Here is a 72,089-nt window from a genome sequence, read left to right as displayed (position 1 = left end):
GATTCATTTGTTTTTTCTTGTTGACTTTTGCTGCATTCTTGTCCATTGGATTACACTATCACACTCTTATGTATTGGTCTTTGCTTAGGTGATACATCTATATATCGCCGCACGCCTGACATGATCCCAAGATGTAAACGCAAGCATCATTAGGATGAGTGAACATAGGGTAAATGAAATCCCCGGCTCAGGCTTGTGTTTCAACTGAGAACAATACCTTTACTCAGTAGGCGGGGTGTGGGCTGTGCCCGATGGCCGCGTAGTGTGATGTCATACTGGTGTACTGGACATTGACAATGAACGATGACATCAAACGCAGAAAAACAGACAGTGGATGAACTCTAGCAGCTTTTTCCTTCTTTTTTGGTTGTTTGTGGCTGTTTGCCTCAACAAGACATCAAGCTTTGTATGAGAATAGACTGCGGGTGTTTGCATCAACGTCCATGGGATATTTACACCGGTTGCAAGGGATTGTCGTTTTTCTGTCGCTCCATTACATACTGCCTGACCGCACCATACCAATTTACTTTGGAACTTTGAATGGTTATTCAAAGTTATTTTGGCACTATTCCTAATGGAAGTGCGGGAAAAAATACATATGTATCGTATTAAACCAAATCTTTCCTGGAAACACGGCTTACAGATTCAGAGCAGAAAGCTCACTAACTTCCAGGCATTCATATGCGTGCTGTCATGCATGCATGCAAACTAAAATCATAAATTGGAGTATGACTTGATGAGGAACCCGATGGTGTCATCTTGCAATGTCATTAGCTCGGATTCCATCTGGTTGATAAACACATCAGACAAAAAAAAACAAAATCACAAAAAATGGCTCGCTGCAGTGTGCCAAAATCAGCTGCCTGGCACAGGGCCCACACTGGGTACACACCATAGCGCTCCAGCTCCAATTCTTTCCCCTTTCCTCGCCTCTATTTTGTGTCGCATATTAAAAATAGCAATTGGTCTTTTGCAGAATAAGCAGTTCATGAATTCTGGCTTTGACGCTGTGTTTGCATGGAGAGGCCAGCTGTCACCTGCAAGCAGGAAGAGTAGGCCCACATCACTGCTTCTCTACACACTGGCGGACTTTGGCTGGAAGACGAAATGGGCATGTCTGTTTATTTATAATACAGATCTGGAAAACTTTTGCTGTCCATAAGTTTGAAAAATTTAGACCATTATCAAAAGAGTTCACACAATGCTCTCTCTCTCTGTTTCTCTGTGTATAACAGTGTTAAAATCTTTCCTGCTCTGCACACAGGAAGTGATTTGTTTTGTATCAATACAGACAATTCTCCTGCTCACTCAGCAGTTTGATGGGATAAACAGAGGCAGTTATAACATCAACAACAAATAACATAAAGTTACGCATTGCAGCTTTAATTTCATTCACAGAGAAATGTTCAGTCATTTCATTGTGACCAGAAATTAGAGCTCCATCAAGAATTCATCATTGCTACCTGTTCAACTGCTTGTTAGCCAATCACACAGAGCATTATAATGAAAACTACTGATCTGGGATTATCACACACCACCACGTCTTGGGTTTACAGAGAATGGCCAGGAAAAGGGATTGAGGGATCACCAGATTCGCTGCCTCCCCCCTTGCCCTCCCGTGTTACTGGGTAGGGTGACAGAACATGTGCCTTGTTCTTACCCATTAATATTACAGATGTCCCATGGTAAAATGACGTTACTCCACCTCCCCATGTAAAACTAATCCCATCCAAATAGGGCTAATGACGTCCCTGACTGGACAGGTAAGAAATGTGCATTGCAAAGTGCTCTGCTGCTGCTCAAATGACTCTGGTGTGTTTGCCTCCCTATTTGTACTTGTAAAGGAGATCAAACGATGGATCATTCGTGTGTGCATGAGCCTCTGATCCATGATCTCTTTGGTAGCTTTGTACTCGGCTCCCTTTCATGTTGTGCGTGCGCTGAGATGGGTTGTACCATTTTAACACAGCAGACATTCTGACATGTCACTGGAGGAGCAGCCCACGGTGTCCCAGTAATTATTTACATCATATTACACCTGTGTTTTCCCACTCATGACATGTCATGCAGCTGCCATTTTAATGCGTGTTCCCGATCACACTTACAGGTGACTCTATTCAGGTCGTATAAGTCACAAGAGTGAAGCTACGTTTCCACGGACACAAGTATTTTCATTGGAAGAAAAATATGTTATGTAAACATGCCAATATGAAAACTCTGATCAGATCAAATTTCATTCCAAATGAGAGGGCTGGTATATGCCCATCGTCAGTGTTTTGGCGTGCATATAAACAGGCGACCCAATCACGACTTCCTGGTTTGGTGTCTGATCCACATAAACGTGAAAAGTTTCCGCTTCGTACTTTTGCACTTGTGTCACCATTCCGTTGAACGGACGTGGAAGCCGCAGACTTGGAAGAGGAATACAATGAGATGGATAGTGGAAAGAGAGGGAACAAGCAGACACGTGCAGCATTTGTTTACTAAGAGAGCCTCTACTTCTGGAGAATTAGACGACACTGCACATGCCAAAATATTCCATTCCGGATTCCCACAGGTCTTTGAAATCCTTGAAAGTTTTTGAAAATCACCCTAAACAGTTGAACAGTTCATTGAAAGTAATAACTTAAGTTGATATTTAGGTAAATATCCCCCTGCCGCCGATGTGCCCTTGTTTGTTACGGCACCACCGTATGCGCCTGGCATTCCTTGATGTACGTAGACTAGGTCTACGCAGAGCAAATGTGGAGTCGTGATTACTAGTGGTGTCGTGGGCACTGTGCACTGTCTCTCTCCACTGTTGATGTGAGAAATGTTAAACAAGAGAGAGCAAATTAAATGTAAATTCCAAGATCTCAAAGAAAATTACAGTCCTTTTGGTCCTTAAATTTGAGGGAATTTGTCCTGGAAAGTCTTTAAAAAGTCCTTGAATTTGATGTGGGAACCCTGGTGTATACAATCTGATCATTTAATATCCTGTCCATGTAAACAATGGAATAGTGATTTTACTACTCTGACAAAATAGCTGCCATGCAAAAGGCCCATGTCTGCCATGAAAAAAAAGGGCCAATACTGCTAATGTTATCACAGCATCGGCTTGCTTTGTTCTGATCCCCGGCCCTTCCATATTATCCCACATGAGCAGTAAGAGAGAGCAGTCGGGTCACAGCAATGCTCACCACCTCTAATAGGTGTGACCAGGGAGCCAGAGGGCGCCTGGATTTTGGAGGCTTTGACACCTCATCATCTCTGCACCTCCCAAAGGTTTGAAGAATGGGGGCGGACAGGGGCATTTGGAGCCAGCAGTTTCCAGGCTCATCGCACAGTAGGGTTAATTACTATACCCACCAGATGCCCCCTCCAGTGATGGTCAGTGCCGCCGTAATCTGCGCTTCATTCACTCACCTTGCTTTTCCACGCTTACCTGAGTTTTATCATGTGGTGCCTCGCGGAGCCCTGTGGATTTGCTCCCTGGGTGCCGTGATTTGAGAAGTGTAACTTTCCGCTCTGCTGCTGACAAGGCTGTTATTATCGGAGATAATAGAGGACCGGGGGGGTGAAAAAGAACAGGCACAATGTGTCAGTCATCTTTTTCCCCACTTGCCTCACGTGGAGTTAATAATCGTAATGTGGCATAGATGCGGTACGCATAACCGCATCATTTGCTTTGGTTTGCACTTTTATATGGATTTTGGTGTCTCGCAATTATTTCGTGCATTTTCACATCACTTTGAGCCAGATTACTAAAGAGCTCATGCAACAGAGTGACCTTCGACATAAACTTGGCATTTATTGAAAGGTTTATATCAGAGGTCTCAAACTCGTAGCCCCCTCATTCGATTACTTAACATGTTTGTTTTCTATGTTGTTTTTATTGTGAACTACATATTGTACCGTGTCAAAACGAACACGAAAAGCAGCGAGATCTCACTACAGTCTATACATGGGTCATTTACAGCACTGGTCAGCAACTGGTGGCCTGTCGGCCAAAACTGGCCCGGTTTCATTAATGTACGGCACTGTACAGGAATTAAAAAATTTTGTTGTTTTTTTTTTTCACAAAAATGACGCAGAGCCTTTATTCTGAAAAAATATTAACTAAGTCAAAGAGTAGTTTTAAGACACGACTAACATTCTGTGGCACATTCAGGTTTTTACTTGACTGTAAATATACTGGAACTGCCTTCATGTTATGGAAGTTTTCTTGATCGTAAAATTCTGTCTGCTGCTGCTTCTGATTTTCAATTCCATGTGAACCTCCCTCAGTAGTTTCCACTTTTTTCCCGGAGACAAAAGTGAAACTCACTGCCATAACAACAACATGGCTGCCAAGACCCTGCTGGGCCGGATGTTGGAAGCACCAGCGCTTGTGGACAGGCTGATAAGCTGAAAGGCCACACCAGGGGTCAGCATGCAGCCATGGCATACAGTCAGATCTCTATTAAGATAGAAGATGGTGGGCCTGTGTGATAAGAGCCGACAGAACCTAGTGATATCAGTGATGGGGCAGTGGCAGGAGGAGCCACTGTCCTCCATCGGCAGCAGGATCAGGGCTGGAACAAGCGTTCCAAGCATTGATACTGTGAAGGAGTCCTCAATTATCTTTAGATAATCACTATATCACAGATTTAAATATTTTCCAAAAACAACCATGTGTCAAAATGTTGAATTCCTTCTGAAGTTTTGAAATTGAAAATGCATTCATTACATTTCTTTTCACTACTTTGTTACTGTGTGCATTGTAGCTATTGCGTATTGCAATTTATCAGCAAAGGCAGGGATCAGGGATGGATTACTGCACGGGCCTATCAGGCCCAGGCCTGGGGGCCCAAGGGTTCAAGGGCCCCAAGCCTCTGTGCTACCATCCCAATTTCTTTGCTACGATGTTATTCATCCGCATATTTTAAATTGAGCCCTGAAGCCAAATACCACTAGTTATGTAATGTGATATATTTCAATGTGGCCCCTCAATCTTATTTTGGGTTATGTTGTTCAGCCCTGATGTCTGAAAGGGGCCCCTCAGCCCAATAACACTGGTTATTAAGTGATGTCTTTTTAGGGCCCCTTAGGGACATGTTGCCCAGTATGGATGTCTTGATGGGGCCCTCAGTCAACTAACCATATGTGATTTTGTCTAATAGTAATAATCTTAATCTGACCCAGGCAGGGATGAGCAGTATTTCAGATACATACACTATATGGACAAAAGTATTTGGACAGCTGACCATTACACCAACAGGGACTAATGACATATTCAGATACATATATAATACTTTAATATGGAGTTGGTCCCCCCCTTTGAACACTTCTTGGAAGACTTTCCTCAAGAATTTAAAGTATTTCTAATATGGGAATTTGTGTCCATTCATTCTGTAGGTGCTCGATGGGGTTGAGGTCAGGGCTTTGTGCGTGCCAGTCAAGTTCTTCTACACCAGGGGTGTAGAAGACTGACTGTCTCGTCTGCGCAGTCGGGGGTCAGTCAAGTAAAAAAAAAGCCCAACTTTTTTGGGAAAAGCAACAGTTGTGGTGGAAGATATGAGCTCAAAATTACATATCAATATGCTGCATTGATTCCTTTTTTTATATGTATTTTATTGCCTCATGTGAGCTTTTCTGTCTTTTACTTCTTCTGTCTTTTATCCAATATTCTGTACAGCACTTTGGTCCACTGTGTTTGTTTTAAAGTGCTTTACCAATACAAGTGCTTGTTTTAATATGGAACAATATTCACTTTAAAATAACTAAATATTTATGATGCAAAATTAAACTATTAATAAAAAAAACAAAAAAAAACAAAAACATACACAAAGGACTTGTTACAACTTGATATTGTTTGGAGGGCCACATGAAATCGATTGGAGGGCCACATGTGGCCACTGTTCTACACCAAACTGGTTAAAGCATGTATTTATAGTCCTTGTTTGTCATGTTGGAATAGAAAAGGGCCTTCCTCAAACTTTTGCCACAAAGTTGGAATCATAGCATTGTCCAAAATGTCTCGGTATACTGAAGTGTTAAGATTGCCCTTCATTGGAGATAAGGAGCCTAGCCCAAAGCCTGATTGAAACGCCTGAATTTCATTCTAACATATAGCATACATTTAAAATATGTATTTTAAATGTACACTATATGCATGAGCTGCGGGAAGGTTCTGTTTTACTTTTGTTTTGATTTTACTTGGGTCTTCTTAACCTGTGGTTCCCAGCCTTGCTTGTGACCAAGATAAACCATTCCCCCTAACCCAAACCCCTGTTCACGCACACACGGCAAAAGAATCAAGTGAATCATGCAAAAAATGTGTATACGGATAAAAACTGTGCTGTGCTTCCATAATCCAAACAGAGGTTTACATTTCTCAGACATGGTATTTTGTCGTACAGATGCTGACAAATGGAACTCAACCAGGTATAATCGCTGACCTGATGAGACTTTCTTATGCAGTAAAGGTCACAGAAGTTCAGAGGTCACAGAGGGGTTGTTAATAAATAGCTGAATAGATTTAAAGGTGGAGCAAAAATGGGGTTTTAATTTGTTCTGATTATCTAATGGAGTGTGTGATTGGGATTTTCTGAATTTAATAGGCACAAACATAATTTTAATAAACTCAGAGCAGACGAAGCTCTGGGGGGGAGCCCCCATGTGATCTCTGGTGCCCCCTTTTGTCCTTTTGCACAGCTGTGTCTTGGTTTAAAATGAGCACCACGATGAAAAGATTTATTCAGCAAAGTGCACTTTTCTTTTCATGTTTCATCAAAGAGCCTTATTACAGTTAAACCATTTCTTCTTAGATTATGCAGCAGTATTTGTTCACCGAGACATTTGTTTGCCAGGAAGCTCAGACGGGTCAGTTTGTCAGAATCTTTCCTCCTGGACTATTTTTCACTTAATTGAAGCTTCTCACTCCAATAACAGCTCTGCATCTCTGCTCCTGTGCCCAGCTCTGCCCCTTCATTATCAGCAGTTTATCATCCTCTTTTACTGACCATCTGCTCCAAGCACTTCATTAAGGACTTTTTTCCGTGGAACTGTTTGACGCTGGCTTTTTCAGCATCCGACCATGCAAGCACTTGAGACAAGCTGAAATTTCCAAATAAGTTATTTTTGCAGTTCCATTAATTCAACTCCACAATCTAGGACTGAAAATACAATTGATGTGTTTCCACTGACAGCACAATTTATTTGCTGATGTCTTATTATTTATTCTTATTGATAAAATGACTCACCCTTGTAAGATTTCTTTGTTGAAACTTGTTAAAACTCTGTGTTATTTATCTTGGTTTAACTCTTATTCTGGCCCTCTATGTGCCCATTATTTTTATCTTCTCCCTTTGACCTTTGTAGGGCTGCAATGATTATTCAATTAGTCGATTATTAGTCGATCCCTAAATCAACCTTCAACCTATTTGACATTTAACTAAAGCAAGCTTTCTGATTTTTCAGCTCCTTAAGTGTGAATATTGTCTGGTTTCTTTGTTCCATATAAGAAAGAAAACATTAAAACTGATTAATTTTGGTTTGAGAACAAAACAAAGACAATGAGAAAATCTTTGTGTCGGGGTTTGGGAAACAGATCAACATTTTAAAACGGTTTGTTTTTTCTGGCTTTTATTAATTGTGTTCTGTGAAAGCACTTTGCACTTTGTAAACTCTATATAAATAAACATGTTCCATCCACTCTCACATTCACACCTACGGTCAATTTAGAGTGTCCAATTAACCTAATCCCCATATTGCATCTTTTTGGTCTGTGGGAGGAACCCGGATAAAACTCACGCACTCAGGGAAAGAACATGCAAACTACATGCAGAAAAGCCCTTGTTCCAACTGGGGATCAAACCTGGGTCCTCTTGCTACAAAGGGTGCTAACCACTACAATAAACACATAATTTATCATTATCACATGTGTAGTGGGTCAGGATGAAGAAAAAATTACATTATGACCATGATCCAAACCCAACAGGAAATCCGCCATCTTGGGTTGACTGGCCATTTTTTGGCGTTTTGGCGAATTCGCAGCAATGGTATTTGAACTAACTCCTCCTAGAGTTTTCGTGCGATCACCTTCAAACTTGGTGAGGTCCCTGTGGACCAGTTGAGGAGCTTACAGTATCAAAAGTTTTTTCAAATGTCGCATGGCGCACGAGATAGGGGGCGGCAAAGTTCGTGATGATTCTGATGTTTCGCATCAGAAAAACAAAACTCTTATAACTTTGCGATGGAAGGTCCGATCCGAACCAAACTTGCTACCATTGATGATGGGCCATGGCTGAAGACGTCTATGAAAAAATGGTGAAGTTTGAAAACAGCGCCTCCTTGTGGTGAAAGAAAATACACCAAAAAAAAGTTTTTTTTACGATTTCGGGAATAACTTTTACACAGATAATCGTACTGCACTCAATTGGTGACAACAGTCAAAACACATGGTAGATGATGCGTGATCAATATGACGACAAATCGTTTAACGGTGTTGCCATGGCAACGACGCAAAGTTGGATTTTTGGGACAAAAAATCAAACTGCTACAACTTCGCGAATCCTGGTCCGATCTGAACCAAACTTGATAGGATTGATGACTGTCCGGCCCTAATGACGTCTATATGAAAATATTAAATTTCGAAAACGCCCCCTGGTGACAGCAGACAATATGACAGCTTGTATTTCAATTATCTCCTCCTAGAGCTTTTGTGCGATCACCTTCAAACTTGGTGAGATCCATGTGGACGAATTGAGCATCAAAAATTATCAACAGCTTTTTAAAATATTGTATGGCGTACGAGATAGGGGGCGCCAAAATTGGAGATAATAATAATTTTTCACAGCAGACAATGAAACTCTTATAACTTTGCGATGGAAGGTCTGATCCCAACCAAACTTGCTATAGTTGATGATGGTTAGTTCCTGAAGACGACTGTGTTGCTGAAACGGTACATTTTGAAAACAGCGCCTCCTGGTGGTGGTAGAAAATTCTAAAAAAACAAACTGTTACAACTTTGCCAATCCTGGTCCGATCTGAACCAAAGTTGCTGGGATTGATGACAGTCCGGCCCTGAACACGTCTATATGAAAATATTAATTTTCAAATACAGCGCCCCCTGGTGACAGCAGACAGAATTACATTTATAGTTTTTGATGCTGCTCCAACAGGGATTGTTGTATCCACTTGAAACTTAGTATGTGGGACCCCAGACCCTTCCTCAACATGTCCGTAAAAGGTCACCTCCCTACAGGAAGTGGAACGCCCGAAACAGGAAGTAAAGTCTTACATTGTCCGATTGACACGAAACTAGATATGTGAGTTACGGGACCTTCCCTGAACATGTTTCCGGAGACAAACAGGAAGTCGGCCATTTTAAACAGGAAGTGCCCTCTAACTTTGCCGTACGTTGTCCGATTTGCACGAAACCTTATATGTGAGTTACGGGACCTTCCCTGAACATGTTTACGGAGACGCCGTTGACCGAACAGGAAGTCGGCCATTTTAAACAGGAAGTGCCCTCTAACTTTGCAGTACATTGTCCGATCTGCACAAAACCTTATATGTGACACCAGGGACCTGTCCTGAGCATGTCTGTAAAAGGTCACCTCCCTACAGGAAGTGGAACGCCCGAAACAGGAAGTAAAGTCTTACATTGTCCGATTGACACAAAACTAGATATGTGAGTTACGGGACCTTCCCTGAACATGTTTCCAGAGACGAACAGGAAGTTGGCCATTTTAAACAGGAAGTGCCCGCTAACTTTGCCGTACGTTGTCCAATTTGCACGAAACCTTATATGTCACACCAGGGACCTGTCCTGAGCATGTCTGCAAAAGATGACCTCCCAACAGGAAGTGGAATGCCCGAAACAGGAAGTAAACTCTAAGATTGTCCGATCTGCACAAAACTTGATATGTAAGACAAGGGAACTTCCCTGAACACGTTTACGGACGCGCATTTGACCGAACAGGAAGTCGGCCATTTTAAACAGGAAGTGCCCTATAACTTTGCCATACGTTGCCGATCCCCCCCGAAATTTGGATCGACATGTGCGGGGACGCCGCTGAAAATAACTAGTACTGAAAATAACTAGTACCGCGCGCGGTGAATGAACGGGTGAGAGCGTGAGGTCGGCTCGAACCCGTTCAGAACCGCGCGCGGTACTAGTTATTTTTATTATTGTTATTATTATTATTATTATTATGCTTAAGCATTTTACTAGTTTCAATTCAATTTAAATATAATAAAAACAGTCGCTCAATCTACTACAGAATTGTCTGACTTTAAACATGACGTGTCACCTTTAAACTGACTGGTGCTGGTTTTGTAATGCAGCAACACTTATATAAAAATATCCAGATATTATTTATCAGCCAGCCTTAATGAAATATTGACTTGATTTACTGTGTCATGTGATATATATTGATATCCTCAAGCTTAAAACATCCCTTCTAACTCATTTTCTATTCTGGGCACAATGTAAATTATTGTTGCCTTTTAATCTGTTTTGCATGTAGCTCTTTAAAGCAGGGGAAAGGAATTGTGTAAATGATGAGTCCCTGGTGTTGTCCATGTCCTTCCTCCCAGCTCTGCTGTGTTTTTTGCCAAAGCTATTTCATACACACTTTGACCACTGTTTAATACCCTGTGAACGAGAGACGGACACAAGGGTGGAAAAATCCCCAGTAAATTTAAATTATCCTTGAATATTAGAACATTATGACTTTGTTCCTTTCGTTGACTTCTCCTTAACCATCACCATCAATCCCCCAGGGATAAGCAATGAGCCATTTGCCATTATACAGCTTGTTAGCAATGTCCAGGCTGTGTAATTACCTGTGTCAATGGCAATGATTGTCTTCAGCAACAGATTATTCATCACTTTATAATTGCAGAGGTTGAAAAGGGGGGATTTTGTGTCCCGCTAATGAAACTCAGGGGTAAAATATTATAATAACTCCCATTACATTTTTTTTCGTCTGTAACATAGAAGCTAAATTGCTGGTAAAATATCACACGGAAATTTGGAAGCATGAGCCTCAGGACAAAATTTAAGACACTGTAAGGAAGGAAAGAAACAGACAAATACTCAAAGGACGCATTCCTGGTTTGTAAGTTTATTTACTTTGCCAAGAAGGTCACGTTTTAGTCCTTGATTGTCAGTGTGGGTAAGAGCATAATTTCAAGTACAAAACTAATTTTGGGGTGGGTCGCCAGAGACAGCACAATACGATATTATCATGACATTTAAGCACGATCATGATATTTAAGTCATGATATGATATAATCACCATATTGCAATATACTATTGCAATATGGTGCATATATTGCACAATATTTGCAAAATCGTATATAGCTATACTCACACAACAGCTCAAATGAGAGTGAGCACTTGGCACAAAATGTACTTGTAATATCAGTTAAAATATATATTTGGTGTCTCAAAAGTGATATAACATTGCCACGCAATGTTTCACTGTATCTCTCTTCACTGTTACTCACTTACTGCCCAGCTGTACTGCTATTTACTGCTCTTCTGTAGTGCTCTTTTTCATCTTTTTAAAAAAAAACAAAAAAAAAACAAAAAACATTTATATACTGTGTATATATACGTTACTGTTTCACTTAACTTTTTACTGTTTTACTCCGGCTTCCTCCCACAGTCCAAAAACATGCAATGTGGGGATTAGGTAAATTGGACACTCTAAATTGACCGGAGGAGTGAGTGTGAGAGTGAATGGTTGTTTGTCTCTAGTTGTGTGTGGCCCTGCGATGGACTGGCGAACTGTCCAGGGTGTACCCCGCCTATCGCCCGATGTAGCTGAGATTGGCACAGCACCCCCCGCGACTCTCTGGTGGAGGATAAAGCGGTTAGATGATGACTGATGACTGACTGTTTCACTTAACTTTTGCTGTTTCACTTAACTTCTTACTGTTTCACTTAACTTTTTTTTTTAAATTTGTATGCTTGTTATGCACCTATGACACCAGAACAAATTCCTTGTATGTGCAAATCATACTTGGCAATAAAGCTCTTCTGATTCTGATTCTGATTCTGATAATCTTAAACTACAATAAAAAACATTGACAGCAACACACTATACAATAAGATCACTTAGTTCCCCAGGAATATGGGAACCCTAACCCAGACAGAAAGTTTTCAAGACTCCTTTAATTTCAACAGTCTGCATATTGAAAATAAATGTGTTTCAGATGTAGCCATTCTTTGTCTTTTGTTTTTGGATTGTATGAAACCCATAACACTGGATATGCATTCTAAAGCAGATAAATATATAATGAGAATATTACTTGTTGAATTTCATGTGGACCTCTATATGGACACTAAAGAGACATCCTTTACAGCGCAGCATCACTTTGTATCACCGAAATGGGCATTTTCTTTACAGCACTGAATATCATTTCCCCTAAGGACATCCTATGTGACACTGTCATGTAGGCAATAGTATGTAACTGCCGGTCCACAGGCAGCAGTTTCAGGCCCGCAGTTTTAGGCCCGCAGAATTAAGCCCCTCATTTTTTTCACGACCGTGCCACTTAGCGAGTGGGCTGTGCAATTGCTGCCGTTTCAGCAGGTTCAGGTGGGAACTTTATAATGGTACCCATTTTGATTAGAAGAGCACCCATAGGAAAGTGGCAAGGGCATCTTATAGGCCACTGTATCGCTTTTCTCCACTAGAAAGGCACTTCTTTGGAAACAATCCATTTTTTAGTTTAGTTTTGCTTTAGAGGTCACATATGAATGGCAATAGGGCACTTCCTCATGTTTTTACCACTCTGGAGTGTACTTTAGTGTGTGTCTTGTGAGTTTTTTTCCATTAGGGTTTAGTCATAGGCTTAATCATTTAGTGATGGTTAAAGTTAGGGTTATATCTATGGGTGTCCTCATAGCTGTACAGGAAAAGGATAGCTGCGCATCATCATCATCATCATCCGGACCCCTCTACATCCTCCTCCTCCTCCTCTGCATTGGCTTTCAGCGGCAGCAGCATCATGTGCAGGACTCGGTAAAAACCGGAACCATTTTTTTTTCAATGACTTCACATGGTCTCACAGTAAACTGCGACTTTTAAAATCAGTCCGGCAAGAACAAGAAATATGAGGTAAGAGCTTTCAGCCGGCATCACACCGTTGTTGAATGGTATAATTAGCAGCTAACAGCTAAAGCTAACATCTTAAGTGACGACTGCGAGTAATGACAAGTGTCCTCGTTGGTCTAATGTAGCATTAGCTTTAGCTGTCTGAGAGGAAAGCCGCATTCAAGTTTGTTTATATCACCCTGCGAACTAGCTGTGCTAACGAGCTGTGCTAACGTCAGCCGTTGACAAGTGCAGTTAGTGTGCTTGGACGGATGAATGGAAGCACAGCCAGCCAACAACTACAACAGAGCTAACGAGAGCGGCTAGAGTGGCTAAGTTAGCAAATACACAGCCACTATCGGGCCTGATTTGCTGTGCACGTGGCTACATGCAAACCGGTGCTAAAAGAGTCTTAAGGAAAGACAAATATGGCACGACTTAAAGTCCTCGCTGGCACATGGTTGTCACTGTAAGCAGCATTTTGGTAATTAAGGGGGGGAAGTGCTTCAGATGTAGCCACACATGATATACAGGCAGGCTGCACGCACTACTGTTAGCATAATCTAGGCGACCCGTCAGTCAGATATTACTGCCTCATCTTGTCACACGGACCTTATTTAAGGACTGACAAAGTGAGAACCTCATGCAGGGATTTGCGATTATTACGATTTATTTTTGCACACACACACACGCCAATTAGTGATTAGTGAATTTGACCTCTGTATTTAACCTATTCTTATTACATACCAGTAATGAATACTCATAAGGGAACAGGAGCAGCATACAGCACACTTATCTGTGCCTGGGGAGCAAGGGGGGAAAGGCACCCCAGTCACTGACCTGTCCCAGGATTTGGACCTGCAGCCCTCAAGCAAAATCAGTAAATGGAGATTTTCCCCATGAGGTTCAAATAGTAAAAAGGTGTTAGCAATTAAAACGATTTCACATAAATGTTTTGATTGAATTGGGATCATATGTGGATGACACTAGAGGAGTTGATTTAATCATTCAAAATTATTGTATTGTATTTTATTTCTTTGAAAATACACTTTTTGTTAGCAATGACCAACTTGTTCTTTGCACTCAAACTTGTTCATTCTTACCATGGGTGGGCTTAAGGAAGCAGTCTGATTGGCTGTCTGGAACTTCATAATATCTCAAAGATAATATGACAAACAGATAAATAAAAATAAAATTATTGTACCTTGTTGGATGTTGGCGGGTAAAACTAGCCAATCAGCAGGAAGTGTCCTAAGACTCGCCCATGGTCAGAATCGCAAACAAAAACCAAGGGAGTGCAAAGAACAATTTTGGAGTGCAAACGCAAAAGAGTCGAGCCAGTGAAAATCCGATCATTGCAAACTATTTTTTTGATGCGATTTAAAATCACAACATATCTTGTTAACATTCATCTCCCTGCTCTGTCTCACTCACTCACACACACACACACACACACACACACACACACACACACACACATTCTTCTACATGCACATTGTGTGCACTGCAGCCTTTATCAAACAATAAAACGGAAAAGTGGGATATCTGTTGATTAGCAAGTGAGTGAAGCACTGTTACACCCTGTGTGTGTGCGAGTGTGCAGGGATCCTGGCTGGTGGTTGGGTGGGCGGGGGCAATATATTGACTACAGTAGACAACACTATACCATACCTACTGTCTAAAATTAAGATTTACTTAAAATAGTTTATTGTATGTTCAGGGTGTGACCTTGCCTTTCACCTTATGTCAGCTGGGATTGGCTTCAGCTCCCCCACAACCCCCACGTGTAGGATAAAGCTGTAGACAATAAATGAATGAATGAACACAATGTTATTATAATTAAAGTTGAGTTCAGGATAGTCAGGATGTAATGGCAGTGCTTCCACTGAACGATGAACAGACCTATGTAATACAATGTGGAAGTAATCCAAGTATTCAGAATGTGTTACTCAAATTGAGCACATTTCAAATGTGCATGTGTTCTGTAGTGATTGCAAATGCTGCTGGAAGACTGATATCCTTTGAGCAGCAGTCTGACTGAGCAGATTTTTAAGGCACACACTTCCTTTCCATCCTAACCAAGCTCTTTGTAACTGTTACATCTTAAGTTTTGAAACAACTCATTAAAAACTAGAATTATTTAAAGCGTTTCCTTGTTTCTCTTTACAGAAAAACAAACACGTGATTTAAATACATTATTTAATTAATTGTGCTCCTAAATTTTTTGATGTGCTCCTTGGGGAAAAAAGTCAGTGTCAAGCCCTTTTTTCAGTAGAATATAGGAAATATTACTAGCGCAACACCTATCTTATTGCCATTTATATTAAAAGCCTGGAAGACAAATGTATGTTCTTCACCCATTAAGTTCCAGCAGGCTGCACACTAAGAGGTGCAACGATGCCCTCTACAGTTTGTAGTTCCCAATCACATTTCGAAAGTCATTAACACACATTAAAAGTTGCCGTTCTGACAAATGTTTCCGTGCTATTCAATGCTAAAATAATAAAATGTCACACCATGTAGTGTCTATATTTGGCCCATGTGCAGTCAACTTCAACGTAAATGCCAAGTTTTAAAGTCTACACTGTGGACACTGTTTTCAGTTAACATTTGCTTCCTCTAAAAGCCATTTAATTCATTCTTCTGGAATAGGGGGAAAATTGCTGTGGATTGTGGACAGTTAGTATTAACATGACCTTTGCATGCTATGCCTGATTAGACCATCCTGTTTGCTCCTGTGCATAAGAAAGTGCTCTCACATTTTCATCTATTTCAAGGAAAATAAGTTGGCATCGGGTAATAGTTTGTTCACTGTTCATTTCTTCTCCTGCTCTTTATGTTAGATTTAAATCTCATTGTGTTTTCATTGGACAATTTCAAGACCAAACTTTTTAATCCTTGCTTTAAATGTGGAAATAATTTAGGGTCTGGTTTTCTGTTCATGTGCAGCACTTCTGGGATTCATTTTCTTCCACGTATCTGTGAAAGTCCACTTTCTTCACAAAGTCATGCAAACTTAGTTCCACAACCATGTAATATTATGGAGTGGGAGTACGACATGAGGTGGCCTCATATCGTATGAGGATATGACTATTTATTTTGTGCTGTTGCTCAGCGAGGATGGTCGAATGAATGCATGAAATGAAATAATGAATGAGCATAAAAGTCGGCAATATAATCCAATTTAATGACTCAACTCTATCAGTTGTCACTTGTGACAGTCAGTACGTTTTGCATGCACGGTTTATTCAAGCTAAGGCCGTAATAAGACTAAGACAACAAGTCAGCAACTGGACAACTTGCACAGTCAGAATATACATGTGGAGGAGAAAATCTATCCGTTTGTTGTTGACCTTTACGTCACAGAAAAACAAATGGCGAGATGGATCGTGCTGTGGTTCTGTATATTTCATATCTGCTGTACATATTCATGATACAAATGAGATCGAGCATGGCTCTTGTGGTTGGCCTTTGAACATCACTCGTGCTTTATTCGTGCAAATTATTTGCATGTTATTTTTAGAACATGTGTCCAATCAATGCAGCATTCACATCGGCCGTGTATTTTCAGACCATGGTTGATTTTCCAGAGTTTCCTTTCTGACAAATTTACCGTGAACCAAAGAGTGTCATCGGATAACAGAATTGCATGTAAACGCACTGACTAACTCAGACACTAACATCACTTAATCATAATTAACTTTCCTTGAAGTCGTCAGGCTGCTGACATCACCTTGGAAGTTTTACTGATGTTTCATAGCGTAGACACTTCTCTGGTACTAGATTAATTTCTGAAGGTTTATTTTCAACAAAGTGAAATGAAAAGACATAGGGATGCTTCAGTGGCTTTATTCAAATGTTAGGATTTTAGCCACAGCATGTATACTTAATCGTCGGAGGAAAGAAGTTAGTACGGCACTTTGCATTCACATTGTTAATTGCACCCAACGATCAAAACATACCAGTTCCATTAAAGCCTTTTGCGAAAAGAACTGCTATTAAATCACACATGATAACTGTTTTCTAGAAGTTATATTATCTGTCAAAGTTGTTGTCCTCTTGCCACATAAAACTACACAACTACTGACAGGGAATGCCAAACCAGAAGTCTCTCATAAATAATGGCGGACGTCTACTTACATGTTTCTGCCAAAAATAAGGTCTATAAACTTGGTGTGTGTGTGTGTGTGTGTCTGAGTGTGCATGCATCCATGTCACACCCAGTGTGAGAGCTGTCATAGTGTGGCACTGCCACCAAATCCTAAACACACGCATGTTGCTGTTACAGGCGTGACTACGACAGAGGCAGAGGCCGTGATGAATGGTCGCGAGACAGGGACCGTGACCGGGATCGAGACCGTGACAGAGACAGGGATGTGAAGTCGTCTGGCTTGCACAACAACCCGGCTGCGTTCAGTGGAGGCTTCCTTAAGCAGAACCCCATACAACAGCAAATCAACCCTTTCACCAACCTGCCGCACACGCCACGCTACCATGAGATCCTCAAGAAGCGGCTGCAGCTGCCTGTGTGGGAGTACAGAGAGCGCTTCACTGACATCCTGATGAGGCACCAGTCTTTTGTGCTTGTGGGAGAGACGGGCTCTGGAAAGACCACACAGGTAGAGATCCTGAAGGACACGTTACCCGCATCTACACTTTCACTGTGACTTTTCCGAAATGTGTCCAAATCAAAGTTCTAAATTCATTGACTAAATTGGTTTAATTATACCATATGAAACTGGGTGCAGTGAGCAGATGGTGCATTTTTAAACAGTTTTTCCTCTGGAGTCAATTCACAGTATGTGGCTATTAGATTTATTTTCGAGTTCTTGAACACGCTCGGTCGGCTGTTTTTAAAACTTGCAAGAGCGAAGATTAGTGTAAATCACAGATCGAGCCTCAAACTCCTCCTGAGGGTAAAATAAGGGGAATGTGCCATTTCCTTAAATGAAATGGTACAACCTTGGCAGTGCTTTCTGCTTCAGTGACGGTAAGGAAAATGTTTTCCACTTGATACGTTCATCACAACATTTTTGAAATGTGTACATACACACCATGCCGTAGAGGGGGCAACATGAATTGCAGTCATAGTTATATTTGCCTCCAAAATGTCTAAATTTAACATGGGAGAAGGTTCATTTTGGCTGGAGCTTAACAGCTAATCACAGTCATTTCTCTCATCATACTGAACGGGTGAGGGCTGTGGAATCAAAAGTCGGTTTAACCGGGTCAGTGTAATTGAAGAAAAAAAAAAAGATTCTTCTCAAGATTCTTTTAATCACTATTTTATCTTTTTAGTCGATTGATGCATCTTCTATCCAGTTGCGTCCTCCAACATCCATCGCCCTGTGATCATCTCACATTGTCATTTAAAGACCTCAACTCGTCTCCTCTGCTCCAGATCCCCCAGTGGTGTGTGGACATGGTGCGGTCAGTGCCAGGACCAAAGAGAGCAGTGGCTTGCACCCAGCCGAGGAGGGTGGCGGCCATGAGCGTCGCTCAAAGGGTGGCTGATGAGATGGATGTCATGCTGGGCCAAGAGGTTGGCTATTCCATCAGGTTTGAGGACTGCAGCTCTGCCAAGACTGTACTCAAGTAAGGTGGCCCTTTTAAAGTAAATGCATCATAATAATAACAATACTACTACTACTAATAATAATGATGATGATAATACTAACAATAATAATAACAACAACAATAATAATAATAAAAACAACTGATTATTCAAAAAAAGCACCTGTACTGAAATTGGTGGATGATAGCAGATTACCCAAAGAAATTGTACAAATTATGCTTTTTAATTAAATAGATAAACAACGTATTGCTACTTGCTTTAATTTACAGATGGACTTTATTCAGATACAACCTTTTTATGTAACCATCTTTTTTACTTTGCTCGATCTCTTTTGTTCCTTTAGGTACATGACAGATGGAATGTTGCTCCGGGAAGCCATGAACGATCCCCTGCTGGAGCGCTACGGTGTCATCATCCTGGACGAGGCCCACGAGCGCACACTTGCCACAGACATCCTCATGGGCGTCCTCAAGGAGGTGGTTCGTCAGAGAGCCGATCTCAAGGTAAAAATATGATTTTTGTCATAAACGTTCATTCACTCATTGTCTATGGGTTTATTTGGAGCCAATCCCAGCTGAGGCGGGGTCACACCCTGGACAGGCTGCCAGTCCATCGCAGGGCAAACACACTGAGACAAACATTACTCTCACATTCACACCTACAATCAATTTAGAGTGTCCGATTAACCTCTGCATGTTTTTAGAGTGTGGGAGGTAACCAGAGAACCTGGAGAAAACCCACGCACATATGAAAAATGCCTAAAAGACATGCCCAAAGTAAATGAAGAATTGCTTCACAATATTGAGGTTCATATGCATGGGACCTCAGAGAACGTATAACCAGTGATAGAAATATCGTGCCTGTTACTATGCCCGAGTAAATTTGAGTAAAATAAAGGAGAAAAGTGACATTTTTATTCTCATCTGTTTTTGTTTGTGACAGAGGACAACACCATGCTAACAATGATTCCATGCACACAGATGCCATTGATCCCCTTCAGCAACACCTTGACTACAAAAATACCAAATCTGTTACAATTTGAGAAAAGGGCAAATTTGCAAAGGGATAATTTTGTCTCCAAATTGAGTAGTTCTATTATACTATATAAATGATTGTTTTGAGCCCAAGAAAAAGCCATTTTAAAATATTTTTTGCACTTAAGTTCACTTTAAAGGGTTAATTTAGCATATTTCTTTTACGCTCTAGTTTCTTGCCATCATTCTTCCAACTTATTATTTTGTTTTTTTGAAAGCTAAATTCAGGGTTCCCACAGTCATGAAATTCCTGGAAAAGTTTTAAAATCCTACAGCTAGTAACTATGTTCGTCCTTTGTCATTCCATCCTCTTTTTTTTTCTGACGGCGTCTGCATGTCTGACATCAGTGTATCTATTGAGAAAAAATAAGAAAGCTACTGTATTCTCCACCTCAGAACCAGTGGAGATTGCTCTCAGAGTCTGCCCCATTTTAAGCCAATGAAGCAAGGGAGAAAAAGCAAGGTGTCTGTGTGAATGGGAATGTACAGGCAGGCAGATGTTTTATAGGTGGCGTGTGCCAGAAATAATCCTCATACAGCAGATGGATAATGACTCGTTGTGTGTCAGTGTGGATTCAAAGGTTAGATTGTTGTTCGCGGACTGTTAAATGAGGTCTAGGTTATTAGGAATGATCGTCCCCCACTCACACCCCTCTTCCTCCTTTATCCCCATCCCCTACCAAATTTGAAAGTTTAATTTGCCTTGATTAAGAGCAATTATGATGTCTTGCAGAGCGTAAAGTGAAATGCAGAGACACTGGCCCCTGAAAATGTTTGAGATTGAAAATGGTAGACGCGTTTCCCATCAGAATCCTAATGCGCTTTATCTAATGGCTCTGGAGAGAACACTGTGTACCTGATATCAGGAACAAGGACTGCCGCGCTCTGCAAAGGTCAGTGACTTCACAGAGCGCCAAGTCGCAAGTCAGTGACTTGGAGCGTAATGTCAACTTCTGGACTGTAGACACCATCTTGGGTCTGAGCCATTGCCTTCACCTTAAATTCTTATGTAACCTTTTGCACTCTCTCATCTATCTGTATGTAATTGCTCTGTTATCCTCTCGAGCTGGTGTCCTTAACCCCACTCATCATTAAGCCATATTAAGTGTTAATTCATTTGTCACTTCAGTGCTCCCTCCCATAGTCACCACAGTTCTCCACACTCTAACCCTTCACACTTCTTTCACCTCTTTAATGAATCCAGTGTCTTCTTTTCACAAAACCCCTCACACTTTGCTCACCCCGCTCTGTCCAGGTTATTGTCATGAGTGCCACACTCGATGCTGGAAAATTCCAGGTGTACTTTGACAACTGCCCACTGCTAACCATTCCTGGACGCACCCACCCCGTGGAGATTTTCTACACACCAGAGCCAGAGCGGGACTACCTGGAGGCGGCCATCCGGACTGTGATCCAGATCCACATGTGTGAGGTGGATGAAGGGGACTGTCTGCTCTTCCTCACTGGACAGGAGGTATGAGTCTATATGATATTGTTGTGAATGGATTGTTTGTGGTGTTCTTTAAATTAAATAAGTTTGCAGTGACTTAAAACCTTAGTGGGTAACTTTGAAATACGAGCAAATCTAGATTCAAACAGTTGCCAATTGAGTTCCACCCAGAACTAAGTACGTCGTGTGACGCCTGGCAACATTCCAACATTCCAACACTACACAGAAGAAGTGATTTGCAATAGCAACAATGCGCTAATAACGTGAGATAGCTGCAGACAGGTTAAAATACGACTGAAAACACAAAGACTCCCACGTGAAAGTTAGGTCTCCTGCTCAAAAAGGTTTGGCGGGATATAAGCTCTGCCCCTGCGATAGCAACAATGCAGATCTGATAGTATTATTTGATAGAGCCTGTTTTCAGATGAATGACATATATCACTTCTACTAATGAAAACCAAATAAGGACAGAACACAAAACAACCAAAACGTCCACAAAAGTTGTGCACTGCATCTTGAATTTGTAAGGCATTGCCATTCCTGAAAGATATTTGTTACAGTTATTATATGTTGAAGCTGTTATCCAAATATATTCATCTTTCATTAAACACATTTGGTTGGTCAAAAAATGTCACAAAAAATACGTTTATGTCCATTCAAGATAATATTTGTGTCAATTTTCTCAAACAACACTTTTTAAGAAGCAACAAAAACTATTGTTTTAATCATTCAAAAATATTGTGCTTTACTGATTGGAAATATACTTGTTCTTCGCACTCCCTGATTTTTTCTTTGCGCTGCCTCACTTGTTCTTTGTGCTCAATCACTTGTTCTTTGCGCTCCCTGGTTTGTTCTTTGCGTGTTTTTTTGTTTGCGGGCTCCTTAGGAAGCTGCCTGCTGATTGTCTACTGAGTTTTGGAGCGACAGCTCAATAGACTGGAAATCGTCACAGGTTTGTAGTCGCTGTCCATCTGGAACTTGTTCGCCATCGCTGGACAGCGACTCCAAACCTGTGACGACTTCCGGGTCTATTGAGCTGTCGCTCCAAATACTCAGTAGCCAATCAGCAGGCAGTTTCTTAAGGCCTGCCCGCAAACAAACCAGGGAGTGCAAAGAACAAACCAGGGAGCGCAAATAAGAAGTCTCTTTTCAAACAATAAAATACAATATTTTTAAATGATTTCTGCTTCTTAAAAAGTGTTGTTTGATTTGTTTGAACACCACTGTGCAGGGGCCCACTTTGAAATCTGAAAACCGTCGCAAACAGCTCTGATCAACGCAGGAGAATCCGATCAATAATTCCCACATCTACTAATGTTTTTATGTGAACAAGGGGATACAGAAATAATCAGTCCACCTCTATTTATTTCTGAACTTGCATATCTTTCATCATGTGGTTATTGTAGCTGGGCTCCATGTAAAATATTTGAAAGGTTTAGCTTAGCAAAATAATGAGAAAAATAACACATCACATTGTTTTATTCCTTATGAGCATTTCTTACAATACTTACACACTTTCCAGCAATATAAAACTTAATTACAAAACTACAAAAAATGTAAATGCAGTCTATTCCAGTTGCTTCCCATGGAAAGTTTCCAATTTTTAAAATTCCCCAAATTTTGCAACCCTAATTGTTATTGAATTATTGCCCAGCTTTAATTATTTTCACCTACACAAGGAATCGCACAAGTCGGGACTTTGTGACTTTCCCAATTATGCTGTGACGGGATGTTTATTAGGAGTAATTATTTGTCACTCAACAGCTGCTCGACCGTTGCAGCACACCTACGTCAGTTTTCATTTGTCAGAACCTGATCAATATGCAGCTTGTTATGAAGGGGATGAAGTCATTAGAGGGCATGGTGTTTGAAGTGGTCTCCTTTGAGGGCTGTAATTGATTTTAGATTTCGAGGTATCGCAGCTGCTCGGATGGCCAGAAACACTCGACGGTCACTCGCTCCTGTTGATGTGTAGAAAAGTTTGGGATGTTCACTGGCAAAGAATTTACTCAGAATTTTGCTCTTAGATATAATTTGTGGACTTATTTGACAAACACCCCCTCCCCCCCACCGTGGTATTACAGAGAGAACTCCAATGGGGAGTTCATTACCACCCTCTCCTAATTGGGTTAAGAAGTTAATGTGTAGTGGGTTTGGCAGAGATGGGTGTTCAAAGGGTCTCGTAGCATGCCCCCTCGAGCGCTTCTTAACCTCTTCAGTCTTTCCACAGCGCTGATGTAGACTAATGATTGTGAGGCAGATCCTTGGCAAAGCCTGAGACTCTCTTCATCTGACTGTTAAATTTATCACAGATGAGCGCAAAATGCACAAGCTCTTCTCTCTTCCACACATTTTCTGTGGGATGTTTTCGCTTCCACGAACAAATAGAACCGAAGCGTCCAAGTCCAAACAAGAAAGTCAAAACATATCACAGCTGTGGAGCTAAGATAAGTCCTTAATATTAAAGCTTACCCCTCAGCAGCTCACATCAAAACATGAGCATTGGCAGGGGGGTTGTTTGCCAGTCAAGAGGAGTTTCTAAATGTGTCGGTTATTATCTTGGCTGTAGATTGTTGCTTCTGGGGTCACAGGGAGAGCTGGCGGACAGGTTCTCAACAGTGGCCAACTGCCCCTCTGTGTGCACACAGTCATGCGCACGCACACACGCACTCTTCATATCCCTCAGGAAAAGACAGCCAGCTTGCTTCCAGTGCTTTGGCAAAGGGCTCCATTCCCCCCCCCTCCATGGCAGCTGCTGCATCCAGAGGCTTGATAGGCTATTAATACCCAGGATAATTTTACCAATCTATTCAGATTTACCGTTTTCCACTTGTCAGTGTGTTGATTAAGAGGCACATGGCCATCAGCGGGGTTTGACTTAGTGCAATGAACAACAGGACAAAGAGGGCTAATAACGTGCTCGTAGTCCAAAAGGAAAAGAGAAAACATCGGCACGGTGCTTCCTGGTGTCAAAGCGAACATCACTGGCACTGGGGCAAATATACTTTGTTTCAGCCACAGTATGTATGTAGAAGTGGAAGTAACAATTTCTCATACCTTGTAGCTGTTTTGGGACATATAGAATAACGACAATAAGCCATGATGCTCTTCATCTGTCCACATGCAACAGTAAATTAACATTGGGAATGAGAAAACCTCCTCATCAGTGCTGTCACTGTGACTTTGCTGCATTGTTCCCATGGGCCTGCAGGTGGTGCAACAGTATAGGCTTTAACGAGGGACTCGCTGTAACTGCTGCTTCATGAGGATTAAATAATTGTTTGTTAGACAAAGACAAGTCAAGAAAATGGTTTCCATAGCGAAAGTTGCTGATAATAAAAAGCTGTTATATGGTGTTCTGGGCCATTACAAATGTTTTAATGCATATAGTTTTAGGTGACGATAAAACAAGTTTTCCTATGGTTGCAAAGCAGCGGTGCCTGTGGAATATCGGAGTGTATACAGGATTTTTAATAATGTATTCTAATAGGCTTTTAGAGAACAGGCCCTAACCCTGTTTCCACTATCATGTTTTCTTATTTCTGGTGTTGCTCAGGTCCTCTGTCTGTCTGCCAGCCCATCGGCTCTAGAACGTTCAGCTTCACTAAACTGATCTGCCATGATTTGCCGCTGGTTATGCATCAGTGCTGCAGTCTCATCTCACATTCCCTTCTACAATACTGCACTGTGAAATAATGAACCCTGTTTGAGCCTGTCTCTCTCTCTCTCTCTGTGTGTGTGTGTGTGTGTGTGTGTGTGCCTGCCGAGCGCATGGGCGTCCATGTTTTCCGTGATTGCTGCATTTGACAACAGAGCCACAGGGAGCTCAGCAAAGCATACTGCAGCCCAGGTTTAATTTCCTCTGTCAGATGGAGCGATAGTTAGAACAAATGTACTGTAGCAGGGAACCACGGTTTCCCCGGCCACTTCCCCTCTCCCATATCATCCAGATTCACTGCTTTTGTTGATCCAGGTGTCATTGAAAACCTGTTTTTGTGTTGTTGTTTTTATACATACAAGTGTTGCCTCGATTAAGTGGCGTGCTTCTATCTTTCAGGAAATTGACGAAGCCTGCAAGCGAATCAAGAGAGAGGTGGACGATTTGGGCCCTGAAGTTGGTGATATCAAAATCATCCCATTGTACTCCACACTGCCTCCACAGCAGCAGCAGCGGATCTTTGAGCCACCCCCACCCAATAAACCAAATGGTGCAATTGGAAGGAAGGTATAACTGCCTTGTTGCTATAAAAACACTCAGAAGAGGGTGGGGGGGTTTTGTTGAGACGGGGAGTTTGTGGGCGAGTGCAAGCAAAAGCGAGATTGAGTGGGGTTGATGTAGAAAGAACAGATGGGGAATAAGGTGGGTAAAGGAAGAGAGCTGGAAGGTAGGGACTGAAACTTTTTTCCCCCCTCTCTCAGCTTTAGTGCAGAACTGACTCACACAACATATGCTGCGTTTGTCAGCATGCAATTCGCGGCTCTAAATTATAACTGGGGTATTACTCACACCCTCTGAGCCTGAGGAAAGTATTGCATTCTCAGTCATTTTTATCTTTCCACTACATTTGTACAGGCCCTACCACCACTCAGAGGGGGAGGCCTCAGACCTTTGGTGTCTGATTTGTCGGAGGTTATTTGAGATGACCGAAAAACACAACTTTTCCCACCATACACAGTAGGATTTTTTTTTTCCTTCAGTTGCTTAATCTCAGAGGCGTGGAAGATCCCCTCATTGATACAGACACAACACAATTCCTTTCTTTCGTGTGACAGTTTCTGTTCATATGGGCTCATCACCAGAGGATCAGCACCACCTGCGCTGGCTCACTGTTGGCCAGGGATCTGACAGAATATCAGAATATCATCACTGCCAGTGAATAAGCAAACATTCAGTCCCGGTATCTGATAGGGGACAGTGTTGATGAATGACTCAGTGGTACAACCTCTCTAATTGAGGCAGATCAGGCTGACATAAGAACAGTGAAAATATTTATGGGCTGTCAAAGTTAAACGAATTGTGATATTTCGATTCAACCTGTATTTCGCGAATACACAGTTAATAGATTTGTGGTTGTACAGAATACTAATATGCATTATTTAACCATAAAAGTTTGAATTAGGTCTGAGTAGGAGTGGGTGATATCGACAGAACATTTTCGATATTTTTGTTATTTTGATCGATATTATGCCGATTTTTCACCGTCTTTAAAATTAAGGATTCAAGTAAATATTCAACAACAAAAAAAATGTTATGTTCTGCATAACATTGCACACAGAATTAATCAGTGTGCTCCAGATTATCTTATGTACTGTAAAAAAAAAAACCGAATGACCTGTAATTCGTTCAATTCACCGTTCAACTTTTCTTGAGATGGGGCGGCTGATGTCTCCATGTTTTCTCCATGCAGCATTTATGTTAAAATATAGAAATTCATTGAACTGGTTTCTTCAAATTTCACTTTTATCATAATTTATCAGGGTCATTTTTATCGTGATAATCCTTTTTTTGGAGTTTTATCCTTTCATCTCATCTATCTGTCTGTTTGAGTCACCCTTGGTTGTGCTGTGCAGGTTTAAAAGGCTCAGCATTATTAGTGGTTTGATTACCCAGTGTTGAAGAAGTTCAGATGTCACTCCCAGTAAATGCTGCTCCTGTGCAAAGGGATGTTGACATGAAACAAAGCCATGGTCTGTTGCTTCCTCCTCCTGGTAAACATTGTTTACAAACTTCTCCTGAAGTTACTTGAGAATGTTAAGTGAATTCAGTGATTACACTCTAACCTCTGAACTGATAACCCAGCAGCCACTTTTCAGCTCCAAAACAGCACAGCCGATTCCCTGTTTTCCCCAAGACCAATTTGTCAGGCGCTTGTTGAATCGGCTGAGGTCGAGCATTTAAAGTTGCCGTGCTTGAAGTAAATGTGCTTCTCATCCATATCTGACTGAGCGACTCATCAAGTGAAAAATGCAGAGATGTCATCCCATCCAGCCCAAGAGGAAGGAGTGAAAAAGAATTAATGTTCGTCATGTCTGCAGCTATGCATGCTAACGACTGCATTAGTCTCCCCTCAATTAACATAAAGCACCACTCATCATTGCTGTATTTCTCCAGGAAAGCCACTGATCTTCCATTTTTGAACAGTTGTATCATTTAGAGCTAAGGCAGCAATTGACTAATTACAAACAAAGACTATAATCTCACTCTGCTTTGCAGCGTCTCAAAGATTGTCTCTAACAAATGTGCTGTGATTAGTTTTAGGTTTGTTTTTGGCATTGTCACATTTGGAATGGTCCCCTCAAATGTCACTTGTAATTCCTCCACATATCCATTTCAACGAGCCCTGAATGTTGGTGCGCCAGTGCAGCTCCAGGCACGTTCTCCTTTCCCCAGTTGGGGGGAGCCTTTATTTGTCAACAAGGCTGCGTCTCCCAGCGGGGAATGTGAAAGATGGCCCGTGTTAGCCATGGTACTTTCTCTCCTGCAGGTAATAACCCAGAAATAACATGCAGAGATGATGCTCTAATGATATTACTGATGAAGAAGCCAGGATTATCCAGTGCAGCAACAGACTGGAAGGAGCCAGCCTGCGTTCTGTATAATGGCCCTAGGCTGGATAATCCTTCAGAATCAATGCAGGCAATGAGGCCACCCATATGATCATGAAATGTGAGAGGGTGTCATGTGTGGCATCTGCTGGAGCCCTGCCTGTGTCCCAACTACACAGAACAGTGCAGTCTCACCTATTACTTTTTTAAACAGCCTTTGAAGCATTCCATGTCTTTCAGAAATATAGTGTCTGTCATGTGGCACTGTCTGGTCTGGCGTTGTTTGGCCAGCCAATTTATTTTCAGACTGCCACAGTGTGGCTAATTGCTTTCACGATGATTTGACACCTTTATACCTTTGGGCTTCTGATGGCACTTTTTAGACTGCAGGAATTTAACAACCTGTAACCTGGAGCTTCCCGCTGAACTTTGGGGAGCTTTATGAGCCTTAGATACAAGGTTCCTTCTTGTGATTTGGATATTATGCAATAAAAAAGATGGAAGTGGGATGTCCAACACATCACAAAAAGTCCTGCACCTTTTGGTCATTAGTTTTATCACCATTTCCGCCTGAAACTGAGAAAACTTTTTGCTCATCGTCATCATTTTGCTCCCTACGCTTTCATCATTGTTCTTCTCATTTATAATTTTACCCAGGAACTTCAATGCAGGCAGATAATAGTGGAAAATAAAGTAGACTTGATTGTGTCATAAGACATGAACTTTGGATAATGTCCAGATAATTGTGCAGATATTTGTGTGACAAATGCAGCAGGATGTTGTTTTTGTGAGACCTGCAGGAGGCAAGACACTGGGCTGTGCACTTTTTGTGGAGTGTATGTATCATTTGGACATTATTCATAGGTTTGAGGGAGCTAGTAAGAGACGTTCTGGAAAGTGTACGGGGGGCTCACATCCAGCCCGTTGACATTTCAGGAGAATGTCAGGATTTTAATGCATGTCTCAAAACGGCTACAGAGTGCTCATGTCGGTTACACCTAGATCACCAGTGATCCAATAACTGCATGAATAACAAAGTCACCAATTCATGATTCTACTGCCTGATCAGTTTGATATTGATATGGTTGCTTATTGCTCTATATTCATTCCCCTGCATAAATAGTAAGGGTTTAGAGTCTTTCAGCATCTGAATTACCCGAGTTCAAGTGTTGAATGAGTGGAAAAGAAGGGCCTCCCTGACATAAATAACTAAACAGTCGGTCATTCTCAGGCTAGTGAGAAATATTTGCTTGAAAGGTGGGATTTAAACGTCTCTAAGGCTCACAGCTTGAAGGCAGCTGAAGAAGCACAGCAACAAAAGAAATGTGTCAAGTGTGGATAATTGGTTGTGTGGACCTGTATCTGCAAAGACTCCAAAGAAGTGTTTGGGTTTTGTGCTTGATATCTCAGCATAAAGACAACCAAGTAGACAGCTACTACCAAATAACTGCTCCAGCTATGGCTCATTCCTTGATAGACATTAAGCAAAAGAAACATGTGAAAATACAATTTAATTTTATGGTGGTAGATTTTTTTTGGGAGTGACCAGGATATAAGGGATTAGAAATTAGCATATTCTAGGAATAGCTCAGGTTGAATGGTTTGGAAACAAAGAGAGGCAAGGTTGAGATGGTTCGGTGTTGTCCAGTGGAGGGATAGTGATTATATTGAACAAAGGATGTTGAAGATGGAGCTGCCGGGCAGGAGGAAAAGAAGGAGACCACAGTGAACGACTGTGGTGACGTCAAACTCAAAAGAGGAAGAAGCCAATTCCATATTAAGCTGTGACATTTGAGCATCAGTTGCCAGTAGAGTGGGCCATGACCTGGCTGCCACACATTGAAGTGTCCTGATGAACCAAAAGGATTTTATTTTTGTCCAGTCACTTTCCTGTGTTTTATAAGAATAACTCGCCCTAGTGATTGTGGTCATGGTTTACGTGAGAACAGCTGCAAATCTGTCTCCCAGTCCTTCCCTCCCTCTCTTTGTTTGTGTATATGCTGACAGCGAGAGACCCATAGGGTGATGTGACTCATTTGATTGTTTTTTTTTTCTTCCCTCCACTTCAGCTGTCATTTCTCATAGACCTCCTTTGCTATCTGGGAAAACTGTAATAGAAAAAGATCTGAGACTGAGAGATGGTGCAGCCCCCAAATTCCGTCTTGTTTTCCGATAACCAAGGACCTTTTTATTCCGTTTGGTTTTTTTCCTTCTCGCACTGTTTCGAAATTCAAAGACAGTTAATAATGACATCTGTCCTGACTCTTTAATCAAATCCCACACCATGGTGGCATTAGAAGTGCTCCCATAAACCATCTGTATCACTATCTGCACTATCTGTCTATGAGCTCTGTTTTTGAAATCATGTTGTTATTTTAAATACATTTTCTTTTAATATAAGTCAACATAAACAGAAATGTCTATCAACCCCTGAATTCCTCTCTGAATGCCTAGTAACATTATCAGGTTGTCATTAGGACTAGCCACTTAATGCTGCTTCAGCAAACAAGTTTGATTTTATGCACACATTGGTTAGAGGGACTGTAGCTGGACTTGTGGGGTTGTGGCTCAGCTCCTGAAGCCTGCACATGTTGGCTTTAGTTTTGCTGTAGACTCTGTTGAAGCCTATATGACAAGATGTAACATTGTCAGCTAAGAGCAATGTGTGTACATGTCAGGGCTATGACAGCCACAGAGAAATGAGACTGAGATGCCAAGAACCGTCACTGGTCACCTTGTTTCCTCTTTGACACATTGGAAGAGTATTGTTTGAGCCTATTATGGCTTATGGTTATTTTTTTTTTCTTACTTTATCTTTCAGAAGTAACCCATATCTAAGATATCCACATTTACACTGGTTTACTCTTGAGAACACAACCCATAGCGTGGGTTAATAGCCTAATGGCTATTAGGCTGAAAAGGAAGTGTAAGTGGTGTTATGATGAAATTTAGAAAGTGGTTTGAGCCGCTGTCCTCTATTGCATTGGTTCAAAGAGAGTCATGTGATAGATAGATAGATAGATAGATAGATAGATAACACGTGCATTTTCACCACTGTCCCATTTTTAAGGACATGCAAGTATTCAGATGTGTATTCTTTGCCTTTCAATGAAGCTAAAGTCTGGTACTTCTATTTAAAATATAAAGCTTTGTTCGGCATTTTGTCATTGTGGCCGCTATCATCTCCATTCTCACTATTTTGGATCCGTTGTTGCTCTGGGGCGGAGACAGCACCTGACTTAAGACACAGCTTATATGTATCCACAGGACAAATATAAAAATAAATCCAGCTTTGGTTTTGATGGTTCCTTTCATTACTTTATTATACACACCCCAGGGTGATCATCTGCTCTACTCTCATATCTTGTCATACTAGTTTTTAACTGGTCCGGACAACTTAATTTAATGGGAACTCTTTCCTCTTTTTTCTGGTATTTGAAGCACAGCGTTGATGGAGCCAGCCTTGTGTAGCACATATCCACAGCCAATCAGTGAAAATGAGCTGTGCACGCAGTTGGTGCGTCTGTGAACAGCAGTGATCCAGATTTCAAGGCATGTGCTGGGTTCACATGAGAGCTTTCACAGCAGCTGCAATATCAAGGAGAGAAGTTGCATGGATGAAAGGAGTAACCATTGTTGAGCTCAAAATGTGTGAGAAAAAAAAATTGAGGAACATTACCTCAACTATTTTCTGCAATTTTGAGAAAATGCTGCAAAGACCTTTCTAAAATACATCTCATCATATTAAGCCCTAAGTATGTGATTTACTAATAAATGTCTGATGTCTTTCCCCTGCCTGCAAACCCTCCGAGTCGGTCATTTTTTAACCTGTGCTCTCTCCTTTCCACAGGTCGTCGTGTCAACAAACATTGCAGAGACATCCCTTACCATCGATGGCGTGGTGTTTGTAATTGATCCCGGATTTGCCAAGCAAAAGGTTAGCTCCAAACCCCCGCACACCACTATTTTCTCCCACCACCCCTTATCTGCTGTGATCATCTGCGTCTGTTGCCTGAGAATCCCCAGATAAACACAGCAGTGCACACTTGACAGCAGCAAAGATGGAAAAGCCATTTCTTTATTCCTCTGACATTTCACCAGCCTTGAGCCAAGTTGTACACATGGCATAAAACAAGACTACGTATACGTTGTAGTGGATTGTGTATGTGTGATTGCAGTTTTAGTAAGCTGCTTGTTCGTGTTTACATACGTAGTAGATTATGGGTGTTAGATTTTAAGAGATCGAGCTGAAATGTAATTTGTATTCTTCTTATCTTGTCAGGTGTATAACCCACGTATTCGAGTGGAGTCACTTTTGGTGACGGCCATCAGCAAGGCCTCAGCGCAGCAGAGGGCAGGCCGTGCTGGAAGAACACGCCCAGGAAAGTGTTTCCGTCTTTACACTGAAAAGGCGTACAAGACAGAAATGCAGGTAAGAAACAAGACAGTTTGAGGGAAGTAAAGTTCTATGAGGAGTAAACAAGTGTTTGAATGCCATATCTGACATTCTTCTGTGCCGCAAGCACTTTGTATCCCCCTGGAGCAGCCCTCAAGCCGGAAAAGCTCTTTGTTATGCAGCATTTGCTCACATACCAGTTTACCTGAATTATTTTTCCAAAAGCTTGGTGCTAAAACTCAGTGTCCCCATCCTTCCTCATAACCTGCACTAACGACACGGCCATCTTGTGACAAATGAACCTATGGACACCTAGTTCTCCCTTTTAACAGGGTAATTCTTTCACATCATGAGGAGTTGTTAGATAGCCCTTCAAATACCTCACTCCCGGTCTCTATCTGACATATGAGCGATACAGGAGGCGATAACGAGTGCCCAGATAATACACTTTGAATGATGCTTTATTTCTCTGAACTGGCACAGGACAACACATATCCAGAAATCCTGAGGTCCAACCTGGCCTCTGTGGTACTGCAGCTGAAGAAGCTGGGTATTGACGACCTGGTGCACTTTGATTTCATGGATCCACCAGGTTAGTCTGAAAAAATATATATGTACACATTTTTTTAAACTCAAAAATACTTTGTAATGAAACAATGATTGAAAATGTACTGAGCTTATATTGTGATCCTTTAATCCTCTAATAAGTGATGGTAATGGGGGGGAGTTTTTCCCTTAGTGGATTTACATCCTGTATTTACTTTTGGTTTTGGGCCAACAACTTATGCTGTTGATTCAAACTTAGTTCATATACGGCAGAATGTACTGTTTAACCTCTAATTTGGAAAAGCACTTTTGTGTGTAGCATTAGCTGAAATTGTACTTGCAATTATTCTTGACAAAGTTTTGCTAAAATATCATAGATTTTGACTGCAATGTAAACACTCATCTTCTGGTGCCAATCCCAGCCTGACGTAGGGCGAAAGGTGGGGTACTCTGAACAGGTCACCAGTCCATCACAGGGCCACATAGAGACAAACAACCATTCAATCTAACACTGACCTACTGTCAATTTAGAGTTTCCAATTTGACTAATCCTCAAATTTGCATGTTTTTTTGGACTGTGGGAGGAAACCAGAGAACCATGAGAAAACCCACATACACAGAGATTGCTAAATGAGCATTTACTGTCGCTTCAAGAAACATTTTATCTTAATACAAATTGACCAAAAGAGTCATCAAACCAACCGCCACTGAAATCTGAAGGATCTTTGGTTCAATTTGATTCAGTACAAATGCAGTCGCTATGAATCCAGCTACATGTAGTATAAGTGTGTTTTTTCTGGCACACGTTATCAGATCTGGGCCAACTCTATCACCTGGGAGCTCGAGAAAGACTGCAGAGCCAAAATAAAAGTGATCTTGACAGACATCAAATACTGAAAAGTCAATGTTGAGATTTGTGCATAAGCGCTCTGGTAGACGTCTCAGCAGCATTTTGCCGTTTTTATATGAAGTTGACTTCAAGTTTCAATGAGAGGAGATATTTCGTGGAGTTATAATTCTGTCTGATTAGTCAGTTTATGTTCTGGTAATCTTTGTATTTCTTGTAAAGCAGAATGATGCTGGCTCTATTCCAAAACACAGGCCTCGTCTTGCTGAGACACCAAGTTATGGCGTTCTTCAGCAGAGTTTGTGTTCCTACATCCTCCCAAGGAGACCACCCCCTCCTTCCCCTATGCCCAACCTCACCCTCCCTCCTTTTCTCACCATAATATAGTTTTCATCTCACCTCTGAGATTAAACCCATCTCTCCCCGTCCACTGTGGCAAACGCCATTTTGAGAATGAAATTGGTTACATCAATAGCAGCGCTATCACCTTGGCTATTGCCTTTCCCTTTATATTCCTCCAGTGAAACGTGACTGACCTCCACCACCACCCCCCACAATTCTCACAAAATGTACAGGCAGGCGTCAGCATATGGAATTGGCCTTGTCCACGAAGTCTAACTGGGAACAGTGGGTTGAAGGGAAGAGGGGGAGGATTACCTCTTTATTTATTTGATCCACTCACTGCAGAAGGTTTCTCCTAACTAACTCCTGAGCATGCTGGCTGGAAGCTGGAGCTAAATTATATTCACTCTATCACCTTTTAAGGTAAATATAAGAAGGAACAATAATTTGCCCCTTAAGGAGTCTTAGAATGCCCCTTTTCACCTCAAACTTTCAAAAGCTTTGCACCGCAGAAGGGGGGAGACCCATCTTCCACACCATCCCCTGCAGTGAAAAACCCCTGCAGCGCAGTTTGGCTCGTTGCTGTGTGGCGTGGAACGGTAATCCCTGATCTGGCTTCTGTTTCCACTGCTTGATGTGTGGGCTGGATACGTAAATTACGCAGCTGTTTAGCCAGTTGTGTCATCATACACGCACAGTGTAGCACGCCAATAGACTCTACAAAGAAGAGCAACATGACACACTAAACAAGGAGCGACAATGGAGGACATCCAGCATTTCATATTCTTGTTAATTTAGGCTGCATGGAAAAAACCTTGCTGTTTTTTACTCACAGTTGCATCTAAGGGATGTCTCTGTCGATAAATCATTGGACAGTTTGCACTACTTTGCTCGGTAGCCCCACGTGCCAAAAACTGGGACATTATGGAATGGTTAGTTTGGTACCCTTTTTCAACATTTTTTGCTTGTTCATAATGTCAATAGATCCTTGATTTTCCCTTCACTGTGAAACACTCAAGTGTGGAGTATATTTTTGTCTTTGCCCACCTCACTCCCCATTCACTAAACTCAGGGGCGATGGTGTGCGCCACCCATTCAAATGGAAAATTCAACAAATCAGTTGTGATTTACACATGGATTTGGTTGGGTGGGATTCATTTGCCTCATGACATTTCCAAAGAAGTACCTTTCAAAAGCCAGTGTGGTTTAATGTACCTTTAGCCTTTTTTCTCATTGATTTGGCCCTTGGTTAATATATCGGATTCTTGTGTGTTGAGGCAGTCAATACTTACTTTCTGATGAGCCGCATTGTGTATAGATTGAATTTCCACACGGGTTCATCATGCTAGCTAGAAGTTGGAAATCAGATTTTCACTTTGTGTTTTGTTTTGCCTCCACTCAAGCCACTGGTGTGGCAAGTAATATTGCTGGCACTTTGTGTGTGTGTTTTTTTTGTAAAGTGGCTTTGATGCCCTAAATCAATATTTGTTAATCATAAAAAAATACCTCCCCGCTGCTTGAAATTGAATTTTTTTGTGAGCACTTGGGATAAATGAAAGTGAACGAGCACCCCATCCAGTGCTTGAAGCTAATCTTCGGTTAACATGCAACTAGTTATTAGGCTTCAGCTCTCAGGAGCCAAAGGTCAATAATTGCATCTGGAGGAAAAATCTTTTAACCAAAAGGTGGAAGCCTTTTGTGTTGAAGCATTAAGTAGAAAGTTCTTCTGTAATTGCATTAGTTGTTGAGGATTGCCTTAGCGCAGGATGAAAAATGAGCTCTGCCATGATTGCTTCTTTGCTAAATTGCTGTCTAGCGTAACTCCAGCCATCAAGCTCATCTTGATTCACCTCATGCTCCCTGCCACAAAAACGTGCAAACAAACCCCCTCTTTCTGTGAATGTCTGCGTCTTTTCCTTAACTCACGTTTGTCTTTTATTAAAGGCCAGAGAACAAGGAGATGATGGAGCTCAATTGTTTTCACAGCTAAATACGCATTTATTTGATCAGGTTGCAGATTGCAGCCACTATCCGCCCAACAAGCAACTTTATGACTTAGCGAAGAACCGAGTGCCGTTAAATCACATTTTGTCCTTTTTTGTTGAAGAGAAGTCGGTTAAAATGGATGTTTATAGTTATGGAATCAGATACAGCTGCACCATTAGCACATGATGCAGGTTTCTCTCACATAAGAACTTTCTTTATGGCTCTTGTGTCACACAAGAGCAAACTTAGCGACTTTGTTGTTATATTTTGTGAGTATTCAGACCCCTCTCGCAACTCCTTTTCAAAAAAGTAACGAACAGCAGGTGCTGCCTTGGGCCCCTCCCTGTCCCAAAGCACTCACGGAGGGCCCAGTCCTCTCCTCGCGCAGCAGTCCCTTCCAGCTGTAGTCAGAGCAGATGTTCTGCGTCCAGACTGCAAATGGATCACACACTAGCGCTGACATATCTGCAAATGTATAATAAATTACTAAATGAAAAAAGGAAAAAATTCTTTAAAAACCTCCGCCAGAGTATCCACTTCAGGTGACTTTTGCTGGTCCCCAGCTCGGATACCTGAGGAGGTTTGGACTTGTGACAAAACAAAAACTAGAATCGGCATATTTAGTTTTTTTTTTTTTTAACTTGGTGTCCATTACAATTAAATACACCTGGTCAATTATGCAAATTAGGTGATGTAGATGACGTCACTTAGCGACAGCCAGTAGCTACTTTCCTTACTGAGGAGTTGGCAACACGTGGAACAGTCGACTGTACACCAAGCTTCCATCATAAACCTAATTAATTCTGTGTGAAACCCTACAGATAAGGCTGGGCAATAATGTTTTCTAAATAATATCTGGATATTTTTAGGTTATATCACAATACATGTATGATCTATACAGTATTACCTTTCATATGAGATGATACCTGTTTTATTTCTTTGGCTTTTTAATGTACAATGAAGGAAATTTACATGTGTTGGAAACAATGCAATTATCAATGCAACAGTTTTTAAAACCAGGAAAACTCATCACAGATACCTTATCACGACATGACGAACAAAGTCTAAGATCATATCTTGTCTCATGGCACTGTATAGATATAATATCGATATATTGCCCCGTCTGACCTGCAGATTGATATTTTGAGTGTAGATGCGGTACCTCATCTAAGAATTAATCAATGCCGAGGCTTCTATAGATGTTCTTCATGGGAGTTATGTAATGAAAGAAGTTTTGACAGTTTTATCTTCAGCGTGTGTGTTTTGCCCATGGGCCTGGAACATTTATAATGGCCTGTCTTTCCCACTCTGCCTCTTTCAGCCCCAGAGACCCTGATGCGAGCCCTGGAGTTGCTGAACTACCTGGCAGCGCTCAATGATGATGGTGACCTGACAGAGCTGGGCTCCATGATGGCAGAGTTCCCCCTGGACCCCCAGCTGGCCAAGATGGTCATCGCCAGCTGTGAATTCAACTGTTCCAACGAGATCCTCTCCATCACTGCCATGTTGTCAGGTAATGCTCAGGGCCGGCCCGCCGTGTGGGTCAGAGCAGCTGCACTTTCCATTTCCTGTGCCCATGGACTCAGAAATGACCAATGAGTTTGACCCCTCTGTTTATGTTGGTTGATGTGTTGGATAATGTTTAACATGTACATTGCTTGCTCTTGAACAACCAGCTTAATTTGTTGGAGAAATTTAGAATTCAATGCAGTCTTAATCTATTCAGAATAAGTGCCCTACTGAACTTAACTACAGGGTAGGGAGAGGATAAAGTTAGTGATGTCAGCTATTACTTGTAAGGAAGGGGGGAAGAAAAAAAACATGTCTACACAAAATGTATAGATGCAGCTGGAGCAGCACCAGCATACTTCTGCTGTAATTGCACTTCAGGCTTTTCAAAGCAGAATGCTGCTCATTGAGATGAATCTTGAAGCTTTTGAAGGGAGTGCGAGGGTCTTTGAGAGTGGAGGGAAATGGATTTAAGTAGGTGCCTGGATGTGGTGTGCAGTTAAAGCAGGTGTTTCTGGGTGGCAAGTTTATTTATTTTTTTTGCTGAATTCATTAGTGTAAGCAGCAAAAGTACACCTGAGAACGGTGCCGCCACAGCAGCCAAGCATGAGCCTCAATAAACACAAGTTTTACCCATTAAAGCTACCATCAAGCAGCTTTGACATTAATTCTCAGTGCAAGTTCACCAGAGAGGAGAGGACACTAAATTAACTTGCTTCTGTCAGACAGGAGGCTTGTTTGGACTGGGTGTTCTACATTTGCCATATCTTGTATATAAAACCTAGTGTAGCACATCAGAATGGAGAAACCTCTCCTCCTCTGCTTCTCTTTGACCCTCCTCCACTCCTTGTCCAGCTTATATACTTTGCCAATACCATACTTGGCGTTTACAGTGTGCCCTTTGAAGTGCTCTGTGCCTCTCTTCAGCTGAGGCCTTGTTCCTCTCTGTGGGATTTGCTTAACTTATCCCTATGGGCGGCTGCGTTGGGGCCTATACCAACCTTGTTTAGTCCCACAGTGCTTCGTCCGACCCACGGAGGCTAAGAAGGCGGCAGACGAGTCCAAAATGCGCTTTGCCCACATCGACGGAGACCACATGACGCTGCTCAACGTCTACCATGCCTTCAAACAAAGTAAGACAATTATTACTTTACTCACTTTTTTTGTCTTTCGACTTCTCTGTCTCCAGGGGTCGCCATAATGGGTGATCCTCATATTTAATTTGGAAGAGGTTTTTTATGTCTACTGCCATCTTAACACAATGTTAACACATTGTTCTGGGCTTGAGAGTGGTCAGTCAATTTAAAGTGACCAATTAACAATGAGCAATTCCCTTGTGTTTGTTCAGATTATTCTAAATTGATCCTTTTTTTCCTCAAACAGACCATGAGTCCACCCAGTGGTGCTATGAAAACTTTGTCAACTACCGCTCGCTGATGTCAGCAGACAATGTTCGCCAGCAGTTGTCCAGGATCATGGACCGCTTCAGTCTGCCAAGGCGGAGCACTGAGTTCAACAGCAGAGACTACTACACCAACATCCGCCGAGCACTGGTCACTGGTTTCTTCATGCAGGTCAGTCATAAGGAGTTTTTTTTTTTCTACAAAAATCATGCTCGGATGAATATAACATGGCACGCTATACCGTCAAAGATAGCGGGATAAGCAGATTTATTTTTTACTTTGCCGTCAATAGTCACTTTGCCATCTGGAATGGTTTGGTTCAGTATGGTACGTCATTTTCTGTGTTGCATCACTCCCTAGCTTTTGGTGATAATATCTGAGCAGGAAAAAAAAGACCTGCTGGATGCCCTCCATGGTTGTCTGTTGTGTTGCATTCAATGTTGTCATTTATTTTCATCGCAACAGTATGACGCCATACGGCACAGCCATCGGGCACAGCCCATACCCCACCTACCAGGTATAGAGACAGTTCTCAGTTCAAATGCAAGCCTGAGTCAGGGTCCTTTGTGTCACCGCAAAACAACATAAGATCACTGTTGTCTTCTCATGAACAAAACACAGCATGACTGCAGGCCAATCTACACATCATATTGTGCCTAAGGGCACAAAGGTATTTTTTAAGGTTCAAAGTTGCACTCTCTTCTCAATATTTAACAAATATCTGAATTTCGGATAAATACTCAACAGCCCTGGTCAGTCAGATCAGGAGCAGTGCCAAATTTCTTTTGTTTAAAAATATACCGTATATGAAAGCTAATGTCCTCAGCTAATGAATGTACATTTGTCTCTTCATAATCTGTTGTTGTCATGCTATTTTCAGTGTTGTTAAGTCACAAAACACTTCGGTCCATTAATCGCCAATGTGCAAATTCTCACACAAACGTCTATTTCGATAAAATGATGAAGTGATGACATTTTATATCCCAAAGGTCAAAGATGAAGTGCAAAACCTCTTTTCTGGTCATTATTTGACACCATAACTCAGGAACGGAAGGGGAGATTGTGACTGTATTTCCTGCCACTTGACACTTTGGTGCAGGCAAACAACCACAAGGCTGTAATTCTATTTGATTTGTTGTTGTGTGTTATTGTAGCACATGAAGTCTTTACGTTCAGCTAACCTGAAAATAAAAGACTTGCCCCCTGTTGTTGTTTTTATCATATGATAAAACAATTGTTTTTGTTCTAAACCTTTACTCTCTAAAAAAAAAAAATGCAGTGGAGGTGTTTATTATAATGAGTAAACACCTTTAAATTGCACACACACATACACACACAAATACACAGCTGCCTTGTTTTAAACACACAACAAGAAATCATGTCAATTTGTGGTTCCCTCAAGGAAACAAATGGCATTTAGCAAGGAGCCATTTTCAAGGCTACCTGAAACAAGCAACCTGACAAGTTGAATTATGGCGTTAATATTTAAATATTTGTCAACATTAACCTTTATCTCTGAGACAAATTTGCGGTTCATGTTGGAGCTTTCGCAGCATTTGCGATCATGTCTTTGTTTGGAAAGGTCTTTATTGAGACTGATTGCCTTGGTTAATCACAACAGCCACTGCAGCTTCACCAAGTATCTGCAAAGTACAAGGGAGAGAGGAAAGAAAAAGAAAACTGCCACTGCCTGATTGCAAACAAGTTTGTCTTTTGTGTCAGGATACTTTATTTTATTTTTATTTTTTTTCCAATCAGAGTGTTATTAATTTACACGGAGTAAAATAATACTGACAGTAAATAAATGAAGCTCCATAAAGGCAGAGTCAGAGTCTCTTCTTCTTCTATGCTCCAAACAGATCGCTCACCTGGAGCGCACTGGCCACTATCTCACGGTGAAGGACAACCAAGTCGTTCAGCTGCACCCCTCCACTGTGCTGGACCACAAGCCCGAGTGGGTGCTCTACAACGAGTTTGTGCTCACCACCAAGAATTACATCCGCACGTGCACTGACGTCAAACCAGAGTGGTACGTTCCAGTCGCAAATCTTTATTTCTTTTTTTCCTGAAGTTGGCTTGTTTGTGTGGCATAAATGCAGCACTCTAATAGGTTCACCACACATTGGTTTCTTTGTAAATCAGCTCACTGGCAACATCCTAACACACAGGCCCTTGAAAGTTTTTGAAAATCACCCTAAAAATACTTTGAAAGTGCTTGAATTTTGGGCAAGAAAGAAGTTAAGTTGATATTTAGGTAAATGGCTCCCGCCAGCTACCGTTTCATGCACCTTGCATTGTCGAGTCATAATTACTAGCGGTGTTGTGGACACTACACCGTCTCCCTCCGCTACTGATGTGAGATTTCATGCGGAACATCGAACGAGTCATGTGTAAGCAAGAGAGAGCAAACGACTTGATGCCTGGGAAATGCAAATTCCAAGATCTCTGGTTCACCAAAGAAAATTACAAAGACTGGCTTGTCCAAGATCCCAAGGACACTTGGCCAGATGCAGAGCGTGTCGCAAATCAATAAAAGTGGACACCATAGGCGAAGTAGCCTTGAGAATATGAAAATGTATATATCAATCCTTGAAGATCTTCAGTTTCCTATTGTGAGACCAAGAAAGGTAGAAAACATCTAGAACAAAGGATATGTTGCCATTTTGCCTTATATTATATTATATATATATATATACACATATGTATATATATGTGTGTATGTATATATATATATATATATATATATATATATATATATATATATATATATATATATATATATATATACATATATATATGAAAAATATATGGAATTATGTAGGAAGCAACTGTGTGACTGTGTACAATCCAATTTGTTTAGCGAATATAAAAGAACGGCCCTCTCCCACAATAAAACACTGCAGACTATTATTTGTGACTAATGTTTACTTGCTCTGTGTCCTAGGTTGGTGAAAATCGCCCCGCAGTACTATGAGATGGGCAACTTCCCGCAGTGTGAAGCAAAGAGACAGTTGGAGCGCATCATTGCAAAACACTCGTCCAAGGAATACACGCAGTACTAAGGTTTGCACGCGCTGTTTTTGTAAAACAGAGGATGTAAATGGATGTAAAATCTGAACTAATTTGAGCGTCACATTTTTTTTTTTTATGTGCGCCAACAACCTCATCTTGAACTCTATTTTTCTCTATGTGTGTTTAATGTATTTTCATACCGGTCGATGATTTGCATCCATGTTTTTTGTTCTTTTCTTCTTTTTTACCGCCACCTCGCGTCATTGCTGGATATATATGGACTTAACTGTACATTTCCCGAAGGTTGCTCGTTCTAATCCGAAGAACGTGGGAGGAGATTGTCTGATGCGGATAAAATGTTCAAGAACATTGCATGAGGCACCAACACTTGTTCGCTGTAACATTTTCCAGACATTTTCCCTGTTTTCCTGCAGGGGATTTTCTGACGTTTCCTTTAAACTTGACCAGAAGAATGCGTGTTCTTGTGTGCGACCTGTGTGAGGACAATGTGGGGAAAATGTCTGGACATGAGGGCATGTCTGAAAGCAGCTCAGGACCGGTTATCAGGAATTGTGTCAAAAGCATGATATACTATGTAAATGTCAACATTTCTCTTCAACACATCAGTAATAAGAAAATCTTGGCATTTTTGCATCACTGCGAAAATCAGCATTAATCCATGAAGCTTTTCATCAAAAGTTAAAACTGTTTTTTGTTGCAGGTTTAATGTAATGTCATGTTCTCTGTTCATGAAGGTCCTAAAATGGAAACATTTCCAATCGGCTTAATAAAAATGACATTGTTGTAGAATATTTTATTGAATATGTTTCAGTCTCTCTCATACAGGCATTTCCACATATTCTGAGCAGTCATATTTTTGACCTGCCGAGTCCACCTTGTTTCCCCAGCTCCTCGGGGGAAGTTAAATCTTCTTACTCGGGATATTGATAAGCTTCTGAAACAGTTCTGGTGAGGGGGGGAGGAGAGGGAGGAGGGGTGCTTATTACAAATGTTTCAGAACAAGATCAGTGCGAACTCCCTGCTGTGCTGTTTCTGGCAGCACGACTTTGTGCCGGTGCCTCGCTTATGTGGAAGGTTAAAGCTTCGGGAAAGGCATGGACTCGCGGTTTAATTTCTGTGATAGTCGAAGCGCAGCTCTCTTGTGCGGCTTCACCTTTTAAATGGCTTCCACCTGTGAACACGTCTGAGCAACACAAGAGGAAGAAAACAAACTTTTGCCTCTCATTCTGTGGGTGAACAGTTTCATGGAGTGTGACACACTTTTGTCTTTTGTACCTGAGAATACTAGTCCACCTGAGGAGCAACCCAGTGCCATCACCACAAGGGACTCATTATGGTTACTCAGCAAATAGCGGGGGTTTGTTTTGTTTTGTTTTTAGCACATGCACTTGATTTTTAAATGTGGGTCCACTGCATATGCATGCCTGTGTAAACAGGAAGTAGATTTCCCCTCTGCAGTTGTTTGCTTAGTTTCAGATTTTATTGCTAATGAGAGACGGCAATGCTGAAAAATAGAACAAGGATTTGATTTGATTTAAACAAAAACTTTTTTCTTTTTTTTTCTCATTTTTGGGGCTTCTAATAAACCGGGGCGGGGGCAATGTGGATTGAGGTGTATCTGAAGCAGCATTGAAAACAGTTGTGTAGATGTAGCCTGAACTGTGCTTTATTTTAAAGGGACACCCACAGAAGTGGCACTACACATTTTGTTTAAACAAATGCAAGTGTGCTTCAAGAGACTCTGAGGGCCTTGGGCAAACAGGACCCTGGGTTGGGGGCCCTACTTCAAATGAAACAAACCAAAGTAGTGAGGGATTTCCTACCACAGTGTCATTGCCAAGCAGCTGTTTTCAGGGGCCCCGCTTCTCAATTTGGGCCCCCATGCAGTTACCTGCACCCCTGCTGACATAATCTGTAGCTCTGGTTGATTAAGTGTTGATTAAGCATGGAGAGTTTAACAGGGTTACATTTTTTTTAGAATGATGACAAAAAGTCTTTTTAAAGAGTCATTTGTTGCCATTAAAAACACTAATGCTAACTTGAGTCTGAGGTAGGCCTGGTCAATATATGTGCTAAGCATTTTAAAATGATTGATATCATATATTCTATGAATGCTTTTATTATAATTGTACAACTACAAAGAAAAGTTTTGTAGTCCAATCAAAGCACTTGACACTAGGGCTGGGCAACAAATGGATATTATATCTACACTGTGACATGAGACAGGATGGTCTTATATTTTGGATATTGTCATATGATAAGGTATCTGTGATGACTTTTCCTGGTTTTAAAGGCTTTATTTTTTTTTTTTAAAGGACTCATATTCATTATACAGACTAAATGAGTAAAATACACTAAACATTATAATCGACAAAATTATATTTGGAAAGAGAAAAAGTCAATAAATATCCTTCATTTAATATTAAAAAGCCAAAGATATAAAGCAGGTGTTATCTGAAATGAAAGGTAATAATAAGGTAATAAGGTAATAAGGTATTTTAAGCATGCAATACAGATCATATTATTTACATGTCTTACAGAAATTTTAAATAGATTTATATTGTGATATGTTGATATTAAATGATGTTAAAAGGAAAAAGTACATCGTGATAACTTTTAATCGTTCAGTCAAAAAAAAAAATGAAATGACAGTTCAAGTGTCATGTTCATCAACAATCCAAATCCCAAATATAATCAGTTTGCCTTTCATGTCGAGAAGCTGCAACTGGAACGTTTTTGACTAAAATGTTTAATCCTTGATTGAAATAATCACTGAACCTAGCAATTATTTCAGCTCTGCTTGTCACGTCGCCGAAGTGTGAAGAGAAAAAAAACGTCTTCTGTTTAAAGGGCTCTCTTGCTTATGCATGAAACGGCATCGAATCAGTTTTTTCACCGTGTTGCATCTCGAGTTTCACTTAAACTGTACAGAAATGAGCAGTGATGTAAGGATAAGAGGCTGAAGCGAACCTGTAAGCATTTTTGCACAATCTCTGTAGTGTCTGGACGGAGGCAGACGGAGATACAAGACGTGCTCAGGGAGTTTTAAATTAAGCCTGCAGATTGTATAATATGCTAAGTCAGGAAATTAGCATGTGTACTTTAATATTTTTTGGACTGTTGGGAGACAAGTTTTTAAGTGGACGGCCTTTTGCCGGGGAATGTGTGCAGGACCACAATAAATGGTGCCGAAGAGATTAGTCTCCCTCCAACGTGAAGCCAATAGAAAACCCATTAGTTTGAGCTGATCTGGAAATTATATGAAATTGATCCCATGGTAAGAACAGTTTTTCATGCTCAATACTTTTCATCGACCTGTGCCGCCGTAATTACAAATGAAAATCATTATGTCTGCAAGTTGTATTTTGTTAGTGTCTGCTTCGCGGCCGTGCAACAATTGCATGTGGTCTTCTCGTGCTTAATCTCATGTCCGGTGGCTTTCGGATGTTCATACATAAAGATCTTTAAATTGGACTTAAAAGAAGGGAACTCTGAGAGAATTGTAATTGTTTTTGTTTGTTGTTTACCATTTCTTAAGCTGTTATAAGCCAAAAAAAGTTGGGGGCTGTCTCCACTCGGCCTGCAATGACTAGTCAATGTTGCTGACAAAAGCTTTTTAATGTTCAATGTTAGTTAGTCGCCGACGGATGTAATTGTTGATCGTTGTCATCACGTGGCTTTTCCGCGCTGTGGAGCTGAACATCATTTTTTATACAGAGGGTCACATCTCACTCTTTCTACCTATCTCTGCTGGGAGTCATACATGTAGTGAACAGCGGTAAACGTCAGTGCGACGTGACAGTGCTGCCAATCTGTGAGCATTCCGCACTGGGTGAACCGACTTTGCAACAGTCGGTACGTTTACATGGACAGTTTAATCGAGGCCGTAGTCCGACTAAGATGGGCAATCGGACAACTTGCTGAGTATTTATGAGGGGGAAAAAAATCTAATTTTATAGGCCATGTATGTCTTACTATCAGAATCAGTTTCCTGTTAACGCCACAGAAAAACAAACCGGGAAAGTCGGCAAGGTGGTTGTTGTTTCGTTGGATCTCTTCTTCTTATTCTTTTCTTCTGATTCGTTTGCCCCGCCCATAACATTTTTGTCCAGTTTTTATTTGTTGACAAAAGTGTCAGCAGATTTTGTCACTGTTATTGTTTATGTCAACGTTATTTTTATTTGCTTAACGCTTAATCTCGTTTTCTTCACCGAAAACAACAGACTTGAAAAGGTATTTAGCTTGTTCGCTAACTAGCTCTGTATATGTATGTATTTTCCAATTTTATTGAAGCACTTTTGTAGTAGTAATGTTGATGAAACAAAGTATTTTTTTATTGTTTTTATTGTTACTTAGCACATGCTCAAAACAACCTTGAGGTAAATTGAAAAGCTGCTAGCTAAAGACAGGGCACACACACACACACACACACACACACACACCCTAACCAGGTACTGGCTATAAGATCCAAGCAGCGATAGCGTTATTGTAGACGTTCATCATGTCGGCGTCGGCAAACAAGAAGCAAAGAAAACCGTTGTCAGCAGAAGTGAACTGTCTGACCGAGTGAGGGGCCACACGAGTAAACATTGAATCGTCCTTTTCTAGAATGGCGAGGAATTGAAAAACACTGAAGCATGCAAAACATGCTGACCGACATGGCTGCGCGGCTTGTGTTCGCCAGCTCTATTGAAAACTAAATGCATGTGGGGGCAGGGGTGCATCAGCTGTGAGTTTATACAACAGTGAGGATAAAGCAGAAGACAATGGGCGGATGTTTAGAGTGGTGGTCAGAAAAGTATGTACTGTAGGAGGAGCACCGTAAAGAAAAAGGCAAAGTGACCAGACTTACAAAGTTCCACTTTAAAGCCGTCCATGAACCTTCTTCATCTGTGGTCTTCCTCTTGTCCTCCTGCCCGGCACCTCCATCCTTAATGCCCTTTGTCCAATACCAGCACTGTCCCTCCTCCACACGTGACCAAACCATCTCAAACCTTGCCTGTCTTACTTCTACTATTTCAACTTCTTTCTCGCATCCTTCCTGGTGCTGTTACGCACCTATTCTTGCACCCTGTGCTGATGTCGGGGGCCATTTTATGTGTTTTTTTTGACAGTAACTCAACAAAAGTAGCAAACACGAACAGCACCAGACGGGTATTGTTCAGCGTGTTTCCAAACAGTGTGAATCACCAGCGTGCTACAGCTCAATCTCCTACCACCCACAGAGTGCTGGATGGTGCCTCATCATCATTTGAGCCCGTGGGTAGGCGGAAGTTTATTGCAGAACACCTCAGCGTCTCAGGAAATCCATCCACCCACCCACCCAGTCCTCCTCCCATCCCACGCCGGCCCTTTTCCTCAACCACCAATGGCATCCAAGACAGGTGTCTTATCTCCATCGCGCAGCGCAAGCACAGCCAATCTTCCAGGAAGAGGGCGACTGGAATGTGACAAATCCATCTGTCCCGGTTTGAATTTGTATGCTAATTTGAAATAATAGCCCCTCTGGTGACAGTGCAAGGGAACAATTCAATCACGCCATCTATGACAGTTGCTTTCCAGCTTTCTCTGTGATATGGGAGTATATGCATGTACCGCTGGGTGAGGCTTGATAGATTGGTTATGTGGGGAAGATGTGGCATGAAGACGGTGTGTTTAAAATGGGCTGCCAGTTTGAAACGAGTCACGCGGACACCGAAGGCACCTGTGCGGAAACGTACGGCCACTCGCTGTGAGGACATATTTGATTTGACTGCGTCAATTTGAGATTGGCCCTGAACTTAGACCTCATTTCGCTATCACGGCCTACAGTGGGATATGTATGAATGAGGGATATGAAAGCACACCGTTGTTACATTGTCGCACCGAATTATCGCGGGCTGTTTTGATTTGATTCAGTGAAAAGCTTCCATGTGTCACCGTGCCGAGAAAGCAGCAGATCAGAGGGAAACAAACAAGCACAAGCTGAGCCGTGTCATACATTGAAGAACGAAGCCATGCTGCGCTGTGTGTGATTTCTCCTGTACCTTGACTGTCCCCTACACGAATGCACGGCACTCCCTAATCTTTAAATTAATCTGCAGCACAGGACACATTATGGCTGATGGTGACAGATAAGAACAAAGCGCTCTCTATTTTGCTTGCGTCATTCTTTTCCGTTAGATCAGGGGATGCTTTCTTTTCAAGACACCTGGTTGTTCTTCTGTTTTCTTAAAAGTGGAACTTTTGCAAGGGGTTATTTCCACAATTTTGTAGTATTGAAACTGCAACAAGCCTCCTGAGAATTGACTTGATGATGAGATGTGTCAGCTGTGTTATGACCAGTCACAGTGGGGGGAACTGTCCTCTCAGCACTGCACTCTCTGCTAAAGTTATATCGGCAGGAAACGAGAGAGCTCTGCTTCTGTTACACTGCTCTGCCAGTTGACCACTCTCCAAACGGGTGCACATCACGCGTCTGATCAAACAAGACGAGGCAGCTTTATTTGTATAGCATACAAGGCACACTCTTTATTCCTTGTTATTACTTTTGAATTAGTCTTGTCACCGTATGGTTGCCAGACTAAGGTACCCGATCCTAAATGCTCAATGTGAAGAGAGTGCGAACAAAGCTCTACAAATGTTCCAGTTGTTGGCAAATAATAAAGTCGTTTTTGGCAGCTGTAAATATACAACATAAAACTTAAATGTGGTAGAATTTCTACTTTAATCCAGCAGAAGGGATCTGATTAAACTTGCAACTCAAATTTGCAACTGTGTGATCACCTGATTGTATAAATTGTTGTTTTTCACTATCCCTAGAATTAACCTTTGATATCTACAGTATGTCAGGAGTTGGGTCAACTCAGAATAGCCTAGTATATCTTCTTTTTTTTTTAGTTTTGATGCTAACTGAAGGCTACACTTGCCCTCCAACACAATTGTACTGTACCGTTTAAGGGGAAATTTAATGTTGAAATGTTTCTAAAATAACCAGTTTTTTTTCCCCCTCCCTTTGTCTCCAAAGTCTTGTAATGAGTTTAATATTTGATGCTTCCAACCCATACTCGTCTCCGTCATGCATGAGCCTCATCATTACCGGTAAAGTGTCTATAATGTAATGCTTTAGTGGGTTTATGTGCAAGGGCACTCCCTGTCCCTCATTACATACTGTAGATGGACTGTATTGGTCCATGGAGACTGAATTGTAACAGATGAGTGAGAGGACGGCGATCCACCTCAGCAAGGTTTTCATGGAAGTATAAACTATATTTAAAGTGCACGGCTTTGTAATGACTTTTCAGTAACGTCGTGGTAATTGTATGTCGACCTTTTGGTCCGACAGCGTAAATCTAGAGTGAACCAGTTAATTTCAGCTCACAATGGAAAAGTTTGGAAACACAAACCCTGATCTGACACACATTTCCTACAAACTCACCACTGACCACTTCACTTCCTCTGGCCAACGATTAAAATAACAGTGTACAATATCAATACCTTAGACTAAACTGTGAAGATTTGCACCCGGATCGACAAATTCCATTACTAGATGTCCATATGCACTGATTTGCACCTGGAAAAAAGTAGTTTAGAGGTTTAGTTACACTTTAAAAAACATATGATTCAGTTATTCCAATGCTAAGGCGAGAAAGAAGGAGAAAATCCTGTCCACACAGTTTTAAAAATATGTCTAATTAAACATTTGTTCATATACAATGGATGGAACATTTCTTTATGCTGAAATGCCAACCAGCTATGTCCATGTGGGCCACTTCAAGCCTAAAGCCACTTAGTGCCTGGAAGTATACTAATGGCATTTTTCCACTACACAGTTCCTGCACAGCTCGACTCGTCATTGGTCAACCCCTTTTTTTGCTTTTCCTTTAGTGATAGTACCTGGTACTTTTTTAGTGTCTGCTCTGGTGAAGTTCCAAACGAGCTGAGCCGATACTGAATGTGACGTCGTCAGACTGCTGGTCACTGACTGGCTAAGTGTCAGGACTGGATACAGAAATGCAGATACATGTTGCACAACATCTGGACAATACGGCCTCTTCTAACCCAGAAGGTGTCACGGGTTCTGGTCCAGGCTCATGCTGCAACTCCCTCTTGGCTGGTCTCCCTGCGTGTGCCATTTGACCTCTTCAGCTCCTCCAGAATGCAGCAGCTCCACTGGTCTTCAACTTACCAAAGTTCTCTCACACTGCACAGCTCCTCAGCTCCCTTCACTGGCCTCCTGTAGCTGCTCGCATCCACTTCAAGACTCTAGTGCTTGCGTTCAATGCTACAAACGGATCCGGTCCAGCCTACATCCAGGACATGATCAAACCCTACACCCCAGCCCGCCAACTCCGCTCTGCATCGGCAAACCGGCTTGCTGCCCCCTCACTGAGAGGATCACTGAGTCACTCGTCAAACTCACAAATGGTAGAACAAGCTCCCCATTGACATCCGGACAGCAGGAAAACACATCTCTTTATAGTTTGGCATATTTGAAGCACTTTCTTACTTCTAGCTCTTGTTTGTACCCAAATGTTGAAATGCACTTATTGTAAGTCGCTTTGGACAAAAGCGTCTGCTAAATGTCATGTAATGTAATGTAATGTTAATAAAACCAGTCAAAGCCAAGAGTGCTAACCACTACACCGACCAAGTGGCCCAAACAATGGAAAACGATACCAACCCGAGGAGAGCTGTGCTGGAACTGAATAGTGGAAAAAGCGTGTTCAGTCACATGTGCTCCCATATGGACAAACACAGGTAGAGCCACCATGGAAACTACAAACAAACCCACTTGGGACCCATATTTTTAGCTCTCATCACACAACTTGTTAAGATGCTTTTACCACAGCAGGAAAACAAAAAAAAAAATCACAATGGCTTCACTGTGTGCTTGGAAACTGGATCACGTAATATAATGCAGCTATAATTAATGTCATTAAGTCTTTGCCAAGAAAGTGTCTGTTGTTGCACTGATTTGCAGGGCAGTGTCCCAAATCACACTCTAATTGCTATATAATGCACTTTATTTACCCCCCTCTGTTTAATTTAAGTGTTTAAATCCTAAGTGTGAAGTATAGGCTGGAGAGGTGGAAGTTCATTGTTTTGCAAGTTACTAATTAGTCCTAAATCAAGAGCAAGCCCTAAACTTTGTGTTGAGAGTCCTGCAAGTCATCATGGCCTTTGATTGGACCTTAATAAAAGTCTGTATCCTACTTAAATCTGGAATAGAAATGCACAAGGGGGTCAATGTGCCTTTGTGTTACCATGAAAAGAGAGCATTTATTTATAATTATTTCAATTTCATGTAAACAAAAATGGCAAGAAAATACTAGGATATGAAAGTCAGTTGTGTACGATACACAAGCACACATAGAATAATCTGTTGAATTATAAACCCACACTAAAACCAAAATCTTTCTTACCGGACCTGTACATTTTGTTTTGTATCTGTATGTGAGTGTTATCCAAGGTGATCATAACCTCACAACCTTTGTGGGAGTTTCTTTTGGGAGGTCCCTATATGGTGTATGTATATATGTATACTGTATATTAGGGCTGTCAATCAAAAAAAAACAAACACAAAACTAATTAATTGCACAATGTTCTGTGATTAATCACGATTAATATATATATTAAGATATAAACCTGAAGCTTATAACAGATATTTATTTATATAAAATCATGGAATTAATGTAGAATCAACACTTCTCAATTATCTCCTGTGAAATACAAATTTGGCACAAAAAATGTATTTTGTGTTTTAAACATGTTAGTAATTCTTTACTGAGAAACAGAGAAACACAAAAGAAAAACGCACTATACAACTCAAAAGAAAAAAACAACTGACACAGATCGAAGTGGTGTGTGATTTATGTTCGGAGCTGTGAACGAGAGAAGGAGAGGGAGATAGAGAAAGAAAACACGCACAGAAAACACTGGTGGACACTGAAAGAGAGTGCACAAATGCACACAAGTCAGGGAGGGCAAGAGAGAAGGCACAAACTCACATAGAGAGAAAGAGGGAGCGAGAGAAACAGCATGCATGCACACACACACACACACACTCACACACACACACACACTTTAGTCGGCGGGTAACTTTTTAGAATGAAACTCTCTGCTGAAAAGTCCGTCCTTATCCGTCTTTGCACCGCAGACTGTCCTGTAACGGTTTGTCTGCACACATCATGTATCTATGTATATATATATATATATATATATATATATATATATATATATATATATATACATACATATACATATATATACATATATGTATGTACTGCATATATATACTGTATATGTATGTATATATAGTCTACACACAATAGCATGCATTAAGTTTTAATTATTTACAAACCACTCTTAATAATTTATTTATATTAGGTATGATATTAGGTGTAATATAGTGTTATGGTTGACAAACTTAAATCATAATTTAAATTGTTAAAACATAAATGAATCAAGTTAATTTAAACTAAAATAAGATTTGAATGAATACATATCGATTGAATGAACTTCTGCTACATTTAGTTCAAATTTGATGTTGTCATGATTTACATTGTTAAAAAAAATGGTCCCTGTATGGAAAGTTTGGGAAGCACCAGGTGAGTTGAATCTGTTGCTGCACTGTGATTGGTCAGTCTGTGTTCCAGGGGGCGGGTCTTAGTGAAGGATCAATTAACAGAAGTGGCTGACAGCTGGTTTCAGATGACAACAACAGGTGAAGGAGAGTGCAGCATTATTAGTACATTTATCATGCTGACATTGTGCTGTGGGGAGAATAGACCACAGTAAAGACAAAAGTAAGATGTTATTCATGTTTGGGGACCCCAGGTGGTCCGCGGACCTCACTTTGGGAACCACCATCCCATTCACCAGCTGCGTGTTTTTAGGGAGAGAACAGCCACGTGACGGCGGAAAGCAGGGAAGCGGCAGCCAGCCGCCACTGTTCGTTTGATATCATCCACGGCACCGGGCGGAGAGGAAGGAGAAGAGCCGGGGAGGAGAAGAGACGTTCGTCGAGGGAAGAGTTGAGGGAAGACAGCAGTCTACTGTGTGTACCTTGACAAGTCCGAGACAAGACTTCTCCACCCGACACGCGTGGCACTGTCACACACAGACACACACGCCATGGACGGTTGTGCCAGGACCGAAGACGAGCTGTTCTCCTCCTGCCTTCTGAACCTCACCTGGGAGAATTGCTACGAACAAGGTAGGACATATTGATGATGATGATGATGATGACGACTCTGATTTAAAAAAAATTTAAACGGGTAAAACACTAACTAACTAACTAACTAACTAACTAACTAACTGACTGACGAAATAAATAACACTTATTTTCAAATGTTGTTTGCACGTGAGGTGAAAAACAGGTGCTTTAGACTCAACTTTCTTGCATCTCTGTGGCCAACTTTTACTGTTAGTGCACATTATAGCCCACTTGTAGTTTAATGGACGCACAATCAAACTACTTCTGCGCGTGACTGAGCTTCCCGACATGCTCTTCTCTGTGTGAGGATCAATTCTGCCCCTGAAGTCAATGATAAACAAAAAAAAAAAGAACCTGGTGGCTCATGCTGGCACCTAAATAAGGCTAAAACATAGACATTATCTTCTGATTAACTGGCTGAACACAATTCGGAAGTAAGAATACTGAATAGCCACCAGAGGCCGATGCTACCAGTTGCAAAAATAACTCAGCTTCTACTTCTCACTTTATTTATAAAGTCAGTAAAGCTTTTTTCTTGATGATTTCATGGACTTATTTAATTGCATGTTTCAGGTCTTATTCAATAGAACATGACGTTAATTTTGAAAATGATGTTCCCGTTAACAGAAGTGGACGCCAGTGTGGTTTTTAGCTTCTTTCCATCTTTTGCTTTTATGTGGAAATTCACTCCGATGTCTTGAGTGCATGTGGAATTGATGAATGCCTTGAGTTGTTTCTGTTAAACACATTTTTTAAAAAAAAAAAGACACTTACTCTAATATTTGGCTTAGTGCTTACCTAACAAGGACACCGTGTGTGTAATTGTTAATGAATAAATTAGCAAATAATTTCAAAGTTCCACCCTTTTAACTCCCTTGCCACCCCATGGGAATATCTCATCTCCTGGAACTTTGGTGATGCCAGATCATAAAAAACGTATGCCTTTTTTGTCTTTGTCATGGGTTACCATTTGGGTGTTTGAAAAAAAAAATCAGGTAATGTAAACTTGGACTGGTCTGATCTTTGTTATTGAGAACAGACTTTGATCCAAGAGCGCCGGGCCCGCTTCCCAAACACCGCAGAGGAGCAGCGGTGTCTGTTTGGAGATAATAACCTAATTCCTCCCACTTCCCTCCAACACTTCCCTCCAGCTTAATCAGTTCTGCCTTTTAAAACGCACTTATCATGCAGCTATGGAATCCCTCCTAATTGTCTCATTCTCATTTGTGTGAGGCTGAAGACCTCTACTGCAAAAAAGCCAATGGACTTTCTCCCTGCGACAGCAAAAGAGGGCCTGGTTATCGAGCAATTTACGCTCAGTGATTGATGCCAAAATATTTGTACACTGATTTTTCTTCTTCAGTGGCATCATGAGAGCTCAGGATATATATATATATATATATATATATATATATATATATATATATATATATATATATATATATATATACACACACAGGATATTTATTTCCGTTATCAGCATCCAGGTTGTAGTAGAGTGGCGAAGGACGTTTCAACAATAGATCTTCAGTGCCTGAGTGGGCTGCCATTTGGAATTACAAGTCATCCCAAATTAAATATGACGGGATTAGGCTCTTTTTAAGACGGAGCTCGACTTTGGCTTTGCTGAGTCACACTGTCACAATAGTTTAGGCACAGGATAAACAAAGCGCCGCCTCAAAACATGATTCAGTAAAGGTGCAACAGTTAAGCCTCAGCAGTTTCTGCTGTATACTGTAATAGATTTTGGCACATCGCTAAGGAGACACACATTCACAAACTGGAGACACTGATATCCTCAATGGAAAAATTTACCTTTTCTGACTACATCCCTTTGATTTCATGTCATAACTTTACTTCTTTGTCTGTATTACGTATATATCTTTGACTCTGTCAGATGAACCAGGATTTGAACCAAAGTATTCATACTGTACTTGTGAAACATTGAATCTCTTAGGGTGCATTCACACCAGCCCTTCTTAATTGAACCCTACCCTACCATATGAATGCGCAACAGAGCTCTAACCTACACCAAAGAAGCAAACTCTGGTTCGCCTAAAAACGTAGGTGTCAGTTCACTTCAAGTGAACCAAATGCAGGGAGCGGAATACAATGCAGACATTGTGGGTAAATGCACATGTAGAACGATAGCCGGGAGAAATGGCTTAGTCCATTGTTGCAGCGTATTTGTGTCATGTTTGCAAACAAAATAAAAAAAACCAATAGGGTTTGATGCAGCTCCATGTTTTGCTCCTTTGTGGAGGAAACCGAAGTTGTCCTGGATTAACCAACAGATGAGTTTTCTTTTTCAATGTTTGTCTTATCTTCTCCTTCAGTAACTCTTGTTGCAGCGCCACCTCAGACAAGGAAGGGAATACGTTATTCAAAAGTTGTGGTTCGTTTCACTAAAGTGCAGTGTGAAAGCGAACTCGGACCAGCTGAATGTTGCAGCACCCAATTGAACCGAGTCCCCAATTGTACTGAGTCTAGTGGACAGGTGTGAAAACGACCTTAGTTCAGTGGTCCTGTGGGCCAAAACTGGCCCGGATGTCTTTAAAAATCAGATTTTTTTTCAATGTTTCTTATCCTCACAAATATGACAATTTTATCCAGATTCAGTGCCTTTATTCCAAAAAACCTGAACTGAAAGAATTCAAAGAGATTTTGTTGTTAGAATAAATGTCCATAAAGTAGCACATGTTAGGCTCGAAGAAGAAGAAGAAGAAGAAGAAGCAGCAATTCTCAAAATTTAAATGATGCTTAAGAATTATGCACAGTACGAAAAGGGAAACTATAGTTTGAGCATTTTTTTTGTACTTTGCATCTAACACACGTGTTTTAAAAGAGCCTTTGTATCAAGTTAGTGATTAAAGACAACATCCACATTATGACCTGGCCACAAATGTGGCTTTTTGTCTTTGACTGAATACTATTTAAAACACTAGCAACAGTCAGGCAAGTTAAAAAAACAAATACATTTACTAAATTTACGCACTTTTTTTTGCAAAAGGATAGGATCGAAACAACAAAAACAAGGTTTTGTCTGAAGATGTGTTTTGGCCTGATATTCAACAGTTAATTGCTAGCCAAACCCTGCCCTGTGATCGTCTTTTACAAAATATCACTCATCTGTTTGACTGAGTTTCTTTTTTTTGTCTTAAAATATGTCCACATACAGGAAGTCACATGACTACTGTTGTGGCAACTCCTGTTCTTGTCACATGATGTTGGTGGTGCACGTCCCTCTTTTACGAGAGTTTTCATGATTTTTCCCAATCAACCCAGTGATTTGATACTGACTGTCGTACAGGTTCATCCCTAGTTTGAGTTGCGTTCAGTCCTTTTTTTTTTTATTTTATTTTATTTTTTTTATTTGGACAATTTAAAAACAGTCTTGTGTTTGCAAGTTGGTGCAATCGACTCGAACATTTACGGAGAAAATTTACAAACTTTAGTTTGGGAACTTTTATCCATTGCAGACATTTTTCTGTTCTTTCTGCAAACTCTTACATATAATTCTAAATTCAGTTTTTTGATATTCTCCCCCTCATGTTTTAAAAAAGGGAATCTTCCGAAAGCAGGTCGTCTTTTGTTAGCCCTGCAACATTTCATCCTTCACCCCTCCCCTGCTCCAACAGCGGGTGGGTAAATAAATAAATAAATATGGAAGTAAAAGGAAATGTTGACACAGCCTGTCCTTGTGGCCAGATTATCCACTCATGCTTGAGTTCTGGGTGAAGGCCCTGCATTATTCAGCCTAAGACACAGAAATGGGGTTGATGGGCTGTGGAAGAGCTGGCTGTTGCCACAGGAGTTGTGTGTGTTTTAGGGGTGAGCAGAAAAACGTTTTTTTTTTTGCTTAATTACCAAATTAACTCAGTTTGTCACTTTACTCCTTTTCTCTTTCTACTCAGTGCCTCTGTCCCTCACACACTTGCCCCACTTCCTGTCAGGCTTCTTGAGGGCTGCTGTCCGTGGTGCTGAAAGTTTCATCACACTTTTTTTTGTCTTTGCTTGTCTCTTTCGAATTCTAATCCCTGTCCGGCCCTCACTGCTCTTCAAAAGCAATGTATTCAGTTTGTCTTGACAAAAAGCGTGCCAGCACAAGGCAGTCAGCCCCAAAATGAAATGTTGTTTTTTTTTCCTTTCTTTCTGTCCACTGTATGTTTCATCCCAGCGAAGCTCAAGATAAATTACTCATCACTCAGTGTGGCTTAGAGAAATCAGTGCTGCTTTATTCAAGTCACTTTAGTTTTCAGTGGAATGCGTCGGCCAACAATGAGGTATGTTGAGACTAAAGGGGGGCAGCGCATATCGTCTAAGGTAGTATCGTGATTGTTATGCAAGATATTCAAATTCACATTACTGAGTATTTAAATGGCTTGGCAAAAGCTGAGGAAACGCGCACAGAATACACCACACATTCCCTGAAAGTGTGCAGCAGAAACCCTCCTTGTTTCAGCAGTGAGCGAGATTCGGTGTCACATGAACATTAGTAGACCTATGGGATCACATGACCTCCCCCTAGCATCCTCCTTGCCACATAGGTTAGCCGCGTGTGGTTATTCTAAAAGGGGACAAAAGAATGGAGACACCAGCCCCCAAGTGATTGTGTTATTTGCGCTTGCTTGTATGCTGCACAATTTACCTTACTGTAGAGCACCTGAATGTTTACCCAAAGCTCAGTGTTTCTTCACCATAGTTCAGTGATTAGTGAATGAATTTTTACATGCAAGCTAGAGTTTAAAGGAAATAAGAGTTGCTTTGTTGAGACACATTTTTAAAGAGTACTGACTTATTGAGATATTATTTTTTGCCCACTCCTAGTAGAGCCTTGGATGTTTTGTTTTCGCCCTTCCGCTCACACCCAACTACACAGTTGAGTTTGTATGACTCGATTTTGGAATCCCAAAAATCAGCACTGGTGGGATTCCAACATCAAGTCCTGTTTGCAAATGGTTCTTTCCATAAAACCTGTGCGCTATAAAATAAATAGTATTTTATGTATCGCTCGTTTACCTATAACATTGCATTATACAGTTATTTGATGTTGAATTTTATGATTTTAAAAAAGCAAAATTATGAAGGAGCATACACCTTGATATATGATGGCAGCCCACAGGAGCAGGTATATACTGGATAGCGTATTCTTTTTTAAAAATCTTAATAGTCTATTTTCTATATTGAACATTCATAGATGCAAAGAAATGCATGTTATCAATATCCCCATTGTTGTACTAAAAAGAAGTATCTTTATGAGGGTGCTCTGCCTTTTTCCCAGGCATAATGTTGCAGAAAGTGCAGTCTTGACCTGCAAACTGACTAAGGCTATAATGTGCACTTTGTTCATATAGATGAGCTACATTGTGACACTTGTCTAGTTTCAATTTTTAAAAGGACAGAGGGAGCTCTGCATTTTATAAAAAGTGTGAAACATTAATATAAATATGTAAAATTCATAGTGGCCAGGAATCTTTAGTTTGCAGACACAACGCTTTTGATATTCAAATGTTGCTCAACGGGAAACACAACAGGTTGCTTCAAGAAATGTTGATGTCGCAGACAGTTTTTTTTCTTTCTTTTTTTTTTTTTTAAAGATTTAAAGCAGCAACTTCACACCAACATGGCTCTTGGTACTTTGTGTTTACATAATTAAATGGTATTGTCAAAGTGTGATGTTGTCCTCAGCTGTAGCTGCCCTCCATCACCGTGGTCATTTTTAAAGATTTAACAGTACAGGCACTGCACAAAGGAGATGAGATGGTCGACTGCAGAGCAGAGGGCAGAAACATGACTCTGCTGAAAGCAGGCTTCATTTCAACTCCACAGGGTGTTTTGAATCTCTAGGGGGAGCGACAAGTTTTGATTTCCAGTGGAGCTGTTAACAGTTAAGTCATGAGTTAAAGCAGAACCATTGCACAATTTTTACCTTAATTTTACAGCTTTGTAGTCCTCTCCACTCCCCCCTACTGTCCATCAGTGGAAAACCAGCCTTGCAATATCAAGGCAGCTGACCCCAAGTCCACCCCCTTGCCGGGTGCTGACTCTAAGCTCAAGGCAGATAGTGTTATTGTGTAGACGAGCGAAGGGTCACACGTGAGCAAACATCAGACCAGCTTTTTTTTCGATGGGGAGAATTGAAAAACACAGAAGCATGCAAAATGGACACTGAGCGGCATGGACATGGCTCCAAGGCTTCTGTTTGCTGGCGTTTAAAAAAAAAACCAAAAAAAACCCCAACTGTTTTGATGACAAGAGCGGTAGCTGGTGGATGAATGTTTACAGTGGTGTTGTAAAAATATGTAGTCCGAAACTCTAGGGTGGACACTGTAGAGAAAAAGTGACCAGACTTGCGAAGTTCTGCTTTGAATCAGTTTTTATTTTTCTTGACTAAAATGACTGTAAATAGGTTGAGAGACAAAGGGAGAATAGTTGATGGAACATTGTTTGGTCTCATTTCCAGTCCTTCCCATGCAGTCACAATATTAGTTTCCACAGATATTCAACTGTTTATTACCCTCCTCACACTGTGTTGTCTGAATCGGTGTCATGGCAGGGGGAGTGCGTGCACCCCAGACTGCATTCTTTGATTATGTGTGGGAAAAATGTCTCCCTCACTACTGACAATCTGTTGATACCTTGCGAAATCTGAGATGAAAGGAAATGCAGCTCAGACTGTGAAAAATCCTAGCCTTCTCACCGGGAGGTAAAAGTACTCTCACAAACATTGAATTGTACATCTGAAGTGTTATCAATTCCACCTGGAACGCAGGGCCCCGGTGGCAGAGCTGAGCTCCCCGTGCTTTTGATCGCGGCAGCAGTGTCTGTAAACAAGTATTTTCCCATCTTCCTCCTGTCTGTGTCTCCGTATCTCCCGCTTCTCTCTCTCTCTCTCTCTCTCTCTCTCTGTCTCTGTCTTTCCCCTCCTCCCCCAGCAAGGTTTCTGGAGGGGGTAAGGTTCCTTTGATTATCTCCGCTGCCGATTAATTGCTTTTCTTAACCTCTGCACAGACGTGCTCCTCCACCGCCTCAGAGCTTGTTGCACACGTGCTCAGAGGGACCCCTGCCAGGAGAAAAACAAACCCCTGCTTGGCTCTATCTCCCCACCTTCTCCCAATTACTGACCTTCATCATTTGCTTTCGCCTTGGATACTATCATTGGCATTATCAGTGTGTTTACTTTGTTTAGTCAGTTAGTTGGTGACACTGCAGCATTCTTGGCTAGCCTTTAATCCCTCCTATAGATGGTGAGATTTCAGCAGTCATGTAAGATGATAATAATGCAGAGTTTAGAATGCCTGTTTTACGCATGCTTTATAAGCTGACCTGACATTGACTTATTCTGTGCAGTATATTAGCCTGGCTAACATCTGGAAAAGGTGTAGCCACCTCCCGCTTTCAAGAGGCGTGATCAAAGGGTTTCGATAAAAAGGCCACTGTATGTTATTGGATAGACCTTCAACCAATTAAACAAACATGCTCGGGTCATCTAAGCTGGACAGGTTGGTGTTATATATGCGGGAATGTTGGGCTGCCTTTTAGGAAATGTCCTTATTGCATGATTAAATAGAATGTGGCCTTGGGTTTTGCTGGCAAAGCAATTTCACTTAAGTGTTTCTTTGCTTCTTTCCAACCTGCTTTACCTTTGGGACTCACAGGTGCATCACGTCTCTGAAAAGGTCCCAACGCCTGCCTCCAAACACGGTCATACAGCAGTAGCCTGCGTCTTTTTAGACCTTGGCCTTTTTTTACCTGAGGACATCCTGAGGCCACGTCCGGGCTCCATGTTGTTGATTTATGGCTACATCTCTCATGCAGATCACCTTCTGTAACGTCACTTTTTGAACTGTCCTGAGGACATTTTGGTACAGTCCAGAGTTGTTGACAAGTCTTTCCTGAAGTTTTAATACTCACTGAGAGTTGAACATTTCGTCATGTAGAAGTTTGCTGGCAGAAAAGTGTTGGGATTTAACCTTTCTCGTCTCTCTGGAGTTTCATAATCCATAACTTTGACTTTTTGGTCTTGTATCTCTCCACTTCATCTTTTTGTATCGCAATAAGTGAATCCAGACAAACTTTTCTCATAGGATAAAACTGTTTACGGCATTACTGCAAGTGGCTGTAGGGATTGTTTGTGTTTGTGTGTCTTGATTGGTTGATATCTAGAACACTGTGAGGTTCCAGTTTAACAGAGACCAGACGGGCCCCACATGCACAAATGCAAAATCTGCATGTGAGACATGAACAGGCACATAATGTGCACACCGACTCACTCATTCACTCACTAACAGGCTCGACTCCCTGGACTGTACAGTGCAGTGTGGTGTTGCTGATTTTCCCCATCAGCAGAAAAGCGGGGAAGAGCTGAGCTAATTGAGCTGGGAGGCCCGGCAGGGAGAAACGGGGCCTCTTCACACACCAGCTCGCATTTTCTTTTTCCATACACCACTGTGTCTTTGGTCCCATATCTCCAGACGACTCCATGCTGCACAAAGAAATGTATTTTGATCCACAGTTTGCTATCTTGGTGTAAACCCAGATGCATGTTTTGATATCATCTAAAATATCATTCTGATGTGCTGCAAATTCCCTGCCTACTGCTAAATCACATCAGTGCCCAGTGCTGCTTTTCAAAGGTAGTAATAGTTTGAATTGTTACTATAAATAACCTTGTATTCACATGTGTGCCCAAGCTGACAGGGTATTGTTTTTTTGTAATATTATTTTGTTTTCTTTGCTACACCTCCAGCAGAATTACAAGCCAAAACGGATAGACTCTGCTCTCTGTATTACAGTGGACGAGCCGACAACAAAAGCAGATTACCTGTTCTATTTGAGGGATATTAAGATGTTACATGGCACTCGATAGGCCCTGGGAGGCCCGTCGTATATAAAAAAATAAAAAACCTGCAAGCTGTTGAGGCGGAATCTCAGAGTTGTTTCCATCTTTTAGCTGCACTTGGGGACTGATTATGGTCAGGCAAACAGCCTTTACCTGGAAAGTCACTTTCACTTTCCTCGTCCACCATTTGTTAGTATGGCTAATGTCTCATTAAGCCTCTCAGAAGGGAAATGATGTGCTCTTAGGTTGAAGGTTAGGCTCTCAACTTAGCGTAAGACAAAAACGAGACTGATCGTTGCAGCATGGGCCTTAGCCCTGCACTGTGTCTTTGACAACAAGTCCTATTTGTGTTACTGCTGCGGAGCTGCTTCATTACCCATAATCTATTAGCCCTCGCTCCACCTCCTCCACATAGAAGTTCAAACATTTGGGCTAAATGATGAATGCATGATCACTTTTGTGTGGCGCTCCATGGATAGGAGTGGACGGAAATGCGGTTGGGGTGGTGGAGGGATTTTACATTATCAAGGAGATAATTACAAAGCAGTCATAAGCCGTTTCCAGTAAAGTGGTAAACAAGCCAAGGGCTTGTGCTCTTTTTTTTTTTCTTTTTTTTTCCCCAAGAATAATTAAAAATCGTTTTGCATTCCATGCATCAGTGTCCTTTCCTCCACTTGGTGGCCACCTCTCGGCATAATAAAACTGGAGTCTTCCCATTGGGGAGGGGTCCTTCACTCCCAAGTGACTTGGCATTTCCTTAGCATTTTTTTTGCCATGTCTTTTGTCTTTAATAAACTTGCAGCATTTTTCTTGAATCGTATGAAAGAGTTTGTTTCTTCTTGGTGCCAACAGTCACGGTACAATTCCTCCATGGCTGGGCTTTTTTAATTCCTCAGTATGTTAATTCTTTGACTGGTCCAGACTTGTAACGGTGGCGACTTAATGGTGGAAGTGAAGGAACATTAAATGAAAGGCCCTTTGTTTCCATGTGATTGATTTCTGAATAATAAGTTTTCATTTAAATTCTTTACTAAAATGGCAATAAAAGGGCTTGTTTTTATTCAACATCTATTACAGCCACAACTTTTGTATTAACATACAAGCGCAAATAAGACTGAAATAAAATTGTCTGAAGTGGTTCCAGAATTATGGGTTCTGCCAGTTGGTAATGTTTACCCAACTTTCCAAAAATATCTGAGCTTTAACTTAACTTGTCCAAACTAAGTACATGGCAATGATCTCTTGCAGTCACAAACATGTTAACCCTTTTAACTTTAAGGACACTTTACTTTGCATATTGTCAAAATCCTATCAATTTCAGACCTATGATGTATGGTGGCACTGCCTAAGAGATAGGGGCTGGAGGGGGAAGAGCTGAAATCTTCATTGGGAGTGACCAGGATGAACAGGATTAGAAATGAGCACATTCGAGAGACAACTCTGGTTGAACAGTTTGGAAAATTAAGTAAGAGAGGCAAGGTTGAGATGGTTTGATCAGGAGGGACAGCTCAGGTTGATGGTTTGGTCACATGTAGAGGAGGGATAGTGATTATTCAAGACTCAAGAATTCTTTGTCATTCTGTGTACACGAAACAAAATTTTGTTTGGTAGCTCTCAGCTTCAAAGCAATACAAGACACATTATACATATGTGCAAAGTATATTTGACAAATATTGCATATTGGACAAAGGATGTTGAAGATGGGGCTGCCAGCTGGAGGAAAAGAGAAGGACCACAGAAGGTTCATGGATGCTGTGAAGGGAAGGCATGAGGACAGTTGGTGGAACAAAAGAGGACACAAGTGATGGGGCAAGATGGCAGATGATCAGCTGTGGCGACCCCCAAAGGGAGAAGCTGAAAGAAGATGAAGAACAGTCATATTCTCCATATGTCCATAACTTAAGATGCCTGCAGGTTGTGTCTTATCATGCAGTCATTACTCGCCCTCTAACAACACTAGAATCAGTCAATTATCCATGAGATCGATCACCATAACCCCACTGCCACTGATTTGAAAGATCCAATCAATCTGCATGGGAGTTTTCTGTTTTTCCCTTCCTAACACTCATGTCTCATGTGGCACTGCAGGCCGTCCCATGATGGATCTACTCGACTGACAACTCATCGTCTGATTTATGGTCGTTTATTTCCAGTGTAAGACTGGGGCTGACATCTCTTGGTTGCCGCCACTTCCTATGATGCCTGTGAAGTGGCACATTGAGTAGCATGATCGCCTCACTGGCCAGAGTGTCATCTAAAACAGACTTCTTATGTTTGTCTGAACTTTAAATGTATGTATTGAAAAGCTCTTAAAGAAAAACTATACAGGATTTTTCCCCTTAATTTAACAACTTTGGAGTCATTGTGATGGTTGAGTGGTTGCAGAAAGATTGGGGGCTGTCTCCACTCCCCCTATTGTCTGTTAGGGGAGAACCAGCCTTGCAAAATCAGGGCCACCGAGCTGGAGTCCTCCAAACCCCCTAGCCAGGTACTGGCTATAAGATCAAGGCAGCGATAGCATTATTATCGACGTTCATCATGGGAGAGCTCCCGAAAACTGGAAGGCTGTGGGTTCAATTCCTGGCTCTGCACTTTAAAGCAGTTCATCAAGGCAAAAAAGTGCGATATAAATACAGACTTGTTGGTAGTAATTAATAAAAGTTGCTAGAAATATAAATAACAAAGTAAAGTAGCGATACATGAATTTTGGGCTTAAGTACAGTTACAAAGTATTTGTACTTTGCTACATTGGTTTTTACCACAGTGAGGATAGAGCGGTCGGCAATGGATTGATGTTTATGGTGGTGTCTTAGAATGATGTACTCCGAAACTATAGGGAGAGCTCCATAGAGATGAAGGCAAAAAAGCGAGCAGACTTGCAAAGATCTGCTTTAACTCTGACTCAGTGCTGCACTTGCCATTTCCTTGGTGACTTCATTACTAAATGAAAAGGCCCATAATTCTCCGTCGCAGCATGGATGAGTGCATACAGCGATGGGTCTGTGAGCCAGCGACGGGGGCACCTTGTCCTCCTTACCTGATGACATGCAAGGTTTATCACATTGAGCAGAGACATGGTCACCTTTCCCCGGGCTTCACTGTGACAGCCAGCAAGTCACTTGAGAGAACCATTGGAAATCAATAATCCGCCGTGCTTTAATTGTTAGAAAAAAAGCTTCCGTGTTTACAGCGCCACATCATCAGTCAGGACAACTTGACTTTCATTTATTTTTGCCTTTTCCTCCACCTCTATCGCACACTCTCCTCTGTGAGAGACACTGACAGCCTGATTGTTCCTCAGATTATGTAATATTTTATTTCCGTGTTACCCATTTGATATGCGCAGAGAGGGTTTTCTGGTTAACTTGGTGGCGCTTAAGGCATTTGTTTGTCTTATCTCCTTGGATGTTTGCCCCAGTGTGAGCTCTCCGCTGTCTTGTACTTCTGTTGACTTTCTGGTGCTACTGCTTCACTCAATGTTTTTCTATCTCTCTGGCTGAACAGCGGTCCCATCTAACACTGGCTCCCATCCTTTTTTTTTCGTGTTTTATAGCCAAACAATGTCTACTCCCGACCCTTTGCTTCGGGTTGCATTAATCTCAGTGGTGTCACACAAAATGTATATTTTCAGCACTTTATATTTTTTTGGATTATTTCAGTCCTCAAGCAAACACACAAGAACATGTGTATAACTTTACACACATAAAAGTCCTTCATAGGGGACCTCTGAGTGTCCTGAACCTCAGATTGAAAAGAAGTGAAAACCACTGCTTTACACAGGACAATTTCATTCATAAAACGTGGTGAAGTAGCTTGTCTATAGAGTTTTAATGTAAATAATGTCTGAGGGGAGTTTCTTTGGTGTGAATGTAGAAATTGACATGTATAATGTAGGAATATTTCAGCAATGAGCAACGTTTATATTGGATCATTAAGCAATGGCAATTCTGTATTCGCTCATTTTATATGACCTACTTTTTGGAGGTGTGGGGGAAACACGTACAAGTACCAATTTTTATTTGACAAAAAAAAGATATCAGAATTATTCATAGAGTGAGTTGGAGAGGACACCAACAATAAACAACAGTTTATTGAATCAGGATAATTGAAATTTGAATATTTAGTTGATTCACAGACATTATCAGTTATGTATAAGGCAAAGAGCACAGTTTGGGGTTTTTTTCACAGAGGATAAAGACGTCAATATACATAGACCACTTCAAAGCAAATGTGTATCTGTTATTGGAGTTAGACTTTGGAATACCCTCCAGGTTGATTTTAAGGAGTTTTGTTTTTTACTTTAGAAATGCACACTCAGGTCATAAATCATTGTCTTTCTTTTCCTCCTTCATGATTTGTTGCTATTGATCCATGATTAGCTTGGACTGATGGATTATGTATGATGACCATTTATTAGTGTAATGAGAAAAGGGGGTGGGTAACATTCTTTTTTTTCTGATCCTTTTGGTGATGGATTGTGAGAAAACTGTGATGTTTTTATTGTGCTTTGTGGATTTTGAGTTGGTTCCCTTTCCTCTGAAACCCCCCAAATTTATTAGTCACCTTGTCTCTGCACAGTTTGCTGCATCTGTGGCTCCACAAGCCTCACCTATTAGCGCGTTACCTGGGGAAGACCACAAGCTCCAAAAACTCTGATTAGGCCCTCACTGGCTAATTAACTGCTGGGGTCACAGTTGGCCATTTGCAGCGCTTAATGGAGGGACGATGCCGCAGCTGTCCTTCGCCCGTCATTCATTTGATTTGTGCCCTTTGTGCCACAATTTGTGCCATAAAATGTATAAATAGCCAAAGATAGCATTGCATTTATCACTCTCATTAAAGTGACAGAGTAAATGGCGCACACTACATCTTCATGTTAGCACCAGCAAAGGCTTATATTTTAATTATGAGAAAGAGGGACAGAGTTGGTTCATCCATGTGGAAGAAATTCCTGGTCATTCCTAGAGAGGGAGAGGAGCTAATCATGACAGTGCTGTGGTGGTTTAAAATGCCTCAAGCAGGATGATCACTGTTAATATCATCTGTTCTCTCTCGTCTCTTTTGCTCTCTGGCTACTGAGGGCAACAGGCTGCTTAATTAATTACACCTATCCGTTATGGTTTGAAAATCAGGAGGACACTCGCATGCACACAACAGAAGGAATCTAATATTCCCCCTTGTCTGTGGGGTTAAGACTTTAACTCAGTGTTTAGTCACAGTGGAAGGAGCATGGTTGCATCATTTATTTTAATCCTAAACAGATGGATTATTAGGAACATCAGGGTATTTTTATTTCTTATATTTTAACATATTACAGTCTGATATATCCACACGTCTTTCACTGCAATATTGTATCGGCCAGCAACGTTTTGTCAGAATGGCAACTTCTACTTATTGATATGATGCATCTACTCAAATTTTTCTGAAGTATAATGTGCTATCCATTTTTTAAATCCATGTTTTCCAATTATGTACTTTTATTTTGAAGTTGAAATACATGAGTACCAATTTAACCAAAGCATTGGAAGCATTGTTTACGTTTCATTCTCAGGTAAACCAATATTCAACGAGACAAATCAATAACCTGAACGTACCAAAAATAAGATACTTTGGAGCCACAATCAGTTTTGTAATTAATTATGTTTTGGGTTTACTTTTTGTTTTTGTTCTTTGATCGATCATAATATTTAGGTAGATGTGATATAGTATATTTTATTTTGCATGGTTGTGTTTTACTATTTATAGATGAGGTCTTCAAATAAGCCCAAAATAGGTTTCTACCTCACCTGCACGTGTGTTGAATTCTAATTCATTATTTTTCTCTGATGTTTTATTTATAAATTTTTACCTGCTTGCACCTGTACTCACTGTCACCGATATACTTTGACACTTGCATTTGACTAAAAAGTCACATTAAGTATCTCCTTTTTAAAAGGGAGAAAAATAAATAAATAAATTAGGTCTGGTACAGTATAGATGGGCTGCATTCACTTGCTCACACAGGTTGTTGTCCCACTCCTCCCCTCTTGTGTGCATAGAAAGAGTTAAATATACAAATGTGACTTTTTTCATGAGCAGTGCTGTTGGGTTATTTTGAAGTTGTTGTTTGCTTTCATTTCTACTCCTGGCGTGTTTTGCATTCATCCTGCTTGGAATTCTGCAGTGCATGTTTGCTTGACTTCTTTTTTTTTTGAGCAGTATTCTACACACAGGCAAAAATACATTTTGGTGTCCAGTCTTAATACCAGTTTATGTCTCAAACCCCTTTGGATGTTTATTTCCAACTTGGTTCTCTACTTTTGTTTGTTTGTGTGTGTGTGTGTGTGTGTGTGTGTGTGAAACTCGTCTGCACTTTTGTCTCCAGTCCTTCCCGAGGGAACTAGACGGCACATGTGAGCGGATCACTTCTGATTAGTGGTGGTGCTTTTAAAAGAAGCCTGTAGCGTTTTTCTCCAGAAACAAACTGGTGCAGTCTCCTCAGGGAAGACGGCCATTTTCTTCACACAGCACATCCCCTCAAGAGAGTTTAAAAAAAAAAAAAGAGAGAAAGAAAATCTCAAGTGCTCTGTTAACTTTTTGGTTTCATGTTGTGGTGTTTGCAGTATGATGATAACGTGCAATGGGCCGCTACGATACTCGGTACTCTGCTTACTTCTTCTTTGTGGGGCAGTATATTTGTGACACATGCTGTGTCTCAATCCAGGCTCTGGATCCTCCCAAGTGTGGTTTAGTTGTCTGGATGTTGTCAAAATGCGTCACCACACCATGATATAGTGCTGTCCCAACTGACACCTGAATTATCAGTTCTTTGAACGTGGCCGACGTTTGCCCGTTTTCGGAGGATACATCAGTGTATCCTTTGCGGCCGACCACATCCCAGAAGTCTTGCCCGTAGAGCTTTTTTTTTTTCTGTTTTTTTTTTAAACTCTTATTACAACAACACCAGAACAGGCTTGGTGGAGCTCGGATCATTGCATATCAAACACGTGAATGAAATAAACTCCAACATAATAGCACAAAAAGAGAATATCATTGTGATATAATATAATTATATTAAATATTATTTTGAAGCTTTTTCATCTAAATTTACACTTTTGGGTGAAAGAGAATAGTTAATGATGTTAAACTACTGTTGTAGAAATAGTGTTTTATTTTTCTACAAATTCCATCTGTTGTTCAAATCAGAAATCTGTGTGGAGAGAAGTTATATTTGTAAATCATATTCCAGGTTAGTAACATTTAAGAGAAATTATTGTACTTAAATTATGTCAGTATGAGATACGTCATGCTGGCTTCTGTGTTGAACTCAATTTTCCTCCAGTACTACTTGAAATATTAAAAAAAATACCTGGAGGGTCCATAAAAACTAAAATAAATACACATCTAATAAAACTGGTACAACACAAAACTAGAACTGACTAAAAAAAATACTATACTATTAGTTGGTTATGATTTTAGGATGTTTTCAGGAGTCGGGTTTCGATGGACAAAACTGTGATTCAGAACTTTGAACTGTGGAGGGCAGCATTTAACCTCTGGTTGTACAGCCTTCCAGAATTTATTAGGAGAGGAAGAAGTGGAACCCATGAGTTGTGTCAGCAAGACCGTCTTATTTCACTCGACCCTGGATTGAGACACAGATGCAGTTGGAGAGTTATGCAATTGAAATGGCTGTTGGTGGTAAATGCATCAGCACTAATGTGGTGTTAATGGCTTCATAGTTTAAAAAGTCTAAAATTACATTCTACATCAGTATCGATGATGTACTCCAGTTTGTGGTATCAGACACAAGAAGGTGATATCGTGCCATCCCTATTAAAAGAGTTGGTATTCAGCTGCTTCTATCCTCCAGACAGTAGCTGTTCAAATTGTTATAACATGAACTAAAGATGGCTGTCCCTCAATTCTGACTGCACATTTACATAAAAGTGTGTGATTTGTGTTTGTATTTATTTGTGTGTTGACTGCACATTTGCTCAGTTTTTGTGTCAAAACAACAGTTGAGAGAAATTTGTTTTGAATGAATGTTGAATCAGAAGAGCCAGTGAGGGAAAGATGGGGGGAGGTTAGGGAGAGGGTGGGTGGGGGGGGTCGCGGGGGTAGTGCAGAAGCCGGCGACTGATTTGTCTCCGTTCTGTCGGGAGGATTTACGGTACAAGTGTGTTGAGCCATCAATCAATTGTGGCGCACTCCAAGGACAACTTTGCCTCTTTATGCAATTTGTAAGGCTGTCCAGTCAAATTGATTCCTTAACCAGGAGCCGTCCAGCTCCCAGTGAAGAGTAAAACCTCCCTGAAAGAGAACATCAACCTCTGTGTTTGCTGTAAACCAGACGATAAATGATATGACTGTTTACTATTGATGGGGTGCAAAACAAAGTGGGTGACAAAAAAAAAAACAAGATTAAAAGTGAATTGCAATGTGATTGACTCACTCTGATTAACTGGAATCACACGGGATTGATGCTGTTGGGTGCTTGTGACGAATGATCTTGGTGTCTCACTGTGTCCCTGTAGTGCTTGATATCGGGAGAACAAACGGATTATATTTAGATACAGTAAAAACATTTACACCTCAGATTCAGTCATGCATACACTCACCCTTTGGAGTATGGAGACTTAATTAATTTAGTTTTACCAAAGTGGTAAAAGTGGAAAGTGGTGTGAGCTTCGTTTCATGTACTGTTCTACACCGTTTCATCCTCTTAGCATTGTTGTCTGTCCAATACTTAACATTGTCAGTTTCCAGTGTGGCCCTCCAGCATCATCCATACAGCCACACTGGAAACTGACAATGTTAAGTATTGGACATGTATTTACATTTGCACAGATGAGTCACAGGTGAGACTTTGGTCAAGATATAGACTGGAGGAAAATGGACTGAGGCCTTGTTTAGATTGCAGGCCAAATCCGATTTTCTATCTTGAAAGTATCTTGCCATTTATCTTAACGATTTGAGGTGTGAATCATCCAAAATGTGTTTCCTCTATAAATGTTCATGCATTACTGAAGTGGCACCATGGTACACGAGGCTCAACTTATATTAGGGCTGTCACCTTTTCCCAAAATAAGGAATATAAAAATGTATATAGTGTGCATGTACCGTCAATACATCAAAGATTTGGGAAAAGTGAGATGTCTCACTTGGAGCTACTACAATTGGCTATGGTGAAACACTGTTTATAGTAGCATTGCATGCCGTGGAATACACATGATGGCGTCACTAACGACCCATCGACTACTAAGGTCAACTAATTTTGTCGTCGACTAGTCACTGCAGCCCTACTTCAAACAACGTACGGAGGTAGTCAATGCGATCCTGATCATATATTTACAGATCGGTGAACATCTTCTGCTTCACTTGCAGAACGACTCGAATGACAGCAATGACGTCGATCCACAGAGATGGAACTTGATTGGAAACGTGTTAAACAATCGACACAGTGGAAGACCATAGTTTAAAAAAGTGAGATATAAGCATGGTAGACAACACCATGCATCGCTGGTCTGCTTGCACCGCAGATCGGATGTGCTTACAATTCCAGTTTGGACTGCATAAACAAGGCCATCTCCTGTTTTGGAGATTGAAGCCAACTCTGAAATGTCTGAAACCTGTATTCTCTTAAATGGGGGGGGCAATAAATGATCAGCCTGGCCTTTACCGATCATAATATAATACCACTTTTTTTATGTTATTCTGCCCAGCAACGATAAATACTAGTTTCTGATTAGCTGATAACTCCCTGCCCACTTTTTGTATATTTTCAAAATGAGGCATTGGGCGAAGTTAGCCTCAGACCAGGAATTTTATGTAAACATAACTAGTGACATTAGTGTGTTAGCGTTGTTATTGTGAGCAGTGGTAGCTGCTGTATGGCTGTAGATTTCAACCTGTAAAAGCACATTTGCATGCCTCACCTCATTTGTCAGTATGAATCTCTTGTGCTGGTACCCCAAGGGAAGGTACCAAAGAATGGAACAGTTGGGACTAGTTATTTTGGCACTATTCCTAATGGCAATTCAAAGAAAGCCGCACCTTACGGTACCAAGCAGAACTGTTCCACTCGGTGGAAACACAACTTTAGTTGACCTGAATCATAGCAGTTTGATGTAAAGTTCTGACTTTTTGCCAAATCATACCAAGCACCTTTAGGAACGGCCTCATTTCCTGCTGAGCACGCACTCAGCCTCCCTCCATGTCGGCTGTGCGTTTAGTGGACAATATGAAAGCGATTACCGAAACAGGCTGTACACTTGAATAATTGATGCTGGAAATCAATCCCTGCTTTTCAGAATTCAGAATGATCCCCT

General features: G+C 41.1%; 1 protein-coding gene across 1 annotated transcript; it reads left to right on the top strand.

The window, feature by feature from the left end:
• The first annotated feature begins 12,946 nt into the window (after positions 1–12,946).
• On the top strand, positions 12,947–42,531 carry dhx15 (DEAH (Asp-Glu-Ala-His) box helicase 15). The gene is made up of 14 exons (XM_044020548.1): positions 12,947–13,097; positions 17,362–17,692; positions 18,475–18,668; positions 18,992–19,151; positions 20,938–21,156; positions 25,190–25,357; positions 31,529–31,615; positions 31,961–32,110; positions 32,558–32,666; positions 37,117–37,308; positions 38,315–38,437; positions 38,688–38,878; positions 40,567–40,736; positions 41,652–42,531. Exons 1-14 carry the CDS (start codon positions 13,093–13,095, stop codon positions 41,767–41,769), a joined length of 2,217 nt encoding a protein of 738 aa, XP_043876483.1. The 5' UTR covers positions 12,947–13,092; the 3' UTR covers positions 41,770–42,531.
• Positions 42,532–72,089: the final 29,558 nt, after the last annotated feature.

The sequence above is a fragment of the Solea senegalensis genome, linkage group LG3, assembly GCF_019176455.1.
Source record: "Solea senegalensis isolate Sse05_10M linkage group LG3, IFAPA_SoseM_1, whole genome shotgun sequence".
Taxonomy (NCBI): Eukaryota; Metazoa; Chordata; class Actinopteri; order Pleuronectiformes; family Soleidae; genus Solea; species Solea senegalensis.
The sequence above is the reverse complement of the archived record's forward strand: the minus strand, read 5'-3'. Positions and strand labels throughout refer to the sequence as shown.

Coding starts and splice junctions, on each gene's coding strand:
- dhx15 (XM_044020548.1), top strand. Junction 31,616..31,960: donor CCGGATTTGCCAAGCAAAAG/GTTAGCTCCAAA, acceptor TTATCTTGTCAG/GTGTATAACCCACGTATTCG. Junction 38,438..38,687: donor CTACCATGCCTTCAAACAAA/GTAAGACAATTA, acceptor TTCCTCAAACAG/ACCATGAGTCCACCCAGTGG.